We start from the raw sequence: 72,089 nt of genomic DNA on the forward strand, positions 1-72,089 counted from the left end.
AAAACCCTAAAACCCTAAAACCCTAAAACCCTAAAACCCTAATAAACCCTAATAAAACCCTAATAATAAACCCTAAAACCCTAAAAACCCTAAAACCCTAATAAAACCCTAAAACCCTAAAGCCCTAATAAAACCCTAATAAACCCTAAAAAGCTCCCAGTACTATAAAAATATTATTATTTATTTAATTATTTATTTTCTGCAGAAATTATAAAGATTAAAATATAATAAAAAATTATTTTTTTTTTTTTTTTATAATCTCTCTCCCTTTCTACCTCACCAGCCGCACGGAGGGGCGAGAGGATGAGATATACTAAAAAAAATAATATTATAAATAAATATAATATCTACTTACTTTCTAATCTCTGTTTAATCATCCGTTCACTGCAGAAATCATAGAAATTAAAATATAATAAGAAAATTATCTTTTTTTTTTTTTTTTTATAATCTCTCTTCCTTTCTACCTCATAAGCCGCACGGAGGGGCGAGAAAACAAGATATATTAAAAAAAATAATATTATAAATAAATATAATATCTATTTATTTTCTAATTCTTATTCAACCATCCGTTCACTGCAGAAGTTATAAAAATTAAAATATAATAAAAGAATTATCTTTTTTTTCTTTTTTTTTTTTATAATCTCTCTCTCTTTCTATCTCACCAGCCGCACAGAGTGGCGAGAGAACAAGACATATTAAAAAAAATAAAAAAAACACTGCTATTTATTCTATTATCTATTTTTTATAGAAGTCGCGGAGATTAAAATATAATAAAAAAATTATTTTTTTTTTCTATAATCTCTCTTCCTTTCTACCTCACCAGCCGCACGGCGGGGCGAGAGAATAAGATATACTAAGAAAAATAGAGAAAATACTACTACCTACTCTATTATTTATTTCCTACAGAAATCGCAGAGATTTAAAGATAATTATTAGAATACAAGCTCAGTAACCCCGCAGAAAGATAAACTAATAAAATATATTAAATAAATAAAGAATTTCTAGTATTATAAAAGTATTACTATCTACTTAATTATCTATTTTCTGCAGAAAGAATATTACCTAACTATAAAAATTATAATAAAATTATTAATTATAATATTACTCTCCTCCATTATCAGAATAGCTCGGCGGGGTCACAGAGATTTAAAATATTAATATAATATTATATTTAAAATCTTTTATTTTATTTTTATAATATTATTATTTTTATAATCTATTAATTAAATTATTATGTAACCTCTCTTTTCTTATAACTGACTATAAGTAAGTGCACAGACTATTATATATTAATATTTTTATAGCAAGCAAAACTTCTTGAAAAGATATAATTTAAATATAATATATTAAATTAAATAATAAATATATATAATTTAAGTTTTTTAATATATAGAATAGATAGGACTCTGAGGATCTATATTAAAAATATTAATATATTATTTTATGAAATATTTATTAGAGTAATGCTTATTATTATAATACTTATTAGAGTAACGCTTATTAGAGTAATACTTATTATTATAATATTTATTATAATACTTAATAGACTTAATTGGGCTTAGTATTCCTGAAAAAAGGTACTAACCTGATTTAAATTTTTATTATATATATTAATCTGATTAAATTTCTATTATATATACTAATTATATTTAGAAGTGAATACTGCTATCTTTAAATACTTATAACTTAATAAAATAATTAATTAGAAGACTGAGAATTATATCACTATATTCCTTAGTTCTAATATTATTAAATGATACTCATCTCAAACTTGTCGGACATCATTTTACTGTTGTCCCGTTGTGAAGATTTGCCTACTAGAATTATTAATCTTAAGATTTTATTAGATATTAGTAATATTATAACTTTATTATTAGCTACTGATATCTGTTATATAATAAGATAATTATCTATATCAGCCGCTAAAAGATATATTCTCTATTATATACTTATTATAAATAATTTTAAATAAAAAGAATACCTCTTATATAAACCTGATTTTAAAAGTAATTAAAAATAAAAAATATACTTAATAATTCTAATCTCTAATATTAAGATAAGAAAAATTATTATCTAAAAAAAAAAATTAAAACTTTTATTTTTTAAAAATAATTAATACTAAAATACTATCCTTTATAATTATCTATAAAAAGTTTAGATTAGATATAAAGTATCTGATTTCAGGAGAAAATCTGGAATATATAATAATAATATTATAATTATAATAGATATTGGGCATCCGCTGGTTAAATATACAGGAGAACAGGCCAGTGCAGAAAAGAATATTAATAAATATATATAAATTAAAAAAGATAATTAAAATATTAATATATATTTTTTAAAAAATATTAAATAGAATTTTATATAAGTCTATATTTATTCTCTGTCTGGCCAGTCTTATTAATACTTAGATAAAGGAGATTATTGAATATTTTAATAATATATTTAAAATATTAATCTTCTATAGCTAATAATAATATATATTAGATTATTATTATAAAAGAGTAACTGTCGACAACTTAATTAATTTAAAATATTAAATTAAAGTAACAGACTTTATAAATATAATTATAATTTATACTGTTATTATCAGTTCTTACGCTACGTGGGCTAAGTAAATAACAAAATTTATAAGCCAGAAATTAGTAAAAGAAGATAATAATATATTTAATAATAATAAAAAACTTAATAATAATATAAATAATATTAATATTATAAAAAAAAATAATAATAATAATAAAAATAATAAAAATATTAATTTTTTATCTCTAGATTCTGAAGAATCTTATTTATAAATAAGAAACTAGAATACTAATTTTAAAAATTATTTAAAAAATATACTAATTAATTATTAAAATAATACTGATAGGTCTACTATCTATAAAAAAAAATAAATTAAATAAAATATTATAATTACAGATTTTTTTGGCTGAGTGGTAGCTGATAAGAACTATATATTAAAAATAATATTTATTTATATTTATTAATTAATAATATATTTTAGAACTTCTTAATAGTAGTTCTTAACTGTGATTCCCATAATTAACAGAGTAATAAATATCTGTGGATTCTTAATAATTCTCTACAAGAAAGAGTAGAATAATATTATAATTATATTATTAAATTTAAATTATATAATATTCTAGTTTTTTATTAATAATATATTATTAAAAAAATAATAGAGTCTATTTCTCTATTTCTCTTATTATTAAACTAATTTATAAGATTAATTAGAAAGAGATACTTAGAAACTTATATAAAATAATATATATTAAAAATAATTATACTACTTTTCTGTCTCTGTTAAGATATAGAAAAATATATAAATATTAATAATTAAAAGATTTATATAATCAGGAATAAGATTTTTTTAATTAAAATTAAAATAATAAAGTTATATTATCTACTGGTTATCTAGAAAAATTATAATTTTATATACAGTAGTCTGATCCAGTGGCTCAAGAGTATTAGAAGTATATTAAAGAAATTAATTACTAAGAATATTTAGAATATTAAAAAAATAATAAATATAATAATTATATAACTAGCTTACTATTATATATTCTTATTACAGGCCGGTGATTATCTTATATATACTAGCCATACAAATTCCTTAGCCGGCGAAATCAGATAATATAATAAAAAAGATAATCTAGAGTTTTTAATTTAATATAGATATATTTAAAAAAATAATAATATATCTGTATTTTTTATCCAGCAGGTAGTAATTTTTTATCTTATAAATAATTATTCCTGACTGCAGTATCTTCTAAAATTATTTATTTAATATAATTTATTTATAATTAAAAATAGACCAGTTTCTTTATAAAAATAAATATAATAATTTCTTATTTTTTTAAACTAGCTTATTTTATTTTAAATAATAGAAATATTTATGGCCTGTCTCAGCATTCTGTATATTATTATCCAGGCAGGTATAAGTATAGACCAGTAAATAAATATTATTTAATTATTTATTTTAATTAAATTTATTTATATTATTTTTATAATAAATATTACCTATGGGTCCTTGGATCTTAATCTATATTATTAATATTTAAAGATAATAATAATAAAATCTACCCTGAATATCTCTCAAATAATCCAGATAATTAAATATATATATTATATTAATTAAATAAAAAAATAAAGGATTTATATTCTATTTTAAGATTATATTCTATACTGTAAGATTAAATATAAGAGTATAATTAAGATTCTACTTAAATATACTACTAATATTATCTATGCTGAGGAATCTGGTACAGATATTTTAAAGATTAAATTATAGTATAGTATAGAGCTTAAGAATATTAATAATAATAATAATAATAATAATATAACTAATCCTGAGAATAAAACAGATCGCGAGAACTTATAAATAAGTATAATTATTAAGAAAACTATTATAAAACTTCTTAAATAAATATATTTATAATTATATTTCTATAATCTGGAAAATCTCAGCTATAAATATAAAAATAATACTTAAAAATTAAATCTTAATTAAGATTCTTAGTCTGACTTCTATTTATATAATAAAATAGATTATTTATTAGTAAATCTTCTAGAAATTATATCTTTAAATAAGATTTAATATACTATAAATTATGATACTAATATATCTTATTATTCTAGCCTATAGATTTTCAGAAAAGAGAGACTATTTTAAAAAAAAAAAAAACTTTATTTAAAATATAAAAATAAAATTATAAAAAAAAATAGATAAAATAAAACTAGCTATTCTAAAAAATAAATAAGATATATTTCCTGATAATATTAAAAATATTAAATTAGTTAATCTGAAAGAAGGCCCTGAAAATTCTATTATTATTAATATTTAAAATAGCCTGGATAACTTTAATTCTTATAATCCTGCTGTAATCAGTATCTAGAATAGTCTGGATAATTCTGATCTCTATAATCCTGCTATAATTAATATTTATAATAGTCTGGGTGACTCTGATCTCTATAATCCTGCTGTAACTAGTATTCCGGGTGGCCCGGATTACTCTGACCCCAATGTTAAGAATAGTGATAGTGGAGAAGCAGATACTGATAATCTTATTATTAATAAAAATTAAAAAATACTTATTAATAAATAATAAATAAATATATTTAATTCTAGTATAAGTAGCTCTATATTTCACCTCTAGATAAGATTTATATAGATAATATTACTGAATATTAACACTGATTACAGAAGCTGCTGGACAGATTATTAAAGAATTTATCAGAATACTCTGATAATAAGTTTCCAAATCAGATAAATAATATTATACTAATAGATATTACTATAATTTCTATTAATATAAGAAATTGATATTTTTCTTTTTAAATTTAATTAATATTAATAAGTTAGATTACTTCTCAGCCTAAGAATAGAATTATTTTTATATTATAATCTAGAAAATATAAGTGCATGCTCTTATCTATTATTAATAAGAACTCTAGTAAATTACTTTAAAAAAACTTAAAATAGTTATTCTATTAATAATAATAAATTATAATTATTATTATATTTTTACTGGCTAACAGTTAACTATAAAAGAAATTATCTATAAGAAAAAAGTCCCCGGCTGTAAAAAAATAATAAAAATAAATATAATTTATTAGTAATTTTAGACTAGTATAAGTTTTTTTTTAGATATTTATTATTCTCTGGCTTAGAATAGTGATATTTCGGACGGCAAGAATATTTAGACAGAATAAAAAAAATTATAAAAATAAATAATAAATTTTATTATTTTTATATCTATACTACACTGTCTATTATAGACGCTGTGCATATGACATATATTTAATAAAAAATTAAATATTAGTATTATTACTATAAAAGCTTCTTTAACTGCTGAAATACAGATATATATTTTATCTAAAGATAAGATTTTAGAAAAAAGAAAGAATAATTATTTAATAATATAATTTTTTCTATATTATATTAGGGTTTGATAGTAGTATAATACTAGTAGAAATATATTACTAATAAACTCTAATAAAGCAAGAATTAGAATAGAATTCTAATAAAACTTACTAACTTTATATTATTATTACACCATATAGGAATATCCAAATTTTCCATAAATTCAGATTCTTGAATTTAATTAGTAGATTTATATACTATCAAATTTTGAGATAAATATATCTCAAATTACAAGAAAGTACTATATCCTGAACATTAATATTATTATACCCCATGCCAAGAAATCGGCCCCATACAAATTGCGGGAACCCTAAAGGAATCGCATATGCGATGCACCAACCCCAGTGGATTAGGGTCTGCTGCGGTAGAAGTCCTGGAAATATATATATAAAGAATATATAGTATACAGGAAATATATAATATATAAAAAATGTATAATATATAAAAAATATATAATATATAAAAAATGTATAATATATAAAAAATGTATAATATATATATAATTTAGGACTCTTAGAAGATAACTAGATTTATAAATAACTATAATATTTAATAGTATAATACTTATTAATATAATATTTAATAGTCCTGATACGGCATAGCCTGCTCAGTAGGTAGGGACGACCGCCTGTAATACTTAATAATATAATATTTAATAATCTTAGTATAGCAGAGCCAGCCTGCTCAGTAGAGATAATTATCTGTAATACTTAATAATATATAGTACATATAGAATATATAATATAAAAGTCTATTTACTTGGATTCCTGGATTTCTTCCACTGCTTCCCTTGGCTGGAGCGCAGAAAAAAGAGCAGAAAAAGTATAATATAACCAGGAATTAGATTAGAAATCTCAGAAATAACTGGCTTTAATAATAAATATTACCTGTGGGCTATTTAAATAAGTTAATTTTCATCACAGTAATCTTACTGGTTGAGTTGTTACATCATGTATTACTATATTATATAATTAATATATTCTTTAAGGGTGTCAGATATAAGCTAAAATAGTAATAGTATTTTTCTTGATTTTATTAATATTATATATCTTATTCTTTTTTTTTATTATTTTTCTGTTATTTTCTTTTTTTTATTTTAAAAATTTATTTATTTATTTCTTTTTCTCTGCTTTAGAAAGTATTCTTTTTTATAATATAATTATATACTGTTTGTTGTCTTTAATCTATATTATAATAGATATTGATAATCTACACTACTCTGATTTTATCTAGAAAGAAGAGTACCATGTCTAGAAAATTAATATTATATTTAAAGTCCATGATAATCTCTCTAATATAATTTTATAAGATATGAATTATTATGAAAGTTTTTAGTAAAATAGTAATTTATTTTATCTAATTTTTATTATTTTTTTTTTATAATCTCTTTTTCTTTGTACCTCATCAGCCGCACGGAGACAAGATAATAAAGTGTACCAGGTGAATAGAGGATTTTTAATACTATAGAAGTACTGTTATCTGTTTTATTATTTATTTTCTACAGAAATCGCGGAGGTTTAAAAATAATCACTAAAATATAAGCTCAGTAGCCCTGCAGAGAAATAAATTAATAAAATATACTAATTAAATAAAGGATTTCCAGTACTGTAAAAATACTGCTATCTGCTTAAATATTTATTTTCTGCAGAAAGAATACTACCTAAGTATAAGAGCTGTAATAAGACTATTAATTATAATATTATTCCTCTTCACTATCAGGACAGCTCAGCGGGATTACAGAAATTAAAATATAATAAAAGAATTATCTTTCTTTTTTTTTCTTTTTTTTATAATTTCTTCCCCTTTCTACCTCACAAGCCGCACGGAGGGGCAAGAGAATGAGATATACTAAGAAAAATAATATTATAAATAAATATAGTACCTGCTTGTTTTCTAACTCCTGTTCGACCATCCGTTCACTGCAGAAATCATAGAGATTTAAAAATAATTATTAAAATACAAGCTCGGCAGCCCTACAGAGAGATAAAATAATAAAGTATATTAAATAAATAGAAAGCTTCTAGTATTATAAGAATACTATTATTTACTCTACTATCCATTTTCTACAAAAATTGTAGAGATTTAAAGATAATTATTAAAATGTAAGCTCAGCAGCCCCGCGGAAAGATAAGCTGATGAGATATACTAAGAAGAATAAAAAGAGTATTATTATTTATTTTATTATTTATTTTCTGCAGGAATCACAGAGATAGAAGAGCTCCTAATATTATAAAAATATTACTACCTGTTTTATTATTTATTTCCTGCAGAAATCGCGGAGATTTAAATATAATAATAGAATTTATTTATTTTTTTTTTTTTTTTTTTTTATAATCTCTCCCCCTTTCGACCACACCAGCCGCACGGAGGGGCGAGAGAACAAGATATATTAAAAAAAATAGAAAAAATACTGCTACCCGCTCTATTATCTATTTTCTGTAGATATCGCGGAGATTAAAATATAATAAGAGAATTACTTTTTTTTTTTTTTTTTTTTTTTCTATAATCTCTCTTCCTTTCTACCTCACTAGCCGCACGGCGGGGCGAGAGGACAAGATGTACTAAGAAGGATGATATTATAAATAAATATAATATCTGTTTGCTTTCTAATCCCCGTTCGATCATCCGTTTACTGCAGAAATCGCGGAAATTTAAATATGATAATAGAATTTATTTTTTTTTTCTTTTATAATCTCTTCCCCTTTCGACCTCACCAGCCGCACGGAGGGGCGAGAGGACGAGATATACTAAGAAGAATGAAAAAAATACTATTATCTACTTTATTATCTATTTTCTATAGATATTACAGAGATTAAAATATAATAAAAAGATTATTTTTCTTTTTTTTTTTTTTTTTTTAATCTTTCTTCCTTTCTATCTCACCAGCCGCACGGCGGGGCGAGAGAACAAGGCATACTAAGAAAAGTAATATTATAAATAAATATAATATCTGCTTGCTTTTTAATCTTTATTCAACCATCCGTTCCCTGCAGATATTATAAAGATTAAAATATAACAAGAAGGTTATTTTTTTTTCTCTTTTTTTTTTTAGAATCTCTCTCTCTTTCTACCTTACCAGCCGCACGGAGGGGCGAGAGGACAAGGCATATTAAAAAGAATAAAAAAAGTATTACTATCTATTCTACTATTTATTTTTTACAGGAATTACAGAGATAGAAGAGTTTCTAGTATTATAAAAATACTATTATCTGCTCTACCATTTATTCCCTGCAGAAATTATAGAGATTTAAAGATAATTATTAGAATATAAGCTTAGCAGCCCTGTGGAAAAATAAACTGATAAAGTATATTAAATAAATAAAAAATTTCTAGTATTATAAAAATATTATTACCCGCTTAACTATCTGTTCCTTGCAGAAAGAATATTACCTAAGTATAAGAATTATAATAAAATTATTAATTATAATACTATTCTTTTCCACTATCTGCTCATACGGTGGGATCGCGGAGGTTTAAAATATTAATATAATATTATATTTAAAATCTTTTATTTTATTTTTACAGTATTATTATTTTTATAATTTACTAATTAGATTATCACGTAATCTCTCTTTTCTTATAACTGACTGTAGGTGAGTGCATAGATTACTATATATTAATATTTTTATAATAAGTAAAACTTCTTAAATATATATAACTTAGGCACAGTAAATAATACTAAATAATAAATATATATAATTTAAATTTTCTAGTATATAAGATAGATAGGACTCTGAGGATCTATATTAAAGATATTAATATATTATTTTATAAAATATTTATTAAAGTAATGCTTATTATTATAATACTTATTATTATAATACTTATTAGAGTAATGCTTATTATTGTAATATTTATTATTATAATATTTAATAGACTTAATTGGGCTTAGTATCCCTGAAAAAAAGTACTAACCTGATTTAAATTTCTGTTACATGTACTAATCTGATTGAATTTCCGTTACATATATTAATTATATTTAGAAGTGAATACTGCTATCTTCGAATACTTATAACTTAACAGAACAGTTAATTAGAAGACTGAGAGTTATATCACTGTATTCCTTGTTTCCAGCGCTATCAGATAATACTAATCTTGAACTTGTCGGACATCATTTCACTGTTGTCCCGTTGTGAGGATTTGCCTACTAGAAAGAAAATACCCAGAGAGCTCTATAAATATTGTGACTCATGCAATTCAGGGCACTCTTACAGATGCAAGAAGAATGCCTTGAAGTGACTATATTTGTTGGTAACTTCAGGGCCTCTAAGTCCAGCCCACGGGCCTTTTACTCAGTCGCACTTCTCACGCATGCGATAATCCTGGGATCCTAAATCTTCCGCACCCAAAGCGTCACAGCTCATATTGTTGAGACTCCTGATAGAACCAAGGTCGCCCCACGGCGCGCTGATTGAAGCTAAGAGTATCTTACTAGATCATAACGGGGCTCAGATCCGTGGAGTTCAAATCTAGCCACTTCGGCTCCGGGCGCGCTCCACAAGACCCGTGCGGAATTGCCCAAATTCCAGTTCAGCTCCGAGACCTCCATTTACCATGGTTTTAGAAAAGGCAGATAGTCAACGATAATCTATTGTACTAATATGTCTTGCCAGATAATCTCCACTTCTGCAGCGTCTTCAAATTCACAATCTGTAATATTTTTCTCAAAGACTCTAGCAGGTCCCATTCACTCATCATATCTGGTGTTATGGGAACGGGTCCTTCCTATTCGATCTGGAATCTTCACAGTGCCAACACATATCATGACCCCCATTACCTGAGTTGACCAAAAGAGCCCAACTGGTAAATGGCTGCACTCACCGAAGATGCCGTGACATCCCAGGCGGGCACATGCACCGCCTGAGCATTAATGGTGAAGCAAACTCGGTGATCCGGGCTCAGCTGGAGAAGTAACTGCGAACCATCATAGCTTTCCCCGGCCAGGGCATTCAAACTGACATCCTCAGCCGTGACCGTTTCGCGAGAAGTGGTTCGGGCTGACAGGGCCTCGGAACTAGTCGAACCTGTCCCGTCACGCCCGGGAAGCTGTCGGAGGCCACCTTGCGTGGTTGGCGCGGAGGTCAGAATCATGCTTCCTCTCTGCTGGCGAAGCTTCTCCATAGGCCAATCGGCCAGGTAGCTGGCGCTCGTGGCGAGGGGATCGGATGCCTGGGAATTCTCGCTAAAGATGGCGCCCTCCGCCCAGCCGAGGAAAAGATCAACAGGGTAGGCGAGCACACCTCCGATTACCTCTTCCTGGATAGCCAACACTATCTTGCCCATGACCGTATCGGGCGTCGGAGCATTGAAACCAACACCCAGGCCATAGCCAAGGGCGCCACCAACTGCTCCGTTGAAAGCATCGAGGCCCACGTTTTTCCACGAGAAAGGCTTGCCGGTCAGACGGTCATAGGTGAGGCCGGTGCCTGCACTGACAGCAGCCCCGATTGCTACGTTGGCAACAAATGCGACTCCCCCAGTGAACCACCCCAGTCCCCCGGTGAACACCCCCAGTCCCACGCTCACAACCAAGCCAACCATCATCTGAGCGAAGCTTCGCCAACTCAGATGGCCACTTGGATCCGCGCGATTGATGGGATCTCCCAAGCAGTAGGCGTATGGGTTTATTTCGCCCGACGTAAAGGGGCTCCATCCATCCGGCTGGAGGAAGATCTTCAGGTTCGGGTTGTATACTCGATAGCCGGCCCCCAGATGGTACCATCCGGTGACTGGGTCGCGCCATTGTCCGTTGAAGCCAATGGTCGCCCCGACGGCACTGCCGCCGTATGGTGTGTATGCTTGGTCGTAGACCTGGTCCGCATCCGCTGGAGACAGCCAGGTAGAAACCGAGTGGTGGCTGTCGGATGCCCAGAGTTGGGTGGTCGCAGTGGTGCCCTGCTGCTGGACTTCACCCCAGTAAATCCCGCCATCCGCGGCGAAGCTGGTCTGGGAATCCCCCTTGGTGATGGAGATCAAGGTGTCTCCGCGGTACGAGAACTGGGTGTCGGGCTCGTTGGGGATGGTCTGCCGGACGAGGCGGTCTGTGGCATCGTAGCCGTACTCGCAGAGGAGCTGGTCCTGGCTATCGAAGACCGCAGCCAGGAGACGCGATGCATTGTACACCAGCTTCCGGCCATGCTCATCTCGTGTCAGACAGCCGTTATTATCGTACTCCAGCGTGATATCCCCCGCCGTCGCGTCCGAATCGGTGATCCGGACCAGCTGCGTCGGGTCTTGGGTACTGTACGTATAGGCCTGCGTGTTCACGCTGCCGTCCACAAACGTGGTCTGGATCTGAGTCAAGCCGTCGTAGTTGTTGAACGTGAAGCGCTGGCGGCGAAGGGCGCGGCCTTGCTCGTCCACCGGGGGTTGGGTACCCTGGCACTGGTAGTCCACCAGCCGACTTAAACTGTCATACTCAAACGTCTCCTGCCGTGTCACCGTATTACTCCCATTGCGTCGACTGCGCGTGGCCACCAGCCCCGTGACCCCGTAGGACTGGGTGGAATGAGACACTAGCGTCGTCCCCTTGGAGACAGTCCGCTGGACTTCCCGGCCGAACTCGTCGTACCCGATGACGGTCGTCAGGGTCACGTTCTTGCTACTATCCTGGACCACCGTCCTGGTGACCCGGTCGGCCTGATCATAGCTCAGCGTGGTCTTGAGCGTGCCCACACTGATCTGTTGCCGGCGGCCATACACATCGTATTGGATGGTATGCTGCATCCCGTGAATATCTGTGTATTCTTGCAGCTTGCCCGCTTGCGAGTACACGTACTGCAGGTCCCTGGCCCCCGCGGTGGTATGGACGGTCTCCTGGGATAATAAACTGGACGGGTAATAACTAAGGCTGGTCGCAGCAAGAGACCCCGTCATCTGTAAGACATCGCCGGTTTGCTGGTCATACTGGTAGGCATTGGAGCCGTCGCTGGTGACCCGACCCGTTAGTGCATAACCCAACGCCGGCTCATACGTGCGTTCGGAGCGCCCTTCGGGGTTAATGATCTGGGCGGGAAGGGGGATGACGCCTTGATAGGTATTGGTGGTGGTGCGCCCTCCGACGGTAGTGCTGAGCGGCCGCTCCAAGCCATCGAAAGACTGTGTACTGAAGCCCTCGGCGCCCTGGAGATTTATGGCCGTGGGCAGGGGCGCGGCACTCTGGGTCGCGTACTCGGTGATGATGGCGTGGCCATCAGGCCAGGTAGTCTGGACCACGCGGTCAAAGCTATCGTAGCTATACTGCGTGACCTGGCCTAAGCCATCCGTCACCTGTCGGCGGCGGCCCAGGCCATCGTAGGCATAGGTGATGGTACTCTCGGGCTTGCCGTCAAGCCGGACCAGCGTCTCCGAGATCGGGGTTTGAAACACGTTGTATTGGATTTGTATCTGGCCTTCGCCCTCATTGCCCACCATCTGGGTCAAGGCGATGGGGTCAGTCTCGGAGAGTTGCACCGCGCCGCTGTTCTTGGTGACCTTGTAGACCTGGCCCCAGTCATCGTACGCCAGGGAGCGCGACGTCCGCAGTTCCGTGGGCGTTCCGCTGGCGCGCAGCCAGTCGACGTCCACCTCTTCGATGCATTGATTGAGAGCGTTGTAACGGCGCTCCCTGACAACGCGGAACGTCCCGGTGTAGGTCTGGTATTGGTCCCAGCTGCCATCGTCGTCTTGACACTCAATCCGGACCACACGGTCCATGCCATCGGTGAAATACTGCGTCTGCACCCCCTTCGTGTCGGTCACCGTGACGCGCCACCCGATGGTGTCCGTCAGGATGGCATATGCGTGCGTCTTCGTGGCCTCGAAGCTCGTGCCGGGGGCCGTAGTGGTCCGGAGGAGTCGACCTACGGCGTCATACTCCTGGGTGGTTGTGATGCCGGCGCTGTCCTTGGTGGCGAGAGTCAGGCCGGACAGGAGAGAGGAGGTGATTTCAGTCTGGGCAGTCTGGCCATCAAAACTGGTCATGGTGGTGACCTCGGTCAACGCCGCCACGCCCCCATGGCTGTACGTCCATTGATACGTTGTCGGACTTTGGTTGTGCAAGTAGGTGACTTGCTGCTGTCGTCGGCCATGATCACTTGACTGCGGCTGGTTCAGGTAGGTATAATCCGAGGTCACGAGCGTCTGGTCATTTTCGCTCGTCACGCGTTGTTGGGCGGCCACGAAATAGGTGGCCAGGGCGCCGGTGGCCGTGGAGAGCTTGAGATAGGTATAGCGGTGGGCCCTGGTGGGAGTTGAATAGGCGCTGGCACCGGGTATGACAGTCTCCAGCTTAAGATAGCGTTGGAATCCATGCGGATCGGCCGGGCAGAGGTCCTGGTCCGACGCCGTCTCGCCGGCGGGGACGTAGTACTCGCGGGTGGTAGTGATGCCGCTCGGGAGGGTTTCACTGGTCTCGTTGCCCCATTCGTCAAAGGTGAACTCGGTCCTCTCGGTGCGCGAAACTTTGGTGGAGGTGTCCTCGTAGGTGGTGGCCTGGCTCATGGGCAACTGATACTGGGCTGGCTGACTGTCAAAGGCCGTGTTGCTCAGAGCGTAGTAAGTGGTGGCCTGGGTGAGTTTCTTGTAATTCTTCTGCTGTACCTTTCTGGTTAGCAGATGGAATTTATTGTAGGTATGAATGGTAGTGGTGCCCCCCTCGACATGCAGGGTGGACGTGTAGGTATAGTCGGCCGGGGTTAGGTAGAGATTGTCTCCGTCGTTGGTCCACGTCCGCCCTCCCCCATATCCGAGAAAGTTATGAGCCGAGTAGCTGTAGGTTGTTCTTATAGCCGGCTGATCATGGAATGGCCATGCCGTGTGAGCGATGACACAGGGAATAGAAGTGACCGACGCGCCACTAGGTAGCTTAAGGCCTTGAAGATCGTAGGAGATGGTCTCCTTCGCTCCTGTTGGGCTGGTGAGCTCGGTCAGCTCGCCCGTTGTCCCATAGATGAACTTCCAGGCCGCAGAGCCATTCAGCGGCAAAATGAGCTCTGACAGTCGGTCATTCAGCTTCTTCAGCGTGAAGATCGCGGCCTCGGTGGTCCCCGGGGCCCGCGTGATGGTTGTCTGCGAGCTCAGGGAGTAGTCGACCTCGACCAGGCTCTGCTCGTCGGCTTCGATTTTGCTCAGTCGAGGCTGGGTACCCGAAAACACCCACGAGAGCTTCAGCGAGCGGCCGTTGGCAGCATATATCTCGGTAGGCACACCGACACTGCCCCGGTTGAAGGTGGACAGCTCCTCGACCTGGCCTGACTTGAGGATCACGCGGTAGGTCGTGGTGCTTGTCTTCTGGAACACGAAGTTCTTGAGCTTCTGGTCCGTTATAAAAACCGAGCTGGTGGTTTCCTGGACTTTATAATTCTCTCCGGTAGATAGAACCAGCGTCTTGGATGACTGGTCGTAGGATGAGAGGTTCCCGAAGGACCAGCCCTTACCCAGGCCGACATCGTCGCTGTTCAAGGAATGATACTGGAGGGCAAGCTTCAGCGGTGGGCCATTGCGGACCTCTGCCGGCACCTCATAGAGAGAGATTGTGCAGTTATATTGGCCGGTGCGCGGATCGACGCCTTTTTCAACGTACGAGTTGAAGTTAAAGCCTTGGGAGTAAATCATGATGATTTATAGGGAGAGAAGACTGATGAAAGATGCTTGAACTGCAACCGATGCCCGGATTCATGGGGTTTATCTACTGCTTTCTTTTCTCATTCCCCCTCTTTTTTTTTCCTCCTCCCTACAAGCGCAGAGGTAAATCACATCATTGAGTGGGAAGGTCATCCCCGGTCTGAGAATGTCTAGACCGAGCTGGATCATGAGGGGTTGGCAACAAGCCGGTCGACCGCCTATGTCCGAGCGTTAGTGCAATGAGCTGATGAGTAAATGTTCATCAAGTCCTTTAGAGTCGAAAAACGTCAGTGAAGGGCAAGCAGGGAATGATTGCACAAAGGATAACTCCCTCTCACGCCCCTGGAATTGGCCCCAATCATCCTTCGCAGAACCAAACCCCGATCCAGTTCACCTGCTTGTCCCTCCGCTAGACAACAAAACCGGCCCATTCGGAAATTCCACTGCATCTCTGTAGGTGCTGATGCCATCGGCGTCGCTTGCCAACAAGGATCGGGGTTTGCTCTCAACTAGGAGGGGTAGGAGAGGTTCCATTGGCGCTAAGGAATGGTGCTGTGACAAAACTACTCCTTCTTTTACGACTACTCCCCCGCATACCACATAAACCAGACTCATGGAACTGCACTAGGAGATCGATCAAAAGGATTGGGCTAGAATAGAACTCTATTCAGGAAAAGCCAGCTACGATTCTATCAACTCCCTAGCATATGGAGGGGAAGGTTCTGCAGCCCAACGCTATCAATGACTGGCAACCAACGTCTATGCAGGTGGGAGATGCACTGCATGAAACTGAACAACCGGTTGCGGACTGCGGGAAGCTCCAGCAAAGATTGCGAAAACTCATGAGGAACATCCTCCTCTCCGGTGGATCCCGTAAGATCGGTTTTTCCCCTACCTTATCACTGCTGTCTATTAATCCACCATATCACTATTCCTAACACACTGGCTCTATGTCAAGAGCTCCATGCATGGGACTGGATCGCCACTCTATCGAGCCCATTTTAAAGAGTTTGATCTGCACAGTTCTAGGGGCACCACTAAATCCAAACACACGGTGATTAGTTTTTGATTCACGGTTGCCATGGATAGTATCATCTCTATTGATATTATGTTAGTATATAATTATATTTTCTTTTTTTCGAAGTTCTTTTGGGCTCCTCAACGGCAATCCAGAGTCTCCGAGGGGCAGATGTGCAGGCTCGTTGGCAGGAGGTGGCCGACACCTAAAGAAATTGTTATTTCCAATTTTCATTTACCCCACATTTAGTTCTAATCTACATTCAGTGGTGAAAGCTAAGTAACAGGTTTCGCCATCGGGATTTGCTTGTCAAAAACAACTTCCAACGGCCTGATACATATACTGCATGGTCTGATCCAGGGTGTGGCAGCAGGCACAGATCCCGATCCCTGCACAATTAGTACGCAATCAAAGAGAAGTTAGCTAGTGATTCTTCAAGTTTGAACGGTTGATGTGTGGCCGAAAAAATTTCTCTCGGCCCAAGGGTGGCACCATGGAAATAAGTCACGATAATGCGTTGGACTCGACTATTGACACAGATTTCTTTATGGTATATCATTACTAGTTACTTCTAGTGCTAATACAGGAGCTTGAGTTATTCATGGTGTTGTAATATATGTTACATGTTAGTTCCAGGATTAAATCCCGGACGTGCATATTAAAGAACCTATGCTACAGGTGGCGAAACAAGTGAGGTCCCTAATGCATTACCCCCTCATTTCAATGGTGGCTAGCCCCGGAGTATTATCCACACTACAACCTCACTGACAGAAATTAAATGGGGAGAATACCAGCTTATCAAGTACAATCGTGCAGGGATCGGGATCTGTACCTGGTGTTCCATTGTAACATGGCTCTGTCGGAGGCTATACACTAGCTGCATCATGCTGCATATATTACAGACCATTAGAAGTTATTTCCGAGTAGCTTTTCCATATTTATCCGGACGAGCAAATCCCCTTCTCATCATTTGCTACTTGCTTTTATTACCATCCAGAGAAGTAGTTGTATATTCGGCTAGGTAGATTATCATTGGCTTAGCTGGGCTTACTAATACCTGCTGTATACGCTAGATATAACCCGACCAATTAGAAGGGAGATTGTTCCCAATATTTGTATGGACTAATACGAGTAGGTCGAACCTGTTCAGGCAGAAATATAATCAAAATTATGGTCTCTCTAACTGCTAAGGCAACTGTTAGGAAGCTTCACTCTTCTTAGATGAGCTAATGCATGTCACGGCACATTGCGTCCAGACTGAGGATCCACTGTGATATGTGGAGTGAACAGTTCCTCAGCATATTAATCTAGGCTTCGCTTCTTACAGTCATGATGAGGGGTGATAAGTCTAGGCCATGGTGGGGATAGAATAGTCGATGGAAAATCACTTTCTTCCGGAGAATATGTAAACGCCAGGTGTGACATGATCGACTACTATTATCGGATGTCTAGCTAGTAGTCTTCTAATACTTAGCCAATCCTGATGCCGGATTAGTGTCCGAATAACACCGATTTCTTCTGCGATAAAGCCAAGTCTTGTTGATACAAGGTATGTGCATGGTTCAGCTTTGCACTGTGCGGGGTGCTATGAAGATCACGCACCTGAACCAGAGCCTTCGACTATGTGGGAGGAATTGAGTACATGTATGATAAGGCATTTAGCCCGACTCCAGTGTTCTCATAAATTACCATAACAAGCAAAATCCGCATGTAATGGACGATACCAGCCATCGAAACAGGGGCCAAGTGATTATGATTCGCTGGATTTGATGTGCATTCGCTGCAATATGTGCGAAAAATAATTTGCGCTCAGTTGAAGTGTTCTATATTAGATTTTACACGGTGGCGAGGTGGGTATTACACCAATCCAATGGCGGTTGCAGGATGAGAGGAAACCGAAATCACATCACTTTACGCCATATCGCAGAGGACTTCGCTTAGCCGTGTTTGGTGATTTGGGTCGTTCGCATCATTGTTTATCCCGCTCGCTGTCGAGCTAGCTGTACAGACGAATGGTTACGTGTCCATGGTAAAGTGGCTATGCTTGGTTAGATTACAAGGCGCGTGGCGTGATCCGGGACGTAGAGAGGGGGAAAATGATCATCAATGCCTTTCCTAAGAAAGAAATTTTCATACATAGTATTGTCTTTTCTTCCAAGAAGTGAACCATCGCCCCTTCACAAGTTCCTGAATTAGAAGCCTTGAAGAAGTAGAAACACATTCCTGCTTTTGTGAATACTACTTTCCTAACATATCTCATTATCTGTTTCGACACACAAACATGGCTTGGGGAGTTGTCAATTTTTATGGTATCAATAAGTAATTAAGCTGGCCTTACTGATACCTTATTTAGCAATAGCAATATATAAGCTCAAAGTATTTATTAGTAATAGAGCTGTTAATAAGATCTATATTACCTACAAATTAAGTAATAAGAAACTTCATATTATTATATTAATAGACTATTATAATATATTAATTAAATTAAAGGAAGACTGGATTTACTTAATTAAAAAAAATAAATTTATCTATATATTTCTCTTCAGTAATAATTCTAGATAATTAATCCTGGATAATAGTCTTTGATATATCATATTCTGGGTCTCTTCTATCAAGATCAAAAAATAAGAATATTATAGTATAAATTATTCAGAATACTCAAAGTTAAGTTTTATTTTATTAATAATATTTATTTTAACTCATATATCACTCTCACCGCAATCCAGCCGAAGACATACACCACTGATGATGTTAATCTGATACAATAAAATATAGCTACAGGGAAATAAGCTGTTGCTACTATTATAAACAGTATAATAACCAGTATAATCAGCAATAATCAAAACTAAGTTAACTATTATTTTATGTCCAAAGACTATATCTTTGTGAATGGAGAGATCTTTGATTATGACACTATTAGATATATAAACAGTGTCATATCAACTCCATACCTGATAAACTTGTATGCTTACCGCATTGAGGGGAATGATCTCAAGTTTCCTTCATCTGGTCTATAGCTGCTGAAAATAGTGAGCAAGTCAGTGTTAGCAGACTGATCCTTCATGGGATTGTAATCTAGGAATAGCTTCAGGGGTGGGCTGTTGCGGACTTCGGCCGGCACCTCATAAAGAGAAATGGTGCAGTTGTGCTGGCCGGTGCGGGGATCAACGCCTTTCTCGACGTAGGAGTTGAAGTTTAAGCTCTGGATTAGATCATAGTGGTGAAATAAAGAGGCAAATGGAGTATGGTTGTTGAGGTGACACCGGGCCCATTCACAGGATATTTCTAACTTTCCGCATTTCTGTCATCCTACTCCCTTTTTTGTCACCGAGTCTTCTATAATTCCTTCTTGTCCATTGGAGAGAAAACCCTCCTCTCACATCACATGAGATGTGCAGTTCATTCGGCCAGGATATTAAGGTGGCAATGAGAACCATTAGTGTCCGAGCAAATAGCAAGGGAAGAATGAGAGTACAAGTCCAGCTGCTTGGGAAAGTGCCACCAAGCCCATTAAGGGCTGGAAGGCTTCAACGAGGAGAAGACGGGGAATACGAGGCGAGCACACCGGAATCTCCTAGCATTCACTGGTAGGGGCTGATGCCGTCACCATCGCCACCGCTTTCTGGCAACGATCGGGATTTGCATTGAACAAGGAGGCGCACTAAGAGGGCCTCACTGCCGCTAAGAAACGGAGCGACCGGTTTGTTAGTGCCCCGACTGAAGTACCTCAATCACACTGCATGACCCTGCCCTATGGAGTGGCCCTGATAGGTCGATGAACTGGGTTGAGCCAGATTAAAACCCCGTTTAGAAGTCATCAACGCTTATGCATACTGAGGGGTTTCTAAAATCTGTCCTGTCAACTTGACAGCCATCAGAGGAGACTGGATATACCCTTAGTGAGTTACTTTGATAAATTATTGAGATGTGTATTATTGTATAGTTGCCCGTAAATCAAGAGATACTTTGGTATCCTCTAGTATTTCTAGCTATGGTGGAGTCAGAAGTGTTGTAAAATTCCATCTCGGCAGGTCCTTATTCGAGGAATTTGTGAGAGAGCGGAAGATAAGTTAGACTGCAGGACATGTCATGTACCAGTAATCCTCGTGACTACATTCTCATCATGTCGTAAAGTCCGGCAAATAGATACCTTCCTCGGCGAGATTGCTAAAGAGATCGGACGATTGTTGCAGGCGATTCTACCTGAAGTATACAATCCGCACTCGCTCCACAGACAAGCCTAGCCAGGGTCTCGAGATGATTTTCCGGCATCCCCAAATCCTGATCACCATACTTTGAATTATTATAACCCGAAACGATGATGATCAACAATGACTATTGATGGGGTTTTGGGTATCCTTCGCCATGGTGTGACGCCGAAAAAGGGATTAGACACCGATATCAGGCCGGATGTCGATATCCGACTTACGCAAGCCGGGTGCAGCGTAGCGATTTGATTTACAAAAGAAGTCCTCCGCCGATAAAAGGTTGAACCGAGTGATTGGACAGATTATAACTCCAGGTCTCAAGATGGGGAGCTTCTCCAGATCCAAATCCCGATCGGAGTCGCACTAGGAAGTATAGCGGACTGGCTAAAGCATGTCAATATGGCGGGAAGCTAGCTGCGAAACCCGAAGAGAGGCCAAATCGGCAAGATCGGCGAATTCGTGTGGTAGACATCTTCCAGATGAGGGGTAACAGGCCAATCAGACCATGTAGATGTGATTTGCTATTGTCACGCAATTGAGGGAGGAATTAGTTTGTTCTTCAGCTGGTGGTGCATGTAGTACTAGTAGTCGTCATAGAAGCCGAAGATAGGGTGACGTTGGTCTTGGCTATTAACTTTCCAGAACCCGCCCTCTCCTCTGACAGTAAGTGTCCTTTGTACGATGAATACTAGTACAATAGATTGCCTACGATTAGTGTATGAAACAATCCAAAGGAATACTATATAATATCAATGGTAGTATCACCCCAACCTCAGACTTCACAAAAGTAAACCATCATCTTCTTCCAACCTCCTGACACATCGATAACCTTCACTTCCTTTACTTTCTTCTGCCATGAATTTCGTCGTGCAAGCAAAATGAGTGTCAAGTGGGAAGTCGTGAATTTCAGTCTAAGCACAAATGTCCAGAACGAGACTAAAAGAGATATTTTCGCCAATGGTCAGATGCAGGCGCAGATTAACGTCACAATCCGAGCCTTTATTTATAATACAGCTATACCCTACCAGCTCACCGAGTCGGATCTGCAGAGTCTCAAGTTGATTGATTATAACACAAAGGAGGAGTTGACGGGGGATTGGACTTATTCCAGGGTTGAGAGGGAGGAATTTGTCCATATTATGCCAGGGCAGTCTTTTGCAGCACCCGTTGTGCCCAATGCGGACGATACTCAAACCATTGTGCTCTGGGTCTCATCGGCTAAAATTGGAGAGAAGAGAATCGCCGCCCAGATTACAGAGCTTGGCGAGACACTAGCAATTGTCAGGACGACCGGCGGTACTTTTGAGTCTAGCATCACAATTACCGCCAGACAGCCGATCACTTACACGATGGATAATGTCACCCTCACTCGAGAAGATACGGCCGAAGGTTCTTGGTGGAAGTCGGTCCTATATGGGCAAAATTGGGTTAACACTGCATATGCCTGGGACCAAGACAACTACTATGTCACATCCGACCTCTATCCATTTGTGAAAGTGGATCGTTATGAGGTGGATATCAATGGTACACAGCAGCCCTATGGAAACAACGGTACTTACTTCCGGGATGCGTTTGCGTATATGGGCTTGGGTAACGATAAGGACGTCAGCATATTTTTCATGCCGCAAATGGGAGGTTCAAGCCAGGCATATCGCGGTGTAATGGCCACGAATGGTTATAACGAAATCCGTTCATTCGCAAATATCACAGTCAACCAGAGAAAAAACGCATTGTGTCTCACCCGTCTCCGGTTCTATTACGGCTGGGTCTCTTGGTTTTCAAACTGGCAACAAGATACTTGGTTCACCATTTACGATCAATATGGAAATTACGGCCACTTTTCAGTCAAAACGAACGCAAGCAACACCATTTCCATCTCGACCAGATATGTTAACAGAGCTGATTCTAAGACGATCAATTCCACTGCAAAGCTTTGACGATACTGCGTATCATGATTGAGAGTCGGAAGGGTGCTTACTTTGCGATTGACCTCTAAAAGGGAGTGAAAGGCCGTGATTTTTGTCGGTTCGCTGATGGATGTTGGTGGAAGCCTCAGGACTCAACTTCCCTGAGGTAGCAATGTTCTGAGTTCAACCATCAGGGCAGCATGATGTATATCAAATGTTGAGAATACCTCGTTCTTTCTTGTTAAAACTTTCCCATGTTTGCTCAGATAATGCTGCAGAAGTAGCTCTCGTCTTACGGGCCTATTAATGCAGATACATACATTATATGTCGGGCTTACTTTCTAAGTGAGGACCATTGTGTTGTGCGTGTCTAGTGAGGGATTATGTCTCCTCGTGGAGCCTCGCCAGTAGATCAGTACTCTATCGATGGTTTGTTCGGCTAGAGTCATTATCTTCATATTTAATCCGGCTAGAGATTGTCAATGACGGTGAGTTGATAGTGCTAGATGAGTATTTCGTGATTAATAGCGTGAAAAACATGTTATCAGTAAACGAGGGCTACCGGCCTGTTTCATGATCGCGTGCTACCATGGTTTCTTATTCTTTACACCTGGCTCGAATCAATTGCCCCGGCGGCGGGGCAAGCTAGGAAGTTAGAAAGGAAAACTAGTGCTGTCGTTCTATCCCGCGAGGTTGATGTTATTGTTTCAACCAGGGTAGGATCAGTCGCTGGAGTAGGCTCAGTGATAGCTGGAGTCAGCGGGGTAATACTGTCGTCTGGTAGAAAGGCACGGATCGCAGGGGCTCGATGCCCACGAACCCACGGTGCGGTATTTGTTCTAAAAGCCCAAAGGCTTTTTTCTCATGAGTCTCCACGGGCGCAGACTGACATCTACTCGAAAGGAAGATTACTTCAGTTCTTCCACCCATTCCAGGTTTTCAATGCCTTTAATGCGGGTGTACCTCAAGAGAAGCTTCTGTCCGTCTAATGTATAGCATGCTACAAGACCCTTTATGAAAATAGCCTATGATTCTGTTTGTCCGAACAGAATCACTCTTGTATTGTGTTAGCAGGTATTCCGATCCTGGCGGCGAAGTACCTTTGTACTCTATGTGTGTGTGTGTGTGCGATTCGTCGCGAATTACGCACGCAAGTTGAATAAGCTGGGCACGGGCAGTGACCGGGGCGTCTTAAGAGCCGGCGTTCTGAGTAAATCTCTTCGGGTCTGCGCTCTGCATGTCAGTACTGGTGAGAAGGTGCCAGCTCCCCAGGGTCGTGATTACCACAAGTCGGCCACTGCCCGGAGGCGGAGGGTGTCCCTGGATCTTTTCCTATACTACTGTAGCATCAGGTTTGGATTCATTCGTAGATGTAATCGACTAGCCACGTTTCATCGGGTAATGCAGAGGTTCCTACTGATCTACACAATATCTGTAGTGGTCATCAACGCGGGTTTTCAAATCCAACTGCTCGAAGAGTGGGAATACTGTCATCGCACTTGGTCCCGTAGGCCGCCACGACTTCGAATTCCTTCAGCCATCCCTTGTTCAGGTCGATGGATCAGTTCCACTCATTGTACAGTACCAGATTGATAGGTATATAATCTTAGTCAAGTCGTTGACACACCATAACTAACGTCCCTTTCATGGCCGAATCTTGAGCTAAGTAGTTGGTTAAATACCCGCCTGTTATGTGTTGGTCTGTTTTAGGACCACTGGAACAATAGGAGTCTTCTGCAAGCATGATTGCAGTAAGGATGAACCTAAGGATATCAATAGGACAAACGGAATCTTCCGCATCCCACGGACTGAATGTCTCCATGACAAAAGAGTCATCAGTGACTACCTAGTAGCCACCAAAAGCGGATGGTGTGGCAGGACCCGTCCCCCCGCCATTTCGACGAATTCAAGAGCGAGCGGGGATTTGCCCCAAAGATCGTAGACGATGGTAGAGGTACAAGAGGTTTTGAGCTACCTCTGTGCCTTTTGGCCCCAAGTGGTTATCGTAGAAGTGACATTACTTTACCCGTGTCATAATACTATTAAATGTGGAATCGAGTTTTGATGTAGTCCCAGTCTTTTCAGGCTGGTTTAGGGACTGAGGTATGGTCTGGCCTGGAGCCAGGCACTGTTGTAGCTCATAGCTCGCGGGCTCGTAGCTCGTGGATTCAAAAGAAGTTGACTAGTCCTGCAGCATATTCTGTGAATTGGTGGCTTTTTCCTGGGTGATAACGGTTGAAATCTCCTACTAGAATAGCTTTCGTCGTGCAGTCACATTGCTCCATATGTTTCTAGATGCTTTCTGAATTTCCCCCGTGTTCTCGTGGCCGCTGCTAGCTTCGAAAGCCTCGTGCATCACGACAGGCGGGATGTAGACTGAGATGCTAGGTACTGTAGTCTTGGGTTCAGGATTTGGCTGCTACCACATTGACAGCGGGTACCTCTGCCCTGGATCTGGTGGGCGGCGCCGTTCGGCGGTTACGCTTCCATTTTCAACCGAAGGGCTTGGATATCCCGCAATTTCTCGTTCCGGGTCTGTAGGGGCTGTTGGTAGGCTTTTAGCCCCCTGGATTTTTGCTCTTGCTGTCTTAATCGGCTTGGTCTGCTGCTTGAGTGTCTCTTTAAGAAAATGTCGGATGTTCTGGTTATTCACTCCCAATTTTTGTCACCACAAGTCGCAAATTGGAGTTTGCGATCGCCTCAGTTACTTCTGTGTAGAGATTTCACCTGCAACAGTATCTTGCGAGGGAAATTCTTGGGCGAAAGTCACATGGGGATAATTTCAAATCGGCGATGTGTCTTGCGTGTCCGTGGGACAGGTTTCGGTGTCCCTTACGAGCGGCTTTGCCATCGGGCCGGGGCTAGTTCCGCTCAGGGCAGTGAAATTTGCCACAACAACACAATCATCTGCTATGAACTGGTATCGAAATCAAGGAATATTTCCTCTGTATGCAGGTTTCAGCTAATACATCTCAGATACCGGCACCTGGAGCCACATAATAGGCATTGGAACGAGGCTAGAGTTGTGACTATCCTTAGCGTGAGAAAGAGGTGGAGACAGGAAGTTTTAATAATAGTATCAGGCTAAAAGTAGTATTAGCCTCTTCACTAGTTGGTTTCTCGCAGGAGACAATTCAGAGTTTGTCCTTGTCACGGCATCCTCGAACGAAGCGTGTATATGATATAAGACGTTGGATTGATCGTCAAACATTCAAAAAGATGCCTAATCGCCAGAATTAGCACGTTCCTACAAGGTATGGGGTTGTCCCGCTGATTACTGCAAACTGTTCTCAGGGTCCGAGAGGAAGATCCCTGGGAGGTATCGCAGGATCTATCGGCCTCTGATTTAAACTAACTATTTCTGACAGATAGTAGTATAGATTGGGAACCTATATCGGCATGAATAGTGTCGTTGAATCATCCCTTCCGCGTCTCCTTATACTACACCGTATCGAAGTTTCATCATGGTCTGCTTCATTCACGATTTCAATATAATCAACTCACTGCACCATGAAGCTGCATCATCCCTTCGGGTAATGGAGGGTTATGCGCACGGTTGGTTGACCTTGATAAACGAGAGCCTGTGGCACTAGAGCTGAGACAACTGAAACCACTGTCCGGTCCGGAGGCAATTATGAGGAGCCTTATAAATGCAGCGCGACTTATATTTTGTGATATCCACCACGAGCAAGACCGCTCAGAGCACGCTCGACAGATCACTTCTCAGTGGATGAATGATGGGGCACTAGTCGCTGATAGTTTCGCTGCAACTATGCCCTTCCCCTCGGCGGAAAGAAGCGCATATGGCCGGCAGCATGGGACGACGATATCCTAATCGTGAACGGCAGACCTTCGCATCGTCCCCTGGATCGGCTTGTGGCACCACCTGAAATTTCCAACGAGTAGCCCCGGTCACGGGTAAGGATAAGAGGGAATGGCGGCATATATTTGATGTTTCTTTCATCCATTCTTTTGTTACTCCGTAACTATTTCCTGGCGAAGGTATTGATGATGTTGATTTGGGTTCTTGTGACCTTGTGACTCGCGCTATGGTACGCTACTGATAGCTCTCAGCAGCATCACAGCGCATTCTCTGTTGTTAGAGGGTGGAACGTTTTACCGCATGTAAATATAGTCGAGCTAAGCCGGTGGTAGTTGTTGCTGTGTCCGAATATGAAGAAGTAACAGCTCCTCATTAAGTGTGAACATACCAGGTATGGTGAGTTTCCGAAGCAAGAGATGGTGCTCTCTAGTGCGTCCTGAATCACCCCTAAGAGCTCAGAGTGCCACTTGATTCCGTGTCTAAATATGCAGTACTTGCCGAACGAAGGCTTGGTGCACGAGAAGGATACACACCTGGTACATGACAAGAAACCACAACTTCCGCTTCCACAGACCGCGGTAGCAACATCAACCATATGACTAGCATACAGGGGACTAGGATTCTGGAACCGGAAGATAACATAATTCGTGTCCGGCTTCGTTGACAGAAGGTGTAGGGTATTATATATGTAGACCCTTGTAGTCGTCCGTAGTGGATTGCAATGAAGCAGACGATTGCACCCCACTTTTTACTCGCGGCAATTTCTCAAGACTAGTGATAGATTCGGACTACCCTAACTAAAAACGACGCTCGAATCCTTGGAATAGCTTGCTGTCTCTGTTCGCTAGCTTACTAAACTAAATGTACCTATCAGAGTAAATTGTATTAATTCAGCTTGGCATATACAAGATGAGGAAGAATTACTACGAGCAGCAGACGTAGGCCGAATAGTGTTGTCCGGCTACCGCAAGTGCGAATGAGTATGGTGATCATAGCTTACTCTTCAGATATGGTTTACAGGAAGACGTGTATGTATTGTTAGTATGAGATTTGTTGTCTTTATAATTAAATGTGACGGCTAAGACTATCCGATGTACACAATACACTATGGGACCATATCACATTATGTGATGCTGTTATTGGCCGCGGTCGTCCAATATCCAGTACCTCCCGAGCCACTTCTAGCGCATTATGCCTGGCACGTTCACGTAACAAGTAGTTCAATAGGAGGGTTCGTGGAGATTCGCGGTCTGTTCACATGGACTTACTTGCGGAGGGAACGGGGCAAATGTGCTATAGAACCAGAGGCGGCTAAATATGATAAAGGACTTAAGAGGAATTAAACAATGCTTGAATAAAGAGAAAAAAGAGTACTTTGCTAGCAATATAACAAGCATCCTGTTACAATCACGTGGGGAATACAGATTGAATATACTTTGTAAACAACTGGTTACTGATCACTCCTATTACGGTACATTGATTAAGATATACTAAAATCATGGTCATACGAACCACCGTGAGTATCATAGACTATATATGTTAGTCTATCTATTCTGTCACTCTTCGCTCAAAAACTCCACCAGCATCACGTATAAGGTCTAAGAACGAGGTTTACATTTTAGGCTTTCTTCCTGAGCGGGTGAATTCTCTGAGCAGCCTATTTTCTATCTAGAAACATTGATATTTTGCCTAAATCCCTCTCTGTCCAGTATATATTCGTCTGGTTTGCTTGTCAGTTGTCAGTATGACGGGGCCATGTGCACAGACACTTGAGTGTGTTGTATTTCAAAGCTGACATATAATTATACTACTATTCAGGACGGAGAACTCGCTGGGCAAACTGCTTGAATTACTCTGCCTGATGCTTTCAAGCTATAAGACCAGGGACCGATGCGCATAGGCTAGATAAGAAGTTGAAGGTGCCAGTCTTGCATATCCCTGTTTGATTAACAGCTGATACTTAGTTCTAATAACCAGTTAGTCCTCCGACCCAAGCCTAGAAAATACTGCAATCTCCAGCTGCGTGCTTTTATAGTGCTAGATGCAGGAATGCCAGCAGAAATCTTGCAATACACCTGTGACAAGCTAGTTTCGGAAGGTGCCAAGCGACCTTTACTGTTTTTCTTAAGTCTCAAGGAGACTGTTATATCATGGAAGATTAGTTTCTTGTAGGGATATATGTCAATAATCTCTGCCAGAGGACCCAAATTATAGTATAAGACTTTAGAGTTCCGATCATGCCTCTGGATAGGAAATGAGGCCAGCGGGTGCAGTACTAGACATCTAAAGTATGTCTGCCAATGGTCGTTCTCAAGAAAGTGGATGGCTTTCTACTGCAGGGTGACGAAAGTATGTCTATTATATCTCTGGTGGAGAGTTGCAAATTATCCATGGCGTTGCAATGACTCTGGGCTTGGAATGGGACTGTATGTTGCGTACAGTTACTTACAGGTCATGGCGAGGCATATTTCTTCCATGGTAGATATGTAGAAAATAATCTTAAATAGTAGTTTAGTTAGTAATGCTAGAAGTGGGAATACAGTCAACATATGAAGGTCATCTTCTGGACTATAATCTGTTTTGCTTGGCGAGTTGCCCATCTCCTGAAGAAGCTTTTTAATACTAAGAAGGTTTCCCCCGAAGCGCGGCAGCTTCATTAGTGAGTGTATCATAAGCCGTGGTTATTTGTTTTGGCGGCCCCAGATAATGTAGGAAGGTCGGTGTGATTGAGATCTGTTAGGAATCCTACTAAGGAATGAATATAGCAGGAAAAAAGATAGTCAGTCTCAGGGATTCAGGAAACACTCGATCACGTCATCCAGAGTGCCATTTAAAGTAATCTTGGACCTTATCAAGAAATTAGCTCGATTGTAGGAACCTCACGACCATACGATTTCTCCGATCAGGAGAACTTCCCTTACATCTCTGGCGCATTTTAATAAGTGCTTCAATGGCACCCCGTCACCCCCTCTCAGCGTAACGCACGCCTCTAGCGAAGAACATTTTTATAGCGGTTATTCAATCCCCAAGGGCGCTATCATCGTTCTCAACGTCTGTAAGCATCCCTTCTTTCCATCTTCCCTACTTCATGCCTAACACGAACCAAACCCAGCCCATGACCCAATCAGATACCATGACTCCGAAGCATTTAACCCTGATCGCTTGCTCGGCGGAGAGTCCGAGCCAGACCTGCGGTTATACACATTCGGATTTGGACGACGGATCTGTCCTGGCCAATTGCTCGCTGAGACTTACTGTAGCGCGGGTCTTGGCGATATTGGAGACCCAGAAAGTAGTGAAAGATGGGGAAGAAGTTCCTATTAGAATGGAGTTGTCTTCAGGACAATTAGCCACCCATTTCCTTTCGAGGTGGAATTGAAGCCGAGGTGTAGGGAACATGAGGAACTAGTGGATGCTGTCAATAGGAAGTTTCGAAGGGTCATGCGGAGGAATTCGGGATCTGGTCCGCAATAGTGCTATACTAGATGTGAAGATAAAAATGAGTAAAGGGTCAAAATTTATTGTCTGTCCGAGGTACATGATGAACAAGGATCGGTGCTGCGATTGTATGTTAACGAACCCGCTCGGCGTCTGCCATGACCATGATACGGAACGACTGAACACTATCACGCTCAATTTAACCCAATGCAGGCCTGTTGAGTCGTATTCCACTGCCTTTCGAGGTCCAGTATAGTGTACAGACATCCGAATGGTCGTTGAACGGCGATGGGAAACGTCTGCTCAAACAAATATGTTCTTGGGTCGGTTAGAAAACAGAAACATCTAACCAACCGGGTGACCCTCATGACAAGGGCAATTGAAACGATGCTCACCCCTTGAAGGGATTTACCCTAGTAGACAGTGCAGGTTACTTTTCTTCGTAGTGAGGAGATACTGCGCATAGGGACAAGGTTCATACAGGATGAGCATCGGTAAGACTAGGGTAGTGCGAGTTGCCTCCATACGTGAGTGGTGCAGGCGCGCCCCGGCTACCTATTCCGATATCTCGTCACGTGACTAAGTAGGGACGGACTGCTGTTGGCCAAATTAGGAACGAGGGAGATGGCGTTCAGGCACCGCCACTCGCTGATGGTCCCCGAAAGGCAGGAGGACGATGAGTGGGAGAGGAGACATGCGCAAAAACGAACTAAACTAGAAAGTAAGGGAAACGAGTCAAGCAATGAGTGGAGCATCTGTAGCTACCTAGACCAGCTGCAGGCCTCATAAAGCGCTGTAACGAGTCCGACCTGCCCCATAGCCGCTCCACAAAGAATCAAAGAAAGAGGATAAGTGATGGGCAATTTTCAATAGTAAACCGAGCTAAGGAATCGACGATCATGATTTGAAGAAATGCAGCTGGACCGGCGCACAAATTGACTAACCCGGGCCCACCGCGCGCCACCTTACGCTTGACTGCATCTCTAAAGCAAATCCCGAACGCCACACTTCGGGATTTGCCTCTTCGGGCCTAGATGATGATCATGCCGTGCAGGGTTTCTTTCAGCTGGTCTTCACGCTGTGTATACCAGACTACATCTGTTGGTTTAGCATTAAGGACCCTTCAGATTGGTTCCCCTGAATCTGGAAATTCGATGGCTCTATTGTCAGCACCATTGTTGCTGTTGCTGCTGTTGTTCCTGCTGTCGCAGTTGAGACGGGTCTTGGACACTCCCAAGAAGTTGGTCTAAGGCATGCGTTGGTGGGGGAGACGGTAACGGTAGTATGCTCTGCTAGGCATTGCATGACCTTCTCTTTAGGTAGACGCTTATTTTATCTTTTGTTGTTTGCTCAAAATCCGCTGCCATGTTTCAGGAGGATCCCGAACAGTCTGATGGAAAGAATGAAATCCCAGCTGTGTCACTGGCAGTTACACAGCCTAAGACTGCCAGACCCACGGTCCGCAGGAAGTTCGCCAAACCCCCCGTCAAGGTAGCTTGTTTGGCCTGGTAAGCTAGCCTGCTGACGACCCCCCCCCCTTTCCCCCCCCCAACCTCCTCTTTCTTCCCCTCTCTTTTTCTCTTTCTTTTTTAAGCTTATTGTCATGGACACACCTCGTCTTTCTTTGTCTTTGTCTTTATTTGCTATTGCAGGCCATCTTGCTGTCAACTTATCAGGACTAATATGTAATCTGTATTTATTTATCAGTCATGCTTCAAGAACACGTTGTGATGGACAAGACTCATGTATGAATATAGATATACTATCTGCTTCCCTATCATATAGATTGTCATAAATCTCAAGAACTTTGGATATTCTGTTTTCTAATTTTATTTTTGTTGGCTCATCTTCTTTCTCTTCTTTTCTGTCTTTATAGCTATTCCCTCATTCTGTTATGGTTTGCCGGGCTAGTTTTCGCGCCCCATCTTGCTTGCTAGCAGCAGTCTGATCTTTCTTTGGTAACTTAGAGAATGTGTGCTGATTGTACTTGTTCGGGTTGAAAGTGTTCTAGTAGGAATAAGAGTTGCTCTTATTTGCCCAGTAAAAGGGTTGGTCTAAGGAAGAAGAATAAGCTATTCATAACTGCAGAATCTCAATAAGATGGTGTTGAGGATACTACTGCTATCCTTCCAGTATTTTTGGAATTTGATAATTGTATACTCAGACCCCAGTTACAACTCAAGGGTAGTAACTAACATATATCTAGTATCCGGGATATTCAGCTATTTTGATGTCCTATTAGTTCCCAGGGTAGGGTTAAGAAGCTTTGGCTTTTCCTCTGATATCTATGCTATGTTTATGGATTTCTTTGTTCTATGTATCTATTATAATGCCCATGGCTAAATGGACTCAACCTGTTTATCACCAAACATTCCATCCCGGGCTTTGGTCAGGACATACGGCAGCGAAGATGCCATGTAGGTGTTATTAAATTTCAGTCATGGTTTCACGGTATTCTGACCTGAGATTGCAGTTTTAACGCATACTATGACTTTATTTATAATCAATTTCCCATATTTCTACTAAGGATTGATCCCTGGGCTCCTGATTGGTCCCTAGATTGTGTTGGTATAATCACAGATTTATTAATAGAACAGCTAATGTTTGTCTATAAGCCATGGTCTCCTCTAAGTCTCACAATTTCAGTGATAATGGCACTGGTTCCGCACCTATATAATCCAGAACCATGGGGACCTGTGTCTGTCATCCACTACCACATATTCGCGTACAAGTATGCGTAACTGGTAAATAAAGCTATTAAGTCTAATTACAGGCTTCACGCTCTGTCTTCTAATTCTCCAGAGGTATTATCCAACGCAAGGCCTTTTATCTATCGAGAATATTTCATTCCAAGACACTAGTAGAACTAGAAAGCCTTCTAGCATTTCTTGTGTTTTTGATATATAAATACAAGCAGCGAGGCGATCTCCTTAATATGTGGTATTGTGCTAGTCAGGCACTAGTTATAGTGTTAGACATGTCTCTGTATTCTCTTAGGGAAGAATTTGATGAGTTTGCGGAAGCTTGCCTGAGAGTGTGGTATATGACTGTATGAATCCTTCATATGCATGGTATTATATTACTAATGTCTGTCTATTTACAGTATTATTGTGTTCTTGAAGGTTCTATCATTAGTATTATGGTTAGTACTCCCTACTTTGTGGATTATTGATATTAATGCTTGGCTGCAGCCTCTAGCAATTATTGCTAATAACCCTCAATTTTTTATATCTTATCCGCGATTCTCTGCTGATCCTGCTGTGAGAATATCACTATTGCCTGAAATATGTGAACAGTCGGCTCCTAATGTTGTATAGAGATAGTCCTTATTAATACAAGCTTAGCAAGATCTAATCTTAATAATGCAGTTTATTATTGATTTGAATAGGTGTTTCTCGACGAGGACCTACATGCCATATATTCATGAATAGATGTGGCAACTAGAAGTATGGACAAGCCCCGTCTTAGTATAGTTGAATTTATTTTCGGTATTTCCATAATCTATAGCCTATGATAGTGAAAATGAGTTCACAACAGCTCAAGGTATATGTGCAATATCACGGATTAAGTTATCCAGGTGGGTAGTTTTTAGACACTCCATCCAAGCTTTTCCTGCTACTAACGGCTCTTCAGTGCTTGAATCAGAATACATCAGTTTAGAGCTTTTTTAAATATTCTGGTCCTTGTTAAAAAGCACTGTGAGCTCGCCTCAGTCAATATAAACAGTGCAATGTCTGACAATACCTTCAGAAATGCAGATCTTAAAGTGAAGTTGAAAACTTCAAATATTCATATATCAAAGTTATGTCAGCAGGCATCCAGAGACTATTTATTGTCTATATCTTCAGTAATATCAGATGTTCAGCAGTTTCCATTTGTACAAGAATTTCCATACAGCTTTTAAATACAGTGAAGGTGTGTCCTCAGGGCATCTCTTCTAATTCTATGCATGTTCCATAGCTTACCCCTGCCATAACCGTTCTAAGATGAATTTCGGAATCAACAGGGGTTGCATATGCTACCGAATCAGCTACCACGTACTATATAGTATATTAAAGCAGTGATATCAGAGGGATTTGGTCACGTAACTATATCACCTAGCATACCAACCATCCCTTCAACACGCGCCTCGCTGCGCGGTTTTTTAGAACAATAAAACAACATACACTTTACCTCTAGATTTTTGCTTCCTGCTAGCAGAGCTTTTCCAACATGATCCTTACAACACATGCCTTGAGGGGGAGTAGTCATGACTTACCCCGTCTGTTTGACTGATATGTCCAGTATTATCCATATTCTAAGTATACACTTGTATCCTGCATGGATGCTACAGTTCCTGGCGATTCATAGATACTTCCTGATAATAATAATAACACTTAGTTTCTACCATAGACCTTTTGATACTTCCTACTCTGTAACAAAGTTTATGCCTGAAACGATACGCGAGAAGAAATAACTGTGGATAAAAGTTATTTAAAAAAATAAAAGTAAATTACTAGAGAGAACTTCTTGATAAAGCAGGTCAAGACCATTATGGGAAGCAGCCACCTATATATGCCCGCGAGATATATATATAAGCATCCTGATAATCTAACTGGGCATAGAGGAGGTAATTGACAACTAAGAAAAATAAATATATTTCTTGATATCTTCTTTCTAAAGATTGCAGAATCTGAAATAGGAGGAGTTAACAGCCCCTTGAAAAAACTACTATAAAAGCTAATTACAGAATATGATATGTACTACTCACTTCAAGTTGCCAAGGGAGCAATAGCCCCAGGCAGAGACAGGATTTATAGAAATATTTCTGGATATTTCTGAAAGAGAATATTACCACTGTTTTAGTTAAATTATTAAATGATGAGATTATTAATACTCTTTACAGTGTTCTTGCCTGGGCGCTTCTCCTTTCTTCCAGCACCCGGCAGGCTTTAGAGACAACTGGTATTAACTGAAATTAATAATTTCGGGCAGATCAGTCCTTTCTGAGAGCACCAGATCCTCATTTTCCCAAGAAATTTTAAAATCTTATTATTACTATTAGTAGGCCGTCTCTTACCCGGGTATCAGATAGGATTATCTTTGTCTAAGCCTTCCTGAGTATTTTTGAAGAAAGATTCCATGTCAGTTAGTTAAGGATAGTTTATTAATATATAATCTCTTGCAACAGCCCCTTCAACACCATGACACATTTAAAAGAATATACTGAAGTATATATCCTATACTTTACAATTATATAGACTTCAGCTGGATCCAAGTCCAGCAACTCCCAGACTCTTAATAGAAATACTTATATCTATGGGTAGGCATTGATCCTTCCGAGAATTCAGGGCCAGTAGGTACCGTATAGAATCATATATACTGACCTAGACATGACAATAGCAGCACTAGTTACAGATATATCAGGCAGCACTTCCGACCTGAGTAGTAAACTAGTATAAAAGCTATTATACTTTGATTAATAGATTATCTACAGTATATATATACATCAATAAGACAGGATGAAAGAAAGAGTTATATTAATTAAAAATATTAAAACAGTCCTAACTCCCGGCACCTTATCCCAGAATTCATATAACAGAAAGATAAGGACTCTTGAAGAGCGAAAAGTACTGCAAGTAAATAAAAAAGTTTTAACTCTTATAAGAATAGTCTGGGACCAATATAAGTAGTAGTTACAGAGACTGAGGCAGATTATAAATCCTGCGGCAATTAGAGTCCAGGGACTTAATTTACCCCCGGCATCTACAGCTGGCCATCTTGAAAGCCCCCTAATACTTGTTGTTAATAACAGCACCGTGCCCTGCGGAATCTGGAAGCAAAAGAGTGTTGTGATATTAGTCCAAGATTAGTAACAAAGATGATGTAAGTATCTACAGTTGCCTGCCCGACTTTCCCAAGCTAGGATTTATATCTCAAGCATTAACCATACTGCTACTAGCTAGATCTGATCTTCCGGGCATTAATCCGCTCAACCATCAGATTACCTTCGCCCGTGGGTCTAGATTAGTACTAGACACTACGCGCACCCGCCTCTAAGTGGTTAAATCTGCTCAGCAACAGTCTGTCCTCAAAATTCTGGAAGACAAGAGACAACAGTGGAAGCAGCAATAACACAAGAATCAATATTACAAGCACTATCTACACTTTTCTCTTAAATCTAACCGCTGTGGAAATCAACATGTTACAGGCACTGTTGCTACTTCAATTTTTCAAGCCTGAAGTGAACCTGGTCGGCCACCCTCACATTTAGAAAGCAGTCCAGGAGCTACGTGATGCGCTACACGAAGCACAAAAGCTGGAGACAGTGGCACAGTATAGATAGAAGAAGCAATAGAATATACCACATATAAGATTTCCTTCGTCCCCGTAGATATATTATGCAATGGGGACCACAAGCTTCAGATTTATCAGTCAAAAAATATACATACAGTCCTACCTGGTATATCACGGAAAGATTTTCGTATATGAGAGAAAAAATAAGAAAGATAATAGAGGCTAGATAACAGACAGAATTAATTCTTATATTCTTTTTACTAATAAGCATATAATCTTTTTATGTGCTCGCACCAACCCCAGTGCTTACGCGCATACATATTTTTCTTGCCGTAGATATAATACCATGTTCTTTAACATAGGATACACCCTTCCCACCCATATTCGCCGCTTCAGAAACTGCGCGACCTGGTCCATAGCATCCAGTCCGAGACACAGAAAGACACCAATAACCTGGTTAAAAGTAACTGGCCTGTTATTTAGTCGCCCCAGCCAGAGTGCCCGCCACTATCATCACTCCATGGGCAACTCCAGTCTATCAGCTGTAGAGTAAAGAATATCGCCCAGCCAGGTTTCAAGAATTCCTGAATAGGTCGGAGCTGTCGACTGACATACCTCTGCTACAAGACAAAGAGGTCTAAGAGCCCTGCATGAGATATACTCAATATAATCAAGCACCGCGGCTGAAGTGGGAAGCTTGCAGAGCAAATTTCTTAATCATATCTTGCCCGAAGCATATATTATATATACCAAGCTATATGAGGACTTATGACAGTTGGCAGAGACAAAGCTAAATACAAATTCTGGCAGATGGATAATATCTCACCAGTCTAACAAGAATATAATTACACTTGGTTCATACTTTTAAGAAAGCAGATACAGAATATAGTAATATATTTTAAATAAATATAAAAGTCTTGCTTTTATAATATTTTATTAATTTTCCAGGCCTTTTTCTTTGTTCAGAAGACCTTATCGCCCAATATAAGAACTGGTATATAAATTATAGATAGCCTGACTTTATATAGACTCATTTAACTGATAACTTTTATAATAAATATTATCAGAACTCCTTCCAGTGTTCTCAAGATAGATATATTATATATAAAAGGCATGAAAAAAACATACCCTTGAGTATCTACTTTTCTATATTAAGTATAGGCACCATTATTCTTAAGAAAAATTATATACATGGAACATTGCCTATAACCATACGCAGGCCACCACTGAGCATGATATAATATATCTACTAAATTCCTATCATGTGACCCGATGACAAAGGTGGCCATGAAGAGAATAATATTCTAAATACTGTGATGGCAAGACATGACAGAGGCACATGACATAGTTTTCACTTACTTTATTTATTCTGTTTGCTTCATCTTGCTTATTTATCTTTATAATTTATATATGTCTCCTCATACTCCTTTCCTTTCCCCTCTCATGTTTAATATTTTAGTTTAGATACTCCAAATATAAGTATTTAATTAGCACTTATATAATATTAAATATCACAGCTATTTATCCTTTCTTTAACAAACACTGCAAGCAGCCAGCTATCTAGTAAAACTACCAGTATCTATCCGACACATACTTGGCAACACTAAAACAGCCAAAACAGAACAGCCTGAACTAAATCTTTAAAAAAACCACTGACTAATAATCTCTTTAAATTATAATAACTAGAGAAAGCCAGGCTGGCTTTACTTTATATAAAAAAAACCTAAAACAACACCTAACTATTTTATTAAATAAAGAAACCAACAACTATAAAAAAATTATCCAGAAAAAATTTAGTAAAATATATAAAAAAATTTAAAAAAGATTTTTAATCTAGTTCTTAATTTTATAGATAAAATAAAATTAAAACTAAATATTATAACTGACAAGCACAATATACTTACCCAGAAATAGAATAAACTAATTAAAAAATATAATAATATTCTCCAAAAATATAATATATAAACAATATTAATAATATATTATATTATCTATAATAACTAGGGAGCTGAGATCTTTGAATTTAAGAAATTTCTAAAAATTTCTGATTTTTTAATATTTAGTAATAGAAAGACTCTGGCTTTCAAAAACTAGTTAATTATAATATAATAAAAACTAAAAGCTAATACAGACTATCTAACTATATTAATTATTTAATACACGTACATGAACAATCACTGTAAAGAAGATATTTAAAAATATCTAATATTTTAATTTTATTCTAAAGTAACTGACTCTTATAAGAATACTATTAATATATTAAAGTATTTAAAAATAATCTTTACTAATTTAAATAAAGCTTATAATACCTGGTATTAATATTAAAAACTAAAAATAATATCTGGAAAAAAATTTTATAATTTTATCTTTATATTTCAGTACCTGACTATGAAAGCTGGTATTATCAAGATTTACTAGAAAAATAATTTATATCAGTAACTATCTTCTAAACTAAGAGAAATAACTATAATCTAGTTTATAAATAATAAAATAAATTTTAATTAATTTATTAAATTCTGTACTAGTGCTTCAAATCTTATTAATCAGATAATAAAGTAATCTGATAAAACTGATTTATTATCTTATTATATTTTATTAATTATTTTAAATATTATTATTCTTACTGTTTCTGTTTTTACTAGTATTTAAATCTTTTAAATCACTAGTTATATCTTAAGTCTGAAGCCCGAGGACTGTATCTATATAATAATTAAAAAATAATATTTTATTTATCAAAAATAAAATTATCTAGTCAAGAATTACCTGAAAAAGAAGATAACCTAGATTAAATAACTAGAAATTATAAAAAAAATAAATAAATAAAAAATAATATTTAAAAAAAATCTTTTTTCTAGATAAAATAAAAATTTATTTAAGTATATTAGACTTACAGACTCTGCTAGACTAAGAAAATAAAAGTTTTATAATAAATATTTTAATATTAAAAAATAAACTAGCAGTATCTATCTATATTTTAACAGATATTAGAGTAAACATATTCATATATATAAATATTAATTTTATAATTAAACTAATATACTAATTCCAAAATAAAATAATCCCTCTAATAACTAGATATATTATAATAGAATTTAACAGAAAAATTATTATATCTTTAATATATACTATTTACTTTAATTTTATTATTAATAAATAATAATTTAATAATATATCCTTTCTAATTCTTAATCTCAGTCAATATAATATTATACTAGATATAATATAGTTCACAAAATATAGGATCTTATTAAATTATTAATATTATTAATTTATTTAGCCTGACCAGCTCTTGTTATAAGATAAAATCAGAGCAGGCTTATTATACCAGATTCTATAAAATATTCTAAATTAGTATTCTATAAATTAAAGCCACCAGCAGAACATTACCCACTGGAATAAATATTTTTAAAAAATATTAAAACTATTATATCTTATACTAGTTCTAAAATATAAATTTATATTTTTATAAATCTCCCAGAGCTCTCCGCAGGAAGTATTAACTAAGATAAATTATAATATTAATAATTAAAATTTCTAGTACTAGCAGTTTATACTACTTCCAAGATCTCGCAGTAAGAATATATTAAATAAAATTAAAATAATATTAATTAAGATTATTATATTCTATAAATATCTTTAGAACTAAAAGTTTAAGATATTTATTATATTCTTAAATATAATTAAAAAGATAATTTTAAAAAAATAAAATTTTATAAACTAAGATTCTAAAATAATAAAAAAAAATAAATTAAATAAATTTTATTTATATATTATTATAATTTAATAAATATTTTTTTAAAAAGAAAATTAGATACTCTTCTATTATTCTATCTTTATAATTACTAGATAAAATTAAAAAAAAAAAATCTGCTGGAAGCAGCTTCTTTATATAAAATAATTCTAGAAAAACTTAAGACTGCCTAATAATATATTATTAAGAATCTTAAAAAAGAGATTTATTATTTTTAATATTATATTATTTATCTTCTTTATTCTTATAGTATAGAAGCCCGGAGGAGGACTATATCTATATATTAATTATTAAAAATTAAATATATTAATCTATAAAGATTCCTATCTAATTCTACTTATTAATAAGATAATAGACCAGTTGAAGAATACTAAGATCTTTATTAAATTTAATATTTATTAAGAATTTTACTAAATTTATATAGATCTTGGTTCTGAGAATCTGACAATATTCCATACTTATTATAAAATCTATAAATACTATGTACTATTATTTAATTTTACTAACAGTCTGGCTGCTTTCTAATAACTTATTAATAAGGTTCTTATAGATTTCCTGGATAAGTTTATTACTATTTATATCAACAATGTGTTAATCTTCAGTGAAAATAAAGCTGAATATAAATTTTATATATATCAGATTCTAAAGTATCTTTATGCTGCCAGTCTCTAGGCTGCTATCTATAAATATAAGTTTTATATAATAAAAATAAAGTTCCTAGGCTTTATAATTTTTATTAATAATATATATATAGATTTAGTTAAAACTGCTGTAATTACTGAGTAATAGTATTTTATAATTATTAAAAAAATCTAGTTCTTCTTAAACTTCTGTAACTTCTATTATTAATTTATAAAAAAATACAGTTAAATTATAAAATTTATAATCTAATTAATCCAGAAAGATATTTTTTTTATATAAAATAATATTTATAAGAAAGTCTTCTAGACTTTAAAAAAGATTCTAATATTTATATTTATATTAATATACTATAACCCCTCTAGGTCTACACGGGTGGAAACTAATATTATTAATAAGATAATAATAAAAGTCTTTTTTTAATAAATTAATAAAATATAATATTTTATAATTTATTACTTTAAGACTATATCCCTACCCGAATATAATTATAATATTTATAATAAAAAATTATTAGTAATTATATAAGCTCTGGCAGAGTAGCATACTGAGCTAAAGAATTTATAATAACTAAAAAAATTTAATATTCTTATAGATTACTAAATCTTAAAGTATTTTATAACTACTAAAAAGCTTAATATCTAATAAATCTATTAAATAAAAATATTTTTTTATTATTATTTTATTATCTATTACTGTTTAGAAAAAAATAATATTCTAACTAATTATCTTATTTATAAAAAATCTACTACTAGATAATCTAGAGACCATTATTTTTAGATATTATTAAAATTAAATTAATTAAAGCCAAAAATTATTCTTAAACTCCAGTCTATATTTTTTAAATTTACTATAATAGTAATTCCTGTGAAGCTGAATCTCTATATAATTAATTATATATTAAATATTAACTATATTTATCCGTCTTTAGAGCCTCTCCGAGAGAAAGTATAATAATCAGATAATAAGTTTTTTTTAAAAAATAAATTATTATTATATTAAAATTAACTAGTAGTCTCTGATAAGAAAGACCTTCAGATATAATTATTAAATAAAATTTATTATTAATTATTACTTATATACTCTGGATACACAAAGATAATAGCTCTTATAAAATATCAGTATTACTGGAATACCTGGAACAGGAATATCTGATATTATATAAATAATTATTTAATATATAAATATAAGAATATTTATTATAATTTATTTTTAAATCTACTCCATCTCTTACTAATCTTGATATATTTATAATAATATATTTTAATAGATTTTCACTTCTTTCTAAAAGATTATTACAGCTATAATATAGTTTTTATTATAATAGATTATTTTAATAAGTATATAGTCTCCATCCTGTATACTAAGTAACTATTTATATAAAATATAATACATCTATTTATAGACTAGATATATACCTGGACAGGGCTACTGGATATAATTATCTCTGATTAAAAAAATCAGTTTATAGCTAACTTCTAGAATAAATTTTATAGAATCTTATAAATTAAATTAAAGCTTTCTACTATATACTACTTCTAAACTGATGAACAGATAAAGATTATTAATTAATATATAATCTAGCAGCTCATCCCGTTTATTAACTATTTCTAGAATAACTAGTTAAAATTATTATTTCTGATTAATTTCACCGCTGCTGCTCTCCCGTACGAATCTACTGGATTATTACTGTTTATAGTAGAGAGAGACTATAAGTCTAGAATATTATTTAATTAAATATTACCCACGGATCTTCCACCGCATATAATTACCCGGAATCAGATATAAAAATTTATCTATCAGATAAAATAGATCTAGCTCTTTATACAGGAGAATATTCAAGAGATTTAAGACTAATAAATCTAGTAAATAAACTATTAATATTATCTAGAAAAATTTAATATCAGTAATAAAATCTTTATTAATATAAGAAATTAATATTAGGGCCAGCCTTTATATAAATTCTCTGAAAATTAGTATAGACTAGTTCTGATTATTAATAAAATAAAAAATATATATAAAATTTATCTTTCTAAGAATATACAAGTACATTTAATCTTTTATTCTAAAAAATTATATCTATAAAATTCTTTAAATATCCTATCTGACTAGATTCAAGACGCTGCTGTTCCTATTAAAGTTAATAATTAAATAAAATAGAAAATTAAAGAGATACTAGCTAATTAGCTGTATTATAACTGTTTATAATACAGGATTAAATGGCTTGCTTCAGATAAAGCAGATTATATATAATATCCAGCTAGAAACTTTAAGAATACTCTATTCTATTTATAAGATTATTATATTAAATATTCCACCTGCCCTGGACTCCCTAAGCAACTGCCGCAGTGGCTAGCTGCCGCTGAGGCTGATAAGTTCGCGCTGGATTATAAAGATGACGATGTGCCCCTGGTTAAGGACAACCAGTCTTAAAGAGAGGGATAATATAATAACAAGATATGATAAAAATATATAATATAATTTTTATTTACTTTATTTATTCTGTTTACTTCGCCTCGCTTGCTTATTTTTGTGGTTTATATATATTTCCTTATACTCCTTTCCTTTCTCCTCTCATGTTCAATATTTTAGTTTAGACACTCCGAATATGAGTATTTGATTGGTGCTCACAAATACCCGGACATTCACTTTTCTCGATTAGTTAAAGTTGGGAAGCCTCAGTATCATGAAAATTATATAATACATTACCATGCATAATAGAATCTGGTAAAATATATCATAGTCTAGTCAAGTTGCTCCTTTGAGCAACAAGTTAAGCAATTTATACAGTAATTAAATAGAAATACTCACTGTAACTAAATATCTCTGGGGGTTGTGGTGCATCAGGTATATCATTTAAGATAACATATATAGTATATAGATATAGTATATTTAAAAAGTGACTTTCTAATAGTAGAACAAGATTATACTGGAAAAAGCTATATACTATATCCTTAACTAAGTACAGATATCTGCTGTTTCTAATCCCCTGGGGCCAATTAATATGGCTAAATCCTACTTCATATACGGAGCTGGCAAGATCTGCTATATACTTATCATGGCCTTGGTAGCAGGGAAGAGCCTATACCTGAGATTGAGTGTTATAAAAGAATATATCAGATTATAAAGTCCGAGTAAGAATATCTATTCCTCGGAAGCCTTGCACCGGGACCTCTAACCAGCCAATATTCTATGGAATACTAAACTAGATAAGTCCTGATCATTGACTTTCACTGCTTGGGAGTACCGACCGATGAAGGAAGGCAGGCGGAGTCATATAGAAAATATCATCTATTAAAGCTGGAGTCGCATGTGACTTGGTCACATGCTGTACAAGGGGGCAATGTAGACCTTGTTAAAATATAGATTAGATTAGGTTTTCATATTCTGAGCCTGCCTGTTGAGTATCACAGTGGCTGAACTCTATAGTAGAAATAGAAATTAGATATATATATTATCCTGCCTATATAAAAGAGAACTCTCTTTAAATCAAATAATTAGACTTAATCTATTCTTAGTTCAACACCATGGGCGGGCTCAGAATATGGGAAACCTAATCCAACCCGTGTTTTAGCAAGGTCTAGCTGTAACTTAAATTACTAGACCATTATTTTCCTTTTCTTTCTTGTATGGGACTTTATGACTGCCCATGATATTTTCTGCCATGTCTGGGCAAACACCGCACATCTCTGTTGAATATAAGAGTTAACATGTATTTAACAGATACAATTAAGCATAATTGTTCTAAGCCATGACTGCTGCACTTATCTTCTATATAAATGGCAGAGCTAGATCTATTTGCCTTATCAGTAATATTCCACAGTAGTGCTTGGTAATAGATCCACTCTGTATTTTTTAAATATATAATACAAATCGCACTCCCTTCTTCTATCTCCCAGCCAGCAGATCCATCCTCCCACACAAATTAGACTTCTCTTATTCCATCCCCTTCTAAGCCCAGCTAGATAAGTCTCCACGACTGGTGCAGTCCTATACTATGGAGCAAAAACTATAAATCATGATCTAAATGCATGGACTTTCACGTCCAGTTAGTCACCATGCCTAGATATGCTTAGGTGTGGTAACCAGCAAAAAAGTGGCTTAGTAGTATGGGAATTAGCTGCAGATATAATGTAATGATAACTGGAAAAGGGCTGCAGCAAAAAAAAAAAAAGATATACTAAAAAATTAAAATAAGAGCCAGACTTGGGATCTGAACTTGTAGTTATAAAAAACAAAAGAATCCACTTCTCAGCCGAGCCCCATACTGGTCTTCAGCGAGAACAAGGACTGCCAATCAAATATCATACCCTAGCACAAGATCCTAGCGTAGCGGCCGGGGATGTGGATAGTACCATTCCCACATATTGCTTCCACTGGGGTTGATATAAGGATTATTCCCCACATAGAGAACCTCGTGATGAACTTTCCAATAAACAGAAAAATCCGCCAATCAATTCCTTTAGGTTCATGATATGGGAGGAATAAGACAACATGTCACAGATTAACCCCTGCTTAAATCTAGAGGTCAGACTAAAAAGCTGGGGGAAAGAGACCAGGCATATTAATCAAGATAATACCACAGACTTTCACAGAGCTCATAACTCTGCAGCATCTCATAATTATCAACTATATCGTAACTATGTCTTATCACAAATGAAGCGGGCCGCGCGTGATAAATCTCAATTTTACTGTCTAAGATCCGCATCGTCAAATCACTCACTACTGGGATAGTATATCTATAAAACTTCCGGGCAGCGAGGCCCTGAAACCCCTTATACCAGATTTCTAAAAATATTATTCCAGTATGATAAAGGAGCTAAAGAGCATACCTTTAAACAGTAATTAGCCTTATATAAGGGAAAGCATTGCTGCCGTCACACCCAAAACAATCAGTAGAACCAAATAATAATCTTCCTAATCTAGCTAGAAAAGGTGCAAGTAAGGGAGATAACTAGGAATTAAGAAAAACATAGCATACTATATTCCTATAACCTTAATAATATAATATCCAATGACCACCATCTCTTTTATTTGCCGGCGCATACAAGTAAATATAATATAATCAAGTCCAGATTATATGCACAGTCTATCTTCTCAATATATTTTAACGCGTTAATAATAAGCTTGACATGATTTTTAGTATTCTCAGCTGAAGTAAAGTACCCAGTGAGCGCGAAGCTTGTCAGTACATCTTATTATACAGGACTTAATTATAATGAATCTCGTTAAATACCAGTCTTTTCAAATAACCAATTAGCATAATTATCTGTGGTAAAAGAAAAGACTGATCTTGTCTCTTTTTCTTGACCAGCTATTCTACATAGCTTACTTTTATCCCTTCCTAGAGTTCCGTATCCTCAGATTCAATCTTTAGATAGTTCTTTTATTAATTATTAGCATTAATAGCTTCTTTACTAGCACATACTTCATGTACAACACTTCATACGTGGGATTGATAAACTATATAGTTTTTCCAAAGCTATTCACTTATACAATTTCAAAACACTCCAGGGTGTCTGCATCTACCGCGGTTACAGTATGAAGCATTATATAGCCACTCTTCAACTTATTCACTGTTATGGCTCGAAAGGTTTCCCCAAGTACATTCCACCATATTCCTAGAATATAAACCACACTTCTATAGAGAATTATTCGGTGATATCTTACGGCGTATAACCACAGTTTTTACACTGAGTTTCACTACAATTCCTCCTACTTTCAAACACTCGCGGTTATGGAGACTATGCTGTTCAGTGTCTACGGGTATAACGGAGTGCCAGAGCTAGGTACATTAACACAGCAGATAAATTAAAAGATTTTTTAGATACGATGGGAGCAGGCGCTGCGAATCCGTTATTAACAATATCATAATAAGGGTAAAGTCTCCTGCAGTCAGCTGCAGGCTGTTCAGCTTGCCCAGAAATTCAAGTCAAGATATTTGCTCTCAGCTTAAGGAGTCACACTATTAAAACAACATCCAGAGACTGTGCTGGTAGATTGGCACATCTGCTACTATTAAGCTCCAGCAGTGCTGTGGCCTCGGCTATAAATCACACGGCATGCCCAAGATAACTCAGGGGCTGGATCCCCAATACTGACCGAATAATTCCGACCGACCATGATTTTCACATATTTAGATCATAGCCAGAATCCTGCTTGATAGTTAGGCCAATGGTTAGGTTAATCATGCGGTATTTTAGCATATTCATTTCCAGAATTCGCTCTGAGCTGAGCGTTATTCTTTTTCCGGTGTTACAGGTCTGCACATCAAAGTACAGGTATAAGAAACTCCGAAAGAAAGATGCGCCAAGTGGATCTCTAATAACTAATAATGAAGGTTTATTAGTGTTTCATAAGGGTTCGGCGTAAGCAGATACTAATTCTTTGCCTAAGGCTTCAATAGCTGCGTGCCTCACATTTGAGTCATTATCGTTAAGGCGGCACGTGACTGCCTGTAGAGTCTCAGGTAGCCAGGGAGATTGTATGCCTAGAGCTTCAACAACTGCCTGTCTTATATATGAATCACTGTGGTCTAGTCGGTATATGACTGCCTGCAGAGTCTCAGGTGGCCAGGGAGATTGTTTACCTAAGGCTTCAATAGCTGCGTGCCTCACATTTGAGTCATTATCGTTAAGGCAGCACGTGACTGCCTGCAGAGTCTCAGGCGGCCAGGGAGATTATGTGGCTAAGGCTTCATCAGCTGCGTGCCTCACATTTGAGTCATTATTATTAAGGCAGCACATGACCGCCTGCAGAGTCTCGGACAGCCAGGGAGATTGCATGCCTAAGGCTTGAACAGCCGAGTGCCTTACATATAAGTAATCATCATCTAGTCAGCACGTGACCTCCTGGAGAGTCTCGGGCAGCCAGGGAGATTGTGTGGCTAAGGCTAAGGCTTTAACAGCCGCGTGCCTCACATTTGAGTCATTATTATTAAGGCGGCATGTGACCGCCTGCAGAATCTCAGGTGGCCAGGGAGATTATGTGGTTAAGGCTTCAACAGCCGCCTGTCTTACATATAAGTAATCATTATCTAGTCGGCACGTGACCGCCTGTAGAGTCTCGGGTGACCAGGGAAATTGTGTGGTTAAGGCTTCAACAGCTGCCTGCCTCATGTTTGAGTCACTGTGGTCTAGTCAGCATGTGACTGCCTGCAAAGTCTCAGGCAGCCAGGGAGATTATGTAGCTAAAGCTTTAACAGCCGCCTGCCTCATGTTTAAGTCGCTGTGGTCTAGTCGGCACGTGACTGCCTGGAGAGTCTCGGGTGGCCAGGAAGATTGTATGGCTAAGGCTTTAACAGCCGCCCGCCTTATATCACAGTTACAGTACTCTAATCAGCATGTAACCGCCTGCAGAGTCTTGGATAGCTAGGGAGATTGTGTATCTAAGGCTTCAATAGCCGCCTGTCTTATATTCTATATACAGTCCTCTAGTCGGTACATGACCGCCTGAAGAGTCTCGGGCGGCCAGGAAGATTATGTGGCTAAGGCTTTGATAACTGTATATCTTACTTTTGAATTGCTGTTCTCTAGTTGGTATGTGACTGCCTGGAGAGTCTCAGGTGACTAGGGAGATTATATGACTAAGGCTTTAATAGTTGTATGTTTTACTTTTGAATCGCTGTCCTCTAGTCGGCACGTGACTGCCTGGAGAGTCTCAGATAAATAGGGAGATTATGTGGCTAAGGCTTCAATAACTGCCTGCTTTATATATGAGTCGCTGTGGTCTAGTCGGCACATGATCGCCTGCAGAATCTCAGGCAGCCAGGGAGATTATGTAGTTAAGACTTTAATAGCTGCCTTCCTCACAGCGCCATCGCTGTCGTCCATAAAATTCGAGATTATACCGATCAGTTTGGACAATATATGCTGCTGATGGATTAATGCTCTTAGAATCTTTGCTCTGTGAGGGCTCTTCACTTGCAAGCAATTTTCCTTAAGTAATTTGCACAGAATATGTTCTGGAAATTCAGTTTCACTGCAGAGTCACATTTCTTTCAGAAATTTTTCCTCATAGTTAGATTATTGTATATACCCTGATTCCATCTTTTCTCAGAAATATTATAAACGATTATTACCACTCCCTGCCAGTTCTGAATCTTCTGGCAGCGGTATCTCACTAAAGCAGTGTATAAGCAGTTGTTGATATGCTGGGCCAAGTAAATCCCGTGGCTCTTATTGGATTTTTTTAAGAAATAAGCTTACTTGCTCTTTATTTGTATTATGTAGTAGCCCTGTAACAAATCTCCAGAATATATTATAGTATCTACTATACTTTTCTTCTTCGATAAACTTCTTCAGTAATATTTCTATATATTTTCCCTGTAAGTAGTTGCTTTTAAGATAGTGAAGTGGTTCACTGTTATCCGATATCCAATACCGGACGAAATATTGAGCAGCGAAGAATTTTTGAAATATAAGATACAAGAAATGATAGCTTTTGTCCTGGCTTGAAGTATCTGATGTCCGTAGAAAGAACAGTCAGTCAAGAAAATCATCTGACATCTAGCAAAATTGTGGTTGTTTATAGAGCCAATCACGATGACCTTGATGGAATTCAATAATGTCACTGTATAGCCCTGTAAAGGTAAGATATTCAAGAAATCTTATCTCAGTCTCCACCAGGGACTGGATTTATAAATGTTTTCACAGGTTCTGGACCTTGGTTTTATTTAACAGCCTACTAATATCTCTCTTCTCCAAGTTTAAGATGTCTTTTCTTTATAACCTTAATTCAATAGCCTGGTATACTTCTGTCATGGTTTGTGGTAAGCCACCAAAACAGAAGCTGGTTTTATTCCAACTATAGCACAATGTATCAAGCTGGACTAGTATTCAAACAAGACCCTGGATTAGCCAGTGGCTCTGAATGAAAGAATGGATTTCATCAGTCATATCTGGATCTTTTATAGTGTTGGCCAAGTAAGTCTATACTTGACTTGGATAAAAGCCGACAGCCTCCAGCTCTAGATCAAAAGAAGCAAAACCAGAAGTGTTCACAGTATATAGACAGGATGAAATAACCACATTATCTTGATTTAATAGGCCGTTGAATATCTTGGTCAAGTCAGTTCCAGATGAATGGTAATATCCCGACATTTCACCTAGACTGTCTAATAACCAGAGAGTTCTTTTATTGGTTTAATCAAACACAGTTTTCTAAAGCTTAGAAACTAGTTTATCATACTCAGCTTGGACAGAAAAGTAGTCCCGGCAGAAGAATTTGTCCAGGCTTAATATATTCTTGAGCCTCCGCAAAGGTATCCATATAACACGATCAAAATGGGTCGCCCATATCTGTTAATAGTAAAAGTCATGCACGAGCTTTTTACAGAGTATTGTTTTTCCAACACTGGCTTGTCCTCAAATTAGAAACCGTCTCGGCTTAATCACTTGGCCATTTGGAAGTATTTAGTTATAAAATATGTCAGGAAGTGTAACTTCCCTTTCAGGAGTATCTGCTGTTATTTTCAGGTAATTAAGTAGTGAAAAACCTGAGGATGGTGGTTTTTCTTGAAATCTTGTATCCCGGTCCTTGTGTCGATATTCTATAATTGAAAGATTGATGTAGCATTAATCCATATCCAGAATTTCTCCAGAAAGGTAATTAATTGTCAGACAATTGTTACTCTTATAGTATTCCCGTAATTTGGTATCAACTAGTTCATCAGTAAGTAGAGTCTTATGTGTTAATTCTGGTAAGAGCATCAAGGTATCATACTACTGATTACTGGGGTTACTAGTATTCCTGATAGGAACACTTTTGTATAAGTAGTAGTAACAAGGGCTGCATACCCTTGCCATTCTTTGTTCTTATGGGAGTTGTAATAATCGCAGATCCCTTGGATTATAAGTATCGGAAGTTCATCTATAAGACCTGCTGCTTCTATCTCAAAACAAAGTATCCCACACTATTGGACTAGATGGTCCTGTAATTGTGAGTCCTTTATCAACTGGTCTCCGGAGGCAATCAGCCCATAGTGGATATAAGGCACCTTTGTATCACGCAGAGGTCATTTGACTAATTATTCTTTATTATACTTCTCGCAGATATCTTCCTTGTCAACATAGCAATAGGAAGAGCAGAAAAGATAATCTGTACACTCTTCTAGAGGAGAAAATTTGTTTTTTAAGCTAGAGTTTCAATTTAATATTTCTCTTACTATCTTTAAAATATTGTCCTGCGCCCCCGTTATCTGTCTAGTCTTAAATTGACTCATATGTCTTAGAAGAATTTGTGGTGGCTTATTTAAGATGCTTGTTTGCTTAAATTCCCCGCCGTGAACCGACTTTCCGTAATCGTACTGTATGACCCCATTATGGTTTGGACCTGGTTTACTGATAATGATGTCACCTAATCAAATATTATTTTTCCCTTCCGGGACTCCTCCTCCAATTCCCACCATCACACCAAAATCAAGTCGACGAAACGTTGAACGCATGCGAGACATGACGGCTGCGGCAGACACTTTACCATATACGCCATCTGGAAGGTGGGCAATGACTATGTAATGCCCGCTTAGTTCGCCAAATTCGTAGGCGTTGGGATCGGAGGTAGGCCATCGAGGTGGGATGTGGATCCTGTCGAGCATGGCGCAGGCCGCTGTCGCTTCCAGAGGCAAGGCACAGATCCACGCGATGGTGTAGTCGTCGGGCATAAGGGAAACCGCCATCGTTATCAGAGGAAGTGGTAAAATCTATGGCCTAGATTAGTCGAGAATCCTTGTTGCTGGTGTAGAGGTAGCCTAAAGGCGTACAGGGAGTAAGTGAAGAGGCAACCTTGTGCCTCATTTACATGTGGCAGTGTGACACCGCGGGCTTGATTAAGCGAGAATTTCCCGCATCGCTCACCCGAAGGGAATGAATAAAGATCACGTGACTAAGTCACTTCCTATTCTCAGCCAAGCCCACCGAACTGCCATATTATAATAGTATTACATGAGATTCACATGATCTGATGACTCAGATTTGCCCTTTTGAATTTATGTAAGATATGTGCGTGCCGAATCCAAAAGGATATTAGAATATGGTATTAATTAGAAAATAGTATCTTGGCTCAGCCATATAGATAATATGTCTTGGTATATTTTGTTTAGAAACAAGCTTGTATGTAATGGAATAGAAAGATGACTGGGTGCTACTGTATAGGACCTGCAAGCTTCTAGTAGGCAAATCTTCACATCGGGACAACAGTGAAATGATATCCGACAAGTTCAAGATTAGTATCATTCGATAGCACTGAAAATAAGAAACACAGTGATATAACTCTCAGTCTTCTAATCAATTGTTCTATGGAGTTATAAGTATTTAAAGATAGCAGTATTCATTTCTGAATATAGTTAGTATATGTAACAGAAATTCAAATTAGATTAATGCTTTTTTTCAGGGACATTAAGCCTAATTAAGTCTATTAAGTATTATAATAATAAATATTACAATAATAAGCGTTACCCCAATAAGCATTATACAAAATAATATACTAATATTTTTAATATAGATTCTAAGAGTCCTATTTATCCTATATACTAAAAAGCTCAAATTATATATATTTATTATTTGATATTATTTACTGTGCCTAAGTTATATACTTTCAAGAAGTATTATTTATTATAAAAATATTAATATATGGTAGTCTGTACACTTGTATATAGTCAGTTATAAGAAAGTAGAGGTTATGTTTTAAATCTATTTTATATTTTTGATACATTTTAGAAAGCTTCAAGCATATTATTTAGTAAAATATATTTAAATTTAGATTGAAAGTTTAGGAGAATAACTATTAGTATTAATAAAATAATTTTTATAAATTTAAAAGTCTGTACCAGAACAGTTTATCGATATATAAAAAAATAATACTAGAAGATTGGTTTTTAAAGTTATATATACTAGAATAATATAGTAATAGGTCTTTTTATACTTATAAATAAATATATAAATAATAGTAATTAAATTAGTCTAGCTGTATAATAAATATCTTTATATTAAATATTAGATTATTATTTTGATTTTTGACTTAAGTTAGAAAATGGGAAAGATAATATTAAAAATCAAAAGAAATAAATTAAGATTAAAAATATAAGATAATTATAATAAAATAAGAGAATTAAATAAAAAAGAAAAATATAATTATTTTATCTATTTCTTTTATTTTATATATATTCATCAATTGATTTTTGAAATCCTTGAATATTTTCTGATTTTTTCAGTGGAAAATTATAATAATATCATCAACAAAACAAATTAGAATAATATAATTATTTATAAAGATGCAGGGGTCTTTATTTACTGGCTATAATCTTAATTTTATAAAGATTTCCTTGATTATTTATTATTATAGTAATAAAGACTTTTATAATCTATATAAAATCTTATTTAATTTAAGTATCTTTTCTTTAGCTGTAAAGCTAGATAGAAATAATATATAAATTTCTTTATTTATTTTACTGTTTAGAAAGACATTCACGGCATCTATTTAGAAGATTTCAAGATTAAATACTGTAATTATTACAAATATTATTCTTAGAATCCGGGATTCTAAAATTAAGACCCTAGTTTCTTTCTAGAATAAAATTAACTGTAGATCTCCCTGTACACAAATTCAGGCTTTAAATTTTGATAAATTGGTATTTTCATCGAATTTGTATATAAAAACTTATTTTAATGAAAGAATTTGATGATTTTTAATTTTTTTTTCTGATATAGAAATCCATGTTTATATTATTTATAACTACTGATATTTAATTTTTGCAGCTTCTGTAAATTCCTGCTTATACGGGTGTTTTTGTGATTCCTTCTAATTTGCTGGAGAGGGCGGAAGATCATGTTTTTATAATCTTAAGATTTTATTTAACATTTCTGTTGAAAATGATTATAGAAATGATTTTATCATAAAATTTCGGGCTTGTTTTGAGGGTCCAGGATCTGGTGATTCTGATCAATTTTGTTTCCAGCTGATTGGATCATTTAATTTTTCGATAAAATCGGTGTTATCAATAAAAACCATTGGTGGTGTAGATAATAGAGTTAATGGCTGATCTTCTAAAATTTGATCTGTTTGGCTATTTTGTTTGATTTCGTCAATCTGGTTGATTTCATTAATTTCATTATTTTTATTAATTTTATTATTTTTATTATTTCTGATTTTTTTCTTTAAAAATTCTTGAATTATTTTCTTCTATATTCATTTGCTGGGATTCTTGAATATTTGAATTTTTATTAATAAAATTAATAGTTTTATTTAATTCTTCTGTATTTAGAATTTCAGATTAGTTATACTCTAAATCATCTTCATAAAATTTCCTTATATTGTCATGTGAATAGCTATATATTGAATTTTCATTAAATATATAATTTCTTACTGATATGATTTTTTGCTTTATAGGAATCCATATTCTCCAGATATTTAATATTATATAATTAACTAGATAATTAATCAGGACTCAGAGATTTAGCTTATTAAATCTAGATAATTTAATAATTTATATATAGACTTTCAAGCTATATTACTTGAGATTTATTAAGTCAGGTTTTTTATATAGAAAATTAGATAGATTATCTAGATATTTATATAATTTATTATATAGGATTTTCCAGTTATTTACTTTATTTAATATTTTATTTAATATATATATTGCTGCCTCTGCTGCCTCTGGCCATAAAAAATAAGGTAATCCTGAATTAATCATTAAAATTTGGGTTTTTTAAGAAATTAGGGCTCTGATCTTTTTTATAAAGATATTTTATTCAGGTTAATCCTCAGGACTTTAAATGGCTAGAATATCTGTTTCTTTATAAAATATTAAATAATTGAATAAATTAGGGTCTCTATTTAAGTGAAAATATTAAAGATTAATCCTAAATTAATTTTTTATAAATTATATTATTTGTATCAGAGATTTATAAATATCTGATTTATTTACTAGGGTTTGGCCTAGATGGTATTTTATAAATAGATAATATATATGGCTTATATATTGCTTATTTTTTATGCCTGGAGGCATATAAATAAGATCCTAATACAGGCAATTAAATAATATTTAATTTATTTATATTAGTTACTGTAAAATCTGTTTATTTAAATTTGCTGTCTGGTATATTTTATAAAGATTGAATTCACCTGCTTTCAGAGAAATATTTAAGTAAATATTTATAGTTAAATTTTTAATATTTTTTATAATTTCTTTGTCTGGGTGGTTTAAATATTAGTACTAAAGATAGATATTATCTTTTAATTAAATTAGATTTATACTGTTTATATAATTAATTAAATATTGATATTTTAGCTTATTTGCTAGTTCAATTTTTATTTGAAAAATTTGCTGATATTAGTTGATTTTTTATATTTTATTTTATTTAATAAATAGAATATTATTTTCTTTTTTGAGTCTATAAATTTACTGATTTTTATAGATTTCAAGTATATTTTTTCTTAAATTTAAATATAAATTTCCTTTCTTTATCTTACCGGCAGAGATAATATTCAAATAAAAATAAGATATATATATAATATTTTTCAATTTAAATTTAATTGGTTTGTTTTATAGGTAAATAATGGGGGTAAAATAAATTATATTAAATTTCTATACTTTTATATTTATATTATTAACTAAGACAGCTGTATTATTATTCACTAGAGTATATTTATTGAAATATTACTGATTATTGTAAATATGGGTATTGGATCCTGTATCAAAAATCCAATTATTTTGATAATTTATTGAATTTTTTGATTTTGAAGAATATGTTTGCAAAGTAGTAAAAGTAAATAAATTATTTAATTTTTTATTATTTTTTATAAATTTTTTCTTTACTTTTTTGAAGATATATTAAAATTTATTATTTTTGTATGCTTTTTTGAATTTTTTGATAATTTCTGGGTCTAGTTTTTAATTGGTGGGTCGTTTTGCTTAGTTTATATATGGATATTTATTAAAAAAGTGGATACTATTATTTAGCTTTGATTTACAGGGGTATCTGGGTTGTTTTGCTAGCTTTGAATAATTTGAATTAGTCAAATCATTAGTTTAATTTTTAAAGATTATATTTATAATATTTAATAAAGATTTTGATTTTTACTTATAGTCTTTGCTGAATTCTCTGCATCTATGAGTTATCTCATAGAAATCAGGAATTATCTGTGAATTTTTATTTAATTCAGTAATTTTTTCAAACTATATCATTGAAAATGTTAGTAAAAGATTTAAAATTAATTCTAAAAAATTATATTATATATATAAGAGTTATTAGACCTCTAATATTTATATTTATTTATATTTGGAATATAAATTTTTCCATGTAGAAATATGAATTTTAAGACTTGAGTAAGGTGATATCTGTAGTAAATAATATTTTTAAATTAAATTATATTTTCTGATTTCTGTGGTAGATGCTAATTTTTTTTTTAATATTTAGAGAATTTTATATACATTATTTATATTCAGAATCGATTGTTTGTGGAATTAGGATAATGAATTATATATAATTAATAAGATTATTAATATTCCAGTATAAATTACCTGATATTTTTTAAAAAAGATTTCATAATCTCTTATATAATTATAGTAAATTTCTTGTTTATCAGCTAATAGATTAATTACTGTTTGAGCTGTTTACTTAATTTATTAAATTTTTAGCTTATTTAGTTATTTTAATATTACTGATTTATCTGCAAGATTAGGATTAATATATTACTATACTTACTTTGCTTCGGCCAGGATTCTGATATTTTTAATCTATGCTGGCTAATTACAGAAGGTGATTAGCTGGTTAGTAAACTTATTTATTTTTATTATTATTATAAGTATTTACTAGTTAAACCTTTATATATGTAGATCTTTCAGTAGAGGTAGGCCGGGCTCATAACTGTTAGAATATTTCCTGGAATAGAAGAAGGTAATAAGGATCAGATAATTTAAAATTACTAGACTGAAAGAGATAGATAGTCTGGTATAGAAAGATTTAATATAAAGATAATAATATCTCTTCAATTACTTAATCAGAGAAGATACGGTCAGGTAATAATTATAAAATAATAATATAATCAGATTACATGATACTAGTCCCAAATAGGAAACTAGGTATAGATTCATAAAATATATAAAGATAAGTATAATTAATAAACTTATTAAAAAGAAGTAATTCTACTATTTAAATAGAAAAAAAATATATCCTTAGATAAATAATAAATAAATTAGATAACTTAGATAACTTAAAAGACTTAGTTTAAATATTTTAAGCAGGAAGATATAGTCCTTATTTATTTTTAATTTACTGTCTGTAGTGAATGAATCTAGGCCAGGGTCATGAATCATTAATAAATAAAGAAATTATAGTCAACTGATTAGAATAATATAAGAATTATATGTAAAAGAGAGATTATCAGGATTTCAAGAAATAAGCTTAATTTATTCCATGAATATTAGGTATTTCATATAATTTTGTATGGGGCATGTAATAACTCTGGGTATTCATGGAAACAAGGATTTTCATATAAATAGGCAAGAGTTTAATTAGTAAGATAAAAGTGATTTCCAGCCGATAATATCTGATTTATTTATTAGGATTTGGCCCAGATGATATTTTATAAATAAATAATATATATAATTTATATATTACTTATTTTTTATGCCTGGAGGAATATAAATAAGATTTTAATATAAATAATTAAATAATATTTAACTTGTTTATATTAGCTATTATAAAATTTGTTTATTAAATTTGCTGTCTGGTATATTTTACAAAAATTAAATTCACCTGTTTTCAGAGAAGTATTTAAGTAAATATTTATAACTGAGTTTTTAATATTTTCTATAATTTCTTTATCTGGGTGGCTCAAGTATTAATATTAAAGATAAATATTATCTTTTAATTAAATTAGATTTATACTATTTATATAATTAATTAAATATTTATATTTTGGCTTGTTCACTGGTTCAATTTTTATTTGAAAAATTTACTAATTTTAGCCAATTTTTTATATTTTATTCTATTTAATAAATAGAATATTTTTTTTTCTTTAAATCTGTAAATTTACTGATTTTTATAGATTTTAAGTATATTTTTTCTTAAATTTAATTATAAATTTTCTTCCTTTGCCTTGCCGGCAGAGATAATATTCAAATAAAAGTAAGATATATATATAATATTTTTTAATTTAAATTTAATTAGTTTATTTTGTAGGTAAATAGTGGGAATAAGATAAATTATACTAAATTTCTATACTTTTATATTTATATTACTAACTAAGACAGCTATATTATCATTCACTGGAGTATATTTACTAAAATATTATTAATTATTATAAACATGGGTATCAGACCCTGTATCAAAAATCTAATTATTTTAATAATTTATTGAATTTTTTGATTTTGAAGAATATATTTGCAAAGTAGTAAAAGTAAATAAATCATCTGATTTTTTTTAACTAGAATTATTATTATTTTTTATAAATTTTTTTTTACTTTTTTAAAGATATATTAAAATTTATTATTTTTGCATATTTTTTTGAATTTTTTAATAATTTCTGGGTCTGGCTTTTAATTGGTAAGTCATTTTGCTTGGTTTATATATAAATATTTTTTTAGAAAGTAGATACTATTATTTAATTCTAATTTATAAAGATATCTGGATTATTTCACTAGCTTTAAATAATTAGTAGAATTAGTAGAATTATTAATTTAATTTTTAAAGATTATATTTATAATATTTAGTAAAGATTTTAATTTTTATTTATAATTTCTACTAAATTCTCTGTATCTATGAGTTATCTTATAAAAATCAGAAATTAGCTATAAACTTTTATTTAATTCAGTAATTTTTCCAAACCATATTATTAAAAATATTAATAAAAAGTTTAAGGTTGATTCTAAAAAATTATATTATATATATAAAGATTATAAGACTTCTGATATTTATATCTGTTTATATTTAAAATATAAATTTTCCCATGTAGAAATGTGAATTTCAAGGCTTGAGCGGGATGATATCTATAGTAAATAATATTTTTAGATTAAATCATATTTTCTTGCTTTTATAATAAGTGTTAATTTTTTTTTTAATATTTAAAAAATTTTATATATATTATTTACATCCAGAATCGATTGTTTGTGGAATTAGGATAATAAATTATATATAATTAATAAGATTATTAATATTCTAGTAGAGATTATCTGATATTTTTTAAAAGAGATTTTATAATCTCTTATATAATTATAATAGATTTCTTATTTATTAGCTAATAGATTAATTACTGTTTAAGCTGTTTACTTAATTTATTAAATTTTTAGTTTATTTAATTATTTTAGTATTGCTGGCTTATCTGCAAGATCAGGATTAATATATTATCGAGTAAACCTTTCAGTAGAGATAAACCGGGCTTATAACTATTAAAATCTTATCAGAATCCCCTAGAGAAAATCAGGAAAAGAATAAAGATTAGATAACTTAAAATTATTAGATTAAAAAAAATAGACAGTCTGATATAAAAAGATTTAATATAAAGATAATAATATTTCTTTAATTACTTAGCCAAAGAAGATACAATCAGATAATAATTATAAAATAATAATATAATCAAGTCACATAATACTAGTCCTAAATAGGAAACTAGATATCAATTCATAAATATATAAAGATAAGTATAATTAATAAACTTATTAAAAAAAAGCAATCCTACTGCCTAAATAAAAAAAAATAAATCCTGAGATAAATAATAAATAAATTAAATAACTTAGATAACTTGGAAGACTTAGTCTAAATATTTTAAGTAGAAAGATATAGACTCTATTTATCTTTAATTTACTACTTGTAGTAAATGAATCTAGATCAAAATCATGAATCATTAATAGATAAAGGAATCATAATTAACTGATCAGAATAACACAAGAATCACATGTAAAAGAGGGATTATCAGGATTTCAAGGAATAAGTCTAATCTGCTCTGTAAGCATTGAATATTCCATATGATTTTATATGAGGCATGTGATAACTCTAGATATTCATGGTAACGAGGGTTTTCATATAAATAGGCAAGAGTTTAATTAGTAAGGTAAAAGTGATTTCCAGCCGACATTGATTAATTATATATTAAGTATATACTATAAGCATGTATCTGATTATAACATGTTTTGGTTAAGATTAATTTATATACAGGATTCTATTCAGAAATATTATTATCTTATATAAACTGTCCAAGAATCCTGACTTTCAAGTTTTAATAGTATTCATGAATTACATCATCTTATTTATGAATTTGTACTATATATATATAATCACTTAATTTTGATATGATTAGAAGTATGAGATACAAATCAGTGGCGGGACTGGTGATTAGGAATGTGTTTCGGGTACCCCGGAAGTGCAGTGTCTTCCGCTTGACCGGAGACCTCTCTATCCTGTAAGTTTTTGATGGGGTCTAAATTTTAGTTCATCTCTCTAATTTACATACTTTTATCTTTTTTCTGAAGGATTTCACTGTAGTAGTTTGTTCCTGCCACTGCTGCAACGCAATGGATTGTGATAGTAGAATATAGGAAATATAATAGTATAGATAGACATCTCAATTCTGCCTTTAAGTTTTCTACAGATAGTATCATGCTTAGGACCCCTCCAGGGCGCTAACAACCAGAGCGGATTGATACTAGAGGATCTAGCATAATTTTTTGTAACAACACTCCCAGAAGACGGGGCTAAGCTAGTGAAGTCAGTTCTCTAGCGCTGTCTTTGTGTTGCATAAGCCTATCTATCGGTAATTACTGTTTTCTTTTTATTTTGTGAAAGAGAAATGACTTCCGAGCTCCCGCGAGGCATGGTTATGGATGCTTTTCCTGGATTCCGACTTCAAGGACCATTAAAAATTTTTTTTGACTTATTGATATTGAACGCGAATGCTTCTTACCAGTGTTGGCATTGTTTTCGTTTTGCCTTTTCCTGGGCAAAATGTTGCTGCGATCCAGGTCTGGGACAGTCCAGATGATATTTCTACCGCGGTCCCCTCTGATTGTCAAAATATCCTAATTTACAATATTACTTGCGCGAACAGCCTTGTTACTGCACAGGATGCTGTGAATGGGGCCGCACTGGTTGGGGTGACTGCGAAGACATATTGCATGAAAGAATGTCATGATTCTCTCCAGACCTTCCAGGAGAGCATTCTTTCGGCCTGCGGAAAGAAGGAGTACCAGTTATACAAGAATAGCACGACAACGCAATCGCCCGCGGTGGTAGCTGATGGGTTGGTGTGGGCGTATAACCTAATGTGTATCCAAGACGCGTGTGTACCTCCTGCGGAAAGGCCGTAAAGGCCCTGGAATCGACGCTGACCGAGTCTAGGTCTGGGTACTGTTTGGCTGATCTCTATAATCGGACCAAGGCCCCGTGTTCTGATTGTACCCTGAAATACGGCTCGGTCATGATGAGCTCTGATTACGGACGAAACAAGTTCTCGCCAGCCGCTTTCTCGTCGTTGCTTTCGTCTTGCAGCGTTCCAGTCTCGAGCTATCCATATATCTACACGCCTTTGCCAACGGCGACCATGACGGTATCCACGCCAACAAGCGCAACTTCGACCACCGCCACACCGACTTGTACTGGCCACACCTATATATCGAAAGAAGGGGATACTTGCAAGTCAATTTCGAAAGCTAACTCTGTTAGTACTGACCAGCTTATTAAGGTGAATAAACTTGACTATTCATGCTCAACGCTTGCTTCTGGGACGACGCTCTTCATACAAGACACCTGTACTGTATTCACAGTGCAGCAGAATCAAACATGCAATGATATTGTCAAAGGCCAGTTATTCGGATTGGTACAATTGATAGGATGGAATCTGTATGTTAGCGTACCTTCGACTCGACTATTTCACAGCGGACTCACCAAGCATTCAGAATAATACATCAAACCTGTGATAATCTTGAGTTGATGGTGGGAAGAATTATTTGTATATTGTAAGTCGTGTCCCCCATTGCATGAAGCTGTTCTAATTCAAGTAGACCCCCAGGAGGAGGAGAATTCAGCATCTCTAGTATAAATAAAACATCCAGCGGGCTACTGTCTTCTTTGATTACCTCATGGGTACCAGGAACTCCGGTAATCATAATGGATAATATTACCACTTCTTGGTATTCGCCTATCATTGATCCAAACTACACACCTTCCATTCCCACATTCACGCCAAACGCCACACTTTCAAGCCTCCTCGCTGAACGAACCAAGTACTGCTGGATTACTGCTGAAGATGAGAATAACAGCTTTATCCCAGAAGATGATTTAGCGGATAACTGTTATTCACTTTATGAGAGCTATTGTGATTTGGGCCCTACAGACCCAGTTCCCTCTTTGTTCCCGAGCGCTATTCCCATCAGCTGCACGCCTATCTCGAGCAGTGCCAGCACAACAAATAGCTCTCCAGCAACAACCACCACTTCTGGTATCGCCACCCCAACGCCCACACAGCCAAATGTTACGAACCACTGCACCAAGTTCCATAAGGTGATTGACAGAGACACTTGCGCAACTATTTCTAAGCAATACGGGATATCCCAGGCGAATTTCCTGGAGTGGAACCCAGACGTCGGAGATGATTGCAAGAGTCTTTGGTTAGACTACTACGTCTGTGTTGGCTCGACACCGACGTCTACTCGTGGTACCCCTTCAACCACATCCATCAGTTCAGGCGTGGTCACTCCAACTCCAACCCAGCCAAATATGACGAAAGACTGCACCAAATTTCACAAAGCTGTTGACGGTGACAACTGCGCAACGATATTGGAGGAATACGGGATCTCACAAGCTGATTTCTTGACATGGAACCCAGACGTGGGAGCCGATTGTAAAAACCTGTGGCTTGACAATTATGTCTGCGTGGAGGCCAGCCCAAGCTCCAGTCCCAGCCCTACCATCATACCGAGCTCTTCACCGACATCTGAGGCGACGCCGACACCCACCTTGCCGAATATGGTCGACGGCTGTACTCAGTTTCACAATGTTGAGGATGTAGACATATGTGCAAGTATCGCAAAGCAGTGCGGGATCTCACAGGCTGACTTCCTCGCGTGGAATCCCTATGTGGGTGATGGCTGCAAGAATTTGTGGCTTGGCTACTATGTATGTGTGGGTAAATAGTAGTCTCTTGAGGTCAGGAAAGAACTGTGTTTAGTAGGAGGAGGAAGCCTGTTCAATTGACAGATGTATTGTACTATTTCTAGAGTTTCCAGTAGGTTGTTTTACTCTATGGAAGACACCTTATGGATATCTATCTATCTCTATATCTAGTATCTATCTTCACTCGCCGTGCATAGCCCGCTTACTAGTTCAAGACTACTTGTGACTTTCTCCGAACGGTTCGTCGGTACAATACAAGTACATATAGATAGGACTAGATATACACCTATATACATCAACCACCTGAATGCTACCCTACCCTACTATATCAGCAATCATACATAATAGTCGAAGGGTGTAAAATAAGAACTATCGCAAACCCCATCTATCTATCTATCTATTCATATATTAGATGAAAATGGTCCGCACAGCGCAACGTAGTGGTAGTACCTTTGATATCGATGCGCAAATACAGATAGATATACCGGGTATCGAGCTAGGCCATTGCGAGGAGTGATTGGTATGGACATAGATCTACATGTATCTATCTGTCTATCCTATATCACGAAAACAATACAGTAAAACACGGATATAAGCAACACCCTATATAGGGAATCCTTTATTACTAATAAATTGCTAAGTTCCTGACCGTCCTCCATACAAAATTGCCTATATTGGATGCTCAGAATAGTTAATTTAGATGTTTTTATTTACAATTTATACTAGAATAGACTACTAAAACATAAAAAAATAGAACTTTCTTATTATTTTATATATTTAATAATATTTACAAGTCTCATCTGATCTTATTTTCATTAAATGGTTTAAAATTATATATAATTAGTTGATTACTTCTTTCTCTGTATCCTGTACCTGCGGTAATTTATATATTTTAATGGTATTACCGATTAGATACTAAGAAGATTCATAGCTACAAGACCCAAAAATACATGATTTAATATTAATTTAATATTTTTATATTCGCTAGTATATCAGAAACATAATATTTTTTTTTAAACAAAGTATTAGATACACAATAAAATGATAATTTAGATAGAATATTCGATATAAGCAACATCTCGGTATAAGCAATTTGGTGGCGTGTCTCATATAATTGCTGATAACCGTGTTTTACTGTAATTCTTTAGTTGATGGACCCTACAGAGCAAAAATTCACGGGCACCCGGACACCTGCTTTCCTGTTCTAGTAGGTGAGCAGCGTTGTTCCAAGATCGCGTGACTTGGGTGGCTGAGTAGACAAAACTAGCTATTGGGCCGAACATCAAATCTCAATCCAGGGGTATAAATATAGCGCTGGAATTGATACTCCATTAAGTGGACCAACACTCCCCGCCTTGTGAGAAGGGACGGCGCTATCAGACTGGGGACTTTTGAGTTTCTCCGAGGTTCCACCGCAACAAGAACTTTGAAACAGTAGACAGGATTGATCCATGGACATATATTTTCGCCAGAGGATTAAAGTCTCTGGAATAGATAATTTGATAGGTATAATCATATCTCCACACATTGGTAGAATGCAAGATGCAGTATAGACTTCTGTCGAAGATAGACGTTTCACTGGCCAGGATCATGGTAAAATCTTCCGATCTCAGACCGGTAATCAATATTTCAACCGAGATTCAAAGGCCGTCCCGCTCTTTGAATCAGATCCTGTTGGAGCGGGCATTTACTAAACAATTTATCCGTTACTAGGTATAATTATAGCTACATATTCACTAACATTCTTCTGTATGGCATTGAGGATGCTATCATGACTTTAACTAGCTTATTGAATGTGACTGCCCGGTGCTTTCTCAACCATTGATGTCTTAGAATAGTGGCTACCTATGGAATGGCTACAGTACTGTTTTTTAACTTCATCAGCTGCTAAGATCTGGAGATCTGGAGGGGATAAAACATCCGGCTTCCATACTTAGTCTCCTTCTGACTTTAACAGAGGAGTGTAAATCAATCAACGAATTAATTGTTTCCCAAGGTTATCGCATGGTTCATCCATGACATTTAGAGTTACCGGGAAACACTCGTCTAAGGCTCCAATCAGTATTTTCTACAGTAAGAAAAGGGGCAAGGCCGTGTCGAAGACCTCGATAAATGAAATACATAAGCCAGTCCCAATCCGTATATCTGGGGATTTGACTGGATATGAATCAATGTAAAGAGATACAACCATCACGTGGAGTGCCTACGACGATAGCTTATACATCATGAAGCTACATCCTTAAGTTGAAGGGCAACCATTCCTTGTATTTGTCCAGACTTAGTGGCCAAGCCATACATTCTACAAAATCAGGATAATAACTACGATTGAGCTGATCACCGGTTATTAGCTAACGCATGTTTTCAGACTGCGCAGAGAAATCGCGGGGCCAGCGAGTAAAGTGGAACGTAGTGGGGGGTTTCACACAGAAACAACATGTTTGTCTTCCCAAATTAGCAAAGATTCTGATCTGGCTTGAATGAATCACAACAGTGGTCAGAGTTACAGACGCAGTTGAAAGATTGATAGACCGTACATTCAGTAAATAGAATATAGCAGGTTGCTTCATTACATTCTGCTAGCTTGCAATAGACTGTCCTTCTTACTACTGCGGATACACAGCTACCTATCATTTGATCAGCGATCTCAGCATACTTTCTGAAGTCATGTCAGCTCTGCCGGGGCTCGTGGGCAGGATAAGCTCGATACTTTCCTTAAAACCATGCATTTACAGGGGTAAAATGTCTTACTTGCACTTAACAAGAGCCCGGACACTCGAGAGTCTCTACACGAACCACGCCGTGGGGCCGCAGATGAGTCGGACTGGCAAGTTTGCGGCACAAGAAGACAGAAATTTCCACATTTGGTGTCAATAAAGAAGGTGTGCCTCGGTGATAATACTTTCAAAATCAATATTACGTAGTAATACTTCCTCGCACAAGAACTGCCAGCAATTTTGCATGATTCACGGATAGTCAAAATACATAGACAAGAAATCTGTTGTGTCGTCTACTTCTTGAGCATCTGTGAGCATCCTAATTTAGTCTGTCCAGTCCCTTCCTGTCAACGAAAGGGACAAATCCCAGTCACTCTGGTAGGCGATGGTCTTGGGTGGGCAAGGTGGATTGTCCGAGAGATTTTGGGGTATCAAATTAACACCGATCATCAAGCACAATGGCTTGGATGGCCCTAATACCCAGCCAGGGACGAATAGGATAGAGACAAATGTTATACCTACTGCTTGTCTCAGATGAAAATATTCTCCAATGTTTTTGACCTACTACGATCCTGGGCGATCCTTGGTGCGAAAGCTACTTACTGGTGTGGTTTCCACTCCCCTAAAAAACCCACGCGATAAAAACAGGCCATGATCAACATGAACGTAGGCTGGTACTCATGGAACTCGGACCTTTTTTTGATTCCGATTTCCTGGCCAGTCATGCGCATCAAACGTGGACCAACATTGGAGCAATCCCAGTAGTTAATATCGTTCTGCCATCCCGAGGTAGTGTAACCTTTGCCTTCAACATTCACCCTTCATTCAAAGGCAGACTACCGTCGGAGTGCGAGGTTTTGCAAAAAGGAGCATTATGGGGGTTTTCTTTGGAAGGCCGAGACAGCTTGGTGTCGCAGTGATTTTCTCTGTTATTATCTTTGTTGTTTTTCAAATCATCTATACTGATCAGTTCGCTCTCACCGGAGACTTGACACAGTCTATACAGATAGTGGACGCATGTTCGCCTGATGCACTCGAAGATGTCCATAACGCTCGTCCGCCCCTCGATCCAGTGATACCAAACATTGTCCATCAACTGTGGAAAACAACCGATATCAGTGACTATTCCACCACCATCACCGCGTCTTGTCAATCGTGGAAGGCTATGCTCGAGCCCTCTAACTACACGGTCAAGCTATGGACAGATAATGATGTCCTTGAGCTTATCAAAGCAGATTATGCTTGGATGCTGTCAACATACGAAGGATATCCTCACGATATTCAGCGTGCTGATCTTGCGAGACTGCTCATTGTCCATTCTGAGGGTGGCATTTATTCCGACCTTGACGTAAACCCCAAGTCGGCTGAGCGTATTCGATGCCTCCAGAGACTCCGATTTCAAGCTATTTTCTCCCCAACGGCGGGCACACTCGGCCTCAGTAACCATTTCTTTATGGCTAGGCCTGGATCGCCATTCCTGGAATGGGCGCTTTACGAGGCCAAGCGGCGGAATAGCAGGCTTGTATCACGAGGCATACTCCTCCCGTACCTACAGGTATTCTGGTCCACGGGCCCGATGATGGTAACGGCAGCGTTCAGGAAATACGCATGGCTATATAATACCCCTCGACTCGATATAGGGCTGCTGAACGACGGGTTTAGTGGCTCAGTGGTACAACATGCTGCAGGGCGGTCCTGGCAAGGTGTGGACGGCAGGGCGCTGAATTATATCGCGGATCAGGCCGGACTAGGGCTCATATTAAGAGCGGTCGCATGCTTTTCTGCAGTGGCAGGACTCATATTTATGGCTAAAAGATACAATACTAGAGTCCCTAGGTGACGAGGTGAAAGCGTGGGTCATTACATTGTTTCTGTTTCATTCTATCAAGGCTTCAGCTGCAGACTTTGAAATGATGCATTATTGTCTGGATAAACATCTTGCGCGCCTTACTACCTTTCAACGAAGAAGTCCAGATGGGGGTGTGTAAAGACTGTGTCTGGTAAAATGTCTAAAGGAATGGAATGTCTTGACAGGGTACGCAGAAGTAAAAAGAAAAGATTTTCCAGGAGCTCTGAGCTTTCACTTAGGATATAACCTTAAATATGATGATTCAAAGCTGGCTCTCTCTTGTGGAAAAAAAGAGACTTTGGGAAGATCTGAGATGGCTGTCTGCAAAGAATGGGTAACGGGTAATCTGAAGCGGCTTCGTCAAAGACAATCATGGCTATCCTACTCCGCTTAATATGATAGGCTTGTTTGCGAGGAGTAGGCGCGAAAGAGTCTAGGCATCCTACATCAAGTCCTGCCGAAGATTCTTTACGTCCAGGGCTTGCAGAGTAAAGGTATGTCTCCAAAATTAATGTAGATGGCGTGAGGAAATCGGATTAATATGGAATGCCTCCCACCTGGAAGAGAGCCCTGCGCCTTGCCTACAGAATCTGTATCGCAGTAATACGAACAACCTTCGTATTGGGAAAAGCATTAAGGCCACGAACAACCCATCCAGGACCGACGTGGAAGTATGGACGCTCTCATGATCTCGGAATTTGCACAATTCATTTTGCCGCCGACGGATGAATCCTTACATGTGGTAAGAGGCGGCGGGTCAAGCTTGGCATTTGAACAGAATTGGCCACGGTCTCATCTCATGCTGCACACGACGTAATCGATTTACTAACCCTCCGCCATCGGCATATCTTCGTAAAACTGAGATTGGAAATCCCAATATAGGGCTTTCTCAACGTTATCAGCAGGGATCTGGGTCGCGATCACGACAACGTCGAGATATACCGGCTTATGACATAGAGGCGACGTGTAGTCAACTCCTCGAGACGGTGAAGAAGCCCGGGAACCTACCTCTTTACAGGTAACCCCATATACATGTGTTGTCCTTGTAGGATAGCTAGGCTTAAACGAGACTGAACGCCCCACTCATCATTAAGACCATGGTAGAGCTAGCTTTTCGCAGCGCAAACGAGATCTGAAAGGTTGCTGCTTCTTTATGGGATCATATAGCGATGCATTTGGGCTGTATTCATACTAAGTACTACCTTAAAATGGAATTGGTGTGTTCTGACTGTGCTAGACTGAAAGGGTTGAATTTAAACGGGACTGATACATTTCGCTCACATTCAAGGGGTCTATCAGGTGACACAGTCTACGATGGGTTTAAGAGGATAAGGTGTTTAGAGATATCTGTCATTTACTTTAGACATATAATCACAATCAAAAGAGAAAGGCAACCTCATGGGTTATGATGAGGGTAACCATGTCTATTCACGAAAGGAACTTATTACATCTCCTGATTTACCGGAAAAGTGTGCTTCGGGTATACGTACAGTACATGCATGCCCTCTCCAGGACATCCATCTTTCCTGGTACAGTCGGAGAGGCTGAATTGACTGATCACCATGTACAGGCTCCGCTCGTCATCCCAAAATAAGTCGTGTGCGCATTATTTACACCCTGTCCGCCCTGGGCCTCACAGCACTGCACTTCATCCCCAGTGCAGACAAATGTGTTCTGGGCGCTGTAAGGATCAACGCTCCAGTACTCTATACCGCCATGGGCGTACCCCTGCCCCGCCGGGGGCAAGTTTGGGATGCCGTCGTTTGCATGAGTGACCCGGAAATACTGCGTCGTATCTGGGCTCGAAGCTTGGAAGGCATCGTTCATGTACGACGCGAAGGCCTGATTGCCGCTGCGCGGTTCGCCGAAGGTGTACAGGCGGATGTTATCGTATGTCGCAGACAGCTGGGCGGCAGTGAGTGTTGCCAGGGACGCTCCGAGACTATCGTAGAGTTAGTGAGTATTATACACTCAATTGAAAGAGGTCACGAGGGCATACCTGTGGCCCGTCACAGTCAGCGCATAGTCCGGATACTGGCTAATCTGCTGTTGGACGAGCGACTCGACTTGGTCCTGGACGGAGACCCATCCAATATAATATCCACCGTGTACTTCGCAACCGTTGCATTGGGGTAGGGTGTCGAAAGGGGTGAGGGTGTAGTTAGTATCGAGTTGTAGATTCGTATCACTGCCAGTGCCACGGAAGACAGTGATGATCTCTTTACTGCTGTCGTCGCGGAGGATCCATCCGTTGATGTCAGTTTGAGAGTTGTAAATCTTCTCTCCCTTGATAATAGTCGACGGAATGTTGCACAGGTCGGCGTAGGCAGCTTGGGAGATGGTGGCCATTTCGACTAAACGGCTGTAGAGGTCTTCGGAGATGCCCTGCGTAGAGGCTGCTATAGCGTGCCCTGCAGTCACCGCAACGGCGAGAGCGTGTTTTGCAAAGAATTGCTTCATGTTGAAATACATGCGCCTGGATGTGCTTAAAATTAGGTCAATGAGTAGTATGAGATGTCTGTTTTTGGATGAGTGTTTGTGAAGGGATCTATCTCTTAAATAAACCACTGGAAGACTAATTTAGCAAAAAGACAAGAAACATCCTACGATCGTTTCGTATCCCCTGACTTTATGTCGTATAACAACATGCTGACATGGCTTCTAAGTATACTCGGCAGGCATATCTCGAGCCGTAGCCGAGAGATGTAACAATGGGGTCCCGAAATCAACTTGTTTCATGTGCGAAATTGCGCGCGACTGACATTACTAGAGGGTCTGCATGATGCCCACTCCTGTCAGCTCCTGATTCAATACATCGGAGCTCATCATCAAACTACGCCGGAGCTTCTGTCCTTTTCCAATATGGATATTCCGAAGACTTAGATATTCCGCCGTAGATTCCCCGAAGTATGTCCGACGCAGATCACTGTAACCCTCAACGTTTCGGCAAATACTACTGCCGATATCGACACCACCATGAATGTTCGAGTGTTTTAGAGTGGAACGAGTAGAAAATGGCCTTTAAGGGTCCAAGCTCGTGCATCGGTATGGTGTCCACGGGACCCACTGGTGGACCCCCAAGCAATTCGAATATTTATATATTTCCAGATGAGAATACTATAACCATCTAATGTAGTCTGATTGTCAAGGCATAGTAAAAAATGATAAGGTGAAGGCCAGATCAAGCGGCTTAGACATTGGTCCTTATTAATCTGGATAACCTGGAAGGGACATTATAGGCAGAATGTAAAATACTATCTTTTTGAGTATTACGCTGTTCAGCTACGAGGCAAATCGATGTAAACATACATAGTCTATAGGTAGCTATGTCTGCGTCTTAGTTTTCTAACTTTGACAGGCTATACATCTGTCTCAATGCCCCGGCGAGGGAGGCTATAGTGCTGGCAGCCAAAGTTCTCTCAAAGAAGCAAGATACCGGTAAATTGTGTCAGTATATACAGCACAACAATATCTCGATCCCAAATTGGCACCCATCTATAAAATTGAGTGTTTGAGAAACAAAGAAGAACATATGTATTCAAACCCCTTTCATCTGTATAAGTAGATACAGTTTGACTTGGGAATACTATCTCATGATACGGTTGCTGGTCTGCCACTTATAAATCAACAAAGACTCCAGTTCTGCCCGGTTGTCGTAGTTGATAACACTATAACCGGGCCGTGTCCGAAGCAAGAGACTAGTCCCCCTGCTTCTAATTTCACATAGTGTCTTATTTTCTTGTTTGCTTCCTCCTTTCTTTGCATGTTGAGTAGCTTGTATGGCTTATAGTAAATAAGACATAAATCGTCTCTCTCTACACCAAACACTCGGAGCGAAGGCAAGACAGTCCCATAACCTCAGCCACTAGGAGCAAACCCAAGGCCAAAATGAGTAGCATGATATCGTATTCACCCCCAGCTTCCAAAGTGTTTCTGGTCCTCCTAGCACCTGCCTAACATAGTAAAACCACTCTGGAATCACAAATTACACAGTTCATTTGGACCGAAAGGCCATCACAGCAGTGGTGAAAGTGACAAGAGTGCTTATGGGATTAGATAACACTCCGCAAATGCCCACCGCCTCTGAATAGTGGAAACAATCATTAGTAACGGTGTCATTGACAACATTGGAAAGTGCAGCATAGCCTGAACCACGAGTCCAGATGGCCGGCGTAGTCCCTACCGGACGCCATTTACGGCACGTCAGGGACGATAATGATCGTCTCTATATCTAAAATATACCGGAGACACTGAGGCTGGTAGGCCAAAATTTGCATCCTTCTTCATGTCTATTGTCGGCATGGTTGCAAATTCCAAGTCATGCAAGTTCAAGTCCGACTATCAGATTGTCAACATTACGATGACTTTATCGGTACTTTACAACGCACGAGACAATGACTTCGCTATTATTCTTAGCCCCACAAGGATCGGCGTACCGCATAGTTGTCTTCTTCGAGACACGGCACGTAGAAGGACGAGAGCTAGCATGTCTGAGACCGGTCTAAAATAGTACGCTTGGCATTATGTAACTAAGTGATTGAAGTGAAAGCCTTGGTGTCCAAATGCCTGTCACATGTTACTCGAGGAAGGGTTCTACTATAGTACAGTACTAATGTCCACTGAGCCTTCGGAGGGCCGATCGTCATGGAGTACATGTGCCGCTCTTAAACAGTAGCAGTTACACCTCCAAAAATAGACAACCAAGAGAACCTTTGTCTAGCTATTCACGGTGAGATCCCGGGACGATTAGATCAGGGTCCAGGGCCCAGACTTCGGATAGCCTTGGCTTGTGGAAGCTACTGCCACATCGATTACTAAGATTAACAAGGTGGAATCT

General features: G+C 36.8%; 9 protein-coding genes across 9 annotated transcripts; 5 read left to right on the forward strand and 4 right to left on the reverse strand.

The window, feature by feature from the left end:
- Positions 1–6,272: 6,272 nt before the first annotated feature.
- On the reverse strand, positions 6,273–15,517 carry BO83DRAFT_438883 (RHS repeat protein; the record flags this gene model as incomplete). The annotated part of the gene is made up of 2 exons (XM_025536135.1): positions 6,273–6,296; positions 10,745–15,517. The coding sequence occupies 2 exons, from the start codon at positions 15,515–15,517 to the stop codon at positions 6,273–6,275; spliced, it is 4,797 nt and encodes a 1,598-aa protein (XP_025386063.1).
- Positions 15,518–20,889: 5,372 nt separating this feature from the next.
- Positions 20,890–21,444, forward strand: BO83DRAFT_317012 (uncharacterized protein; the record flags this gene model as incomplete). Its single annotated transcript, XM_025527689.1, has 3 exons — positions 20,890–20,982; positions 21,067–21,265; positions 21,332–21,444. Coding segments are annotated over 3 exons (405 nt in total), but the record flags the coding sequence as incomplete, so codon positions are not given.
- Positions 21,445–21,452: 8 nt separating this feature from the next.
- BO83DRAFT_379950 (uncharacterized protein) lies at positions 21,453–23,009 on the forward strand. The gene has a single exon (XM_025531626.1). It carries the CDS (start codon positions 21,631–21,633, stop codon positions 22,687–22,689), a length of 1,059 nt encoding a protein of 352 aa, XP_025386065.1. The 5' UTR covers positions 21,453–21,630; the 3' UTR covers positions 22,690–23,009.
- Positions 23,010–28,629: 5,620 nt separating this feature from the next.
- On the reverse strand, positions 28,630–29,813 carry BO83DRAFT_282588 (uncharacterized protein; the record flags this gene model as incomplete). Its single annotated transcript, XM_025527099.1, has 2 exons — positions 28,630–28,808; positions 29,738–29,813. Coding segments are annotated over 2 exons (255 nt in total), but the record flags the coding sequence as incomplete, so codon positions are not given.
- Positions 29,814–43,551: 13,738 nt separating this feature from the next.
- On the forward strand, positions 43,552–43,713 carry BO83DRAFT_317168 (uncharacterized protein; the record flags this gene model as incomplete). The annotated part of the gene is made up of 1 exon (XM_025527692.1): positions 43,552–43,713. A coding segment is annotated over one exon (162 nt), but the record flags the coding sequence as incomplete, so codon positions are not given.
- A 7,117-nt stretch (positions 43,714–50,830) lies between these two features.
- On the reverse strand, positions 50,831–51,399 carry BO83DRAFT_379953 (kinesin). Its single transcript, XM_025531627.1, has 2 exons — positions 51,346–51,399; positions 50,831–51,285 (listed from the first exon to the last, which is right to left on the reverse strand). The coding sequence occupies exon 2, from the start codon at positions 51,259–51,261 to the stop codon at positions 50,947–50,949; it is 315 nt and encodes a 104-aa protein (XP_025386068.1). The 5' UTR covers positions 51,262–51,285; positions 51,346–51,399; the 3' UTR covers positions 50,831–50,946.
- A 9,124-nt stretch (positions 51,400–60,523) lies between these two features.
- On the forward strand, positions 60,524–63,942 carry BO83DRAFT_400387 (uncharacterized protein; the record flags this gene model as incomplete). Its single annotated transcript, XM_025533392.1, has 6 exons — positions 60,524–60,540; positions 60,627–60,881; positions 60,917–61,417; positions 61,474–61,533; positions 61,579–62,692; positions 63,901–63,942. The coding sequence occupies 6 exons, from the start codon at positions 60,524–60,526 to the stop codon at positions 63,940–63,942; spliced, it is 1,989 nt and encodes a 662-aa protein (XP_025386069.1).
- Positions 63,943–66,277: 2,335 nt separating this feature from the next.
- Positions 66,278–67,243, forward strand: BO83DRAFT_317364 (glycosyltransferase family 32 protein; the record flags this gene model as incomplete). Its single annotated transcript, XM_025527700.1, has 1 exon — positions 66,278–67,243. The coding sequence occupies one exon, from the start codon at positions 66,278–66,280 to the stop codon at positions 67,241–67,243; it is 966 nt and encodes a 321-aa protein (XP_025386070.1).
- Positions 67,244–68,809: 1,566 nt separating this feature from the next.
- On the reverse strand, positions 68,810–69,712 carry BO83DRAFT_317285 (lipase family protein; the record flags this gene model as incomplete). The annotated part of the gene is made up of 2 exons (XM_025527697.1): positions 68,810–69,194; positions 69,252–69,712. 2 exons carry the CDS (start codon positions 69,710–69,712, stop codon positions 68,810–68,812), a joined length of 846 nt encoding a protein of 281 aa, XP_025386071.1.
- Between the last annotated feature and the right edge of the window lie 2,377 nt (positions 69,713–72,089).

This window comes from Aspergillus eucalypticola (assembly GCF_003184535.1).
Source record: "Aspergillus eucalypticola CBS 122712 chromosome Unknown BO83scaffold_19, whole genome shotgun sequence".
NCBI lineage: Eukaryota > Fungi > Ascomycota > Eurotiomycetes > Eurotiales > Aspergillaceae > Aspergillus > Aspergillus eucalypticola.

Excerpts from the sequence above, each read along its gene's own strand:
- BO83DRAFT_379950 (XM_025531626.1), top strand. The coding sequence starts at position 21,631 with ATGAGTGTCAAGTGGGAAGTCGTGAATTTCAGTCTAAGCACAAATGTC.
- BO83DRAFT_379953 (XM_025531627.1), bottom strand. The coding sequence starts at position 51,261 with ATGGCGGTTTCCCTTATGCCCGACGACTACACCATCGCGTGGATCTGT.